Source organism: Bufo gargarizans, unplaced genomic scaffold (assembly GCF_014858855.1).
Source record: "Bufo gargarizans isolate SCDJY-AF-19 unplaced genomic scaffold, ASM1485885v1 original_scaffold_2076_pilon, whole genome shotgun sequence".
Classification (NCBI taxonomy): Eukaryota; Metazoa; Chordata; class Amphibia; order Anura; family Bufonidae; genus Bufo; species Bufo gargarizans.
The window spans coordinates 184793-256615 of record NW_025334628.1 but is presented as its reverse complement, the minus strand read 5'-3'; the positions used below and the strand labels follow the sequence as shown (position 1 = coordinate 256615).

General features: G+C 48.2%; 2 protein-coding genes and 1 long non-coding RNA gene across 3 annotated transcripts; 2 read left to right on the top strand and 1 right to left on the bottom strand.

Moving 5' to 3' along the window:
* The first annotated feature begins 22028 nt into the window (after positions 1-22028).
* LOC122923927 (phospholipid scramblase 2-like) lies at positions 22029-53041 on the top strand. Its single transcript, XM_044274800.1, has 7 exons — positions 22029-22367; positions 25504-25557; positions 25850-25877; positions 27530-27714; positions 47218-47379; positions 47511-47660; positions 49384-53041. The coding sequence occupies exons 2-7, from the start codon at positions 25510-25512 to the stop codon at positions 49420-49422; spliced, it is 612 nt and encodes a 203-aa protein (XP_044130735.1). The 5' UTR covers positions 22029-22367; positions 25504-25509; the 3' UTR covers positions 49423-53041.
* A 4-nt stretch (positions 53042-53045) lies between these two features.
* Positions 53046-53777, bottom strand: LOC122923928. Its single transcript, XR_006387340.1, has 2 exons — positions 53676-53777; positions 53046-53613 (listed from the first exon to the last, which is right to left on the bottom strand). It is a non-coding gene; the product is annotated as an uncharacterized LOC122923928 (long non-coding RNA).
* A 173-nt stretch (positions 53778-53950) lies between these two features.
* On the top strand, positions 53951-55177 carry LOC122923926 (DNA-directed RNA polymerase II subunit RPB1-like). Its single transcript, XM_044274799.1, has 2 exons — positions 53951-55091; positions 55124-55177. The coding sequence occupies exons 1-2, from the start codon at positions 53951-53953 to the stop codon at positions 55144-55146; spliced, it is 1164 nt and encodes a 387-aa protein (XP_044130734.1). The 3' UTR covers positions 55147-55177.
* The last annotated feature ends 16646 nt before the right edge of the window (positions 55178-71823 follow it).

Genomic DNA, 71823 nt, shown 5'->3' with positions numbered 1-71823 from the left:
GGGGGTATATAAGAGGTTATTATACAGTGTGGGGGTATATAAGGGGTTATTATACAGTGTGGGGGTTATTATACAGTGTGGGGGTATATAAGGGGTTATTATACAGTGTGGGGGTATATAAGAGGTTATTATACAGTGTGGGGGTATATAAGGGGTTATTATACAGTGTGGGGGTTATTATACAGTGTGGGGGTATATAAGGGGTTATTATACAGTGTGGGGGTATATAAGAGGTTATTATACAGTGTGGGGTATATAAGGGGTTATTATACAGTGTGGGGGTATATAAGAGGTTATTATACAGTGTGGGGTATATAAGAGGTTATTATACAGTGTGGGGATATATAAGAGGTTATATACAGTGTGGGGTATATAAGGGGTTATTATACAGTGTGGGGTATATAAGGGGTTATTATACAGTGTGGGGTATATAAGGGGTTATTATACAGTGTGGGGTATATAAGGGGTTATTATACAGTGTGGGGTATATAAGGGGTTATTATACAGTGTGGGGTATATAAGGGGTTATTATACAGTGTGGGGTATATAAGGGGTTATTATACAGTGTGGGGTATATAAGAGGTTATTATACAGTGTGGGGTATATAAGGGGTTATTATACAGTGTGGGGGTATATAAGGGGTTATTATACAGTGTGGGGGTATATAAGAGGTTATTATACAGTGTGGGGTATATAAGGGGTTATTATACAGTGTGGGGTATATAAGGGGTTATTATACAGTGTGGGGTATATAAGGGGTTATTATACAGTGTGGGGGTATATAAGGGGTTGTTATACATTGTGGGGGTATATAAGAGGTTATTATACAGTGTGGGGTATATAAGGGGTTATTATTAGTTTCGGTCAAGCACCAAAGTGCTCGGGTCTTCTGGCCGAACACATCGGGATGCTCGGGTTCTCTACGGAGCACCTGAGTATAATGGAAGTCAATGGGAGAACCCGAGCATTACACCAGGCTAGCCCCTGCTCTGAAGAGGGGAGGGCGCCTGGTTCATAGGAAAAGGTCAGAAAATTATGGAAACACCACCGAAATGGTTCGGGAACAGCATGGGGAGGATGTCTGGATGCATCTTGGACTCCCAGGTCGCTGCTGGGAACGATGTTGTCCGAATAGTACGACACTTTTACAGACTGACAATAATACACATAAAACCAAGAAAAAAAAAAAAAAACGATTTTAGAGGAAAAAAATTACAAGGTAGAGGCTCCGATACAACCTGCATATCACATAATGGAGGGCTTGCTGCTGCTCTGTTGACTCTAGATAACTTCTAGGCGATCGCACGTCCCCGTGACAGCGACGATCCATTTGCATGTCTGCCCTATCAACTTTGGAGCAATTTTTCCACAAGGACCTTCTGGTATTGCACCATTTTTCTTGTCCTCTCCACCAGAGGAATGAGAGATGGGTGAACAACCAGTAATCCGCGTTGTTTAAAATGCGTATAATGCGCGGGTCGTGGGAAAGGCACCCAACATGAAGTCAGCCATGTGTGCCAGAGTGCCAACAGACAAGACTTCGCTGTCGTATTCAGAAGGTGAGCTGACCCTGTAAAACATAAAATGCGAGGGCCTGCAGGTGAGCTGACACTGTAAATCATATGCGAGGGCCTGCAGGTGAGCTGACCCTGTAAAACATTAAATGCGAGGGCCTGCAGGTGAGCTGACTCTGTAAAAACATTAAATGCGAGGGCCTGCAGGTGAGCTGACCCTGTAAAACATTATATGCGAGGGCCTGCAGGTGAGCTGACCCTGTAAAACATTATATGCAATGGTCTGCAGGTGAGCTGACCCTGTAAAACATTATATGCGATGGTCTGCAGGTGAGCTGACCCTGTAAAACATAATATGTGAGGGCATTATACGGTATGTGACGAATAAGCATGTTGATAAGATGGAAGAGATGGAGGAGGAGAAAAGGAAGATTGAATCATATATCCTTGTTTGTGGTGGAAGGGGTGCAGGGAATACAGTGTATTCAGTACATTATAAACAACACATGGAAAGTGCCTTCATGTTCGGCCGCTTTCCTCTGGTGGAGTCGAGAAGTCAGGGGCAATCCAGGCCTTGTTCATTTTTATCTGAGTCAACCTGTCAGCATTTTCAGTTGACAGGCGGATGCGCTTATCAGTTATGATGCCACCAGCAGCACTAAATACCCGCTCAGACAAAACGCTGGCAGCAGGCCAGCACCTCCAAGGCGTAGAGCGGCAGTTTGTGCCACGTGTCCAGCTTGGACACCCAGTAGTTGTAAGGCACTCGGGGATCACTGAGGACGCTGACACGGTCTGCTACGTACTCCTTCACCATCTTCCAAAACTTTTCCCTCCTTGTGACAGTAGGCCGCACATCAGGGTGAGGGTGCTGGCGGGGGGTCATGAAACTGTCCCAGGCCTTGGAGAGTGTTGCGCTGCCTCTGTTGGAACTGCTGTGTGTTCCCCTCGGTTGCCCAAGGAACTACGGACTCTGCCGCCAGCGTTGTCAGATGGAAATTTTTGGAGCAATTTTTCAACAAGGACCTTCTGGTATTGCACCATTTTGCTCGTCCTCTCCAACAGAGGAATGAGAGATGAGACGTTCTCTTCGTAGCGAGAGTCAAGAAGGGTGAACAACCAGTAATCCGTGTTGTCTAAAATGCATATAACGCAAGGGTCGTGGGAAAGGCAGCATAACATGAAGTCAGCCATGTGTGCCAGAGTCCCAACAGGCAAGACTTCGCTGTCCTCATCAGGAGGATCACTCTCAATCTCCTCATCCTCTTCCTCCTCTTCTGCCCACCCACACTGAACAGATGGAATTAGACTTCCATGGGTACTACCCTCTGTAGCGGAGGCAACCGTCTCCTCCTCCTCATCATCATCCAATTGCGCTGAGAAGACGGACGGAGGGTGGTCTGGCTATCACCCTGTGTAATGTCTTCTTCCTCCATTTTCACCTCTTCCACATGCAAAGCCTCGGCCTTAATTGTGAGCAGCGAGCGTTTGAGTAGACACAGCAGTGGGATGGTGACGCTGATAATAGCGTTATCGCTGCTCACCATCTGTGTAGATTCATCAAAGTTTCCTAAAACCTTACAGAGGTCAGACATCCATGCCCACTCCTCGCTTGTGAAGAGCGGAAGCTGACTGGAAAGGTGACGACCATGTAGCAGCTGGTATTCAACCACTGCCCTCTGCTGCTCACAAAGCCTGGCCAACATGTGGAACGTGGAGTTCCAGCGCGTGCTCACGTCGCAGAACAGTCGGTGAGCTGGCAATCGTAAGCGCTGCTGCAGCGTTGACAGACCGGCTAAAACTGTCGATGACTTTCGGAAATGGGCACACACGCTGCGCACATTTACCAATAACTCAGGCAAATTGTGGTTTTGAGAAACCGCTGAACCACTAGGTTGAACACGTGGGCTAGGCATGGGATGTGTGTGAGCTTGCTGAGCTCCAAAGCCACCACCAAGTTACGGCCATTATCAGACACAACCATGCCTGGTCGTAGGTTGAATGGCGAGAGCCACAGCTCAGTCTGTTCCCTTATTCCCTGCCACAGCTCTGCGGCGGTGTGCTGCTTGTCCCCTAAGCAGATCAGCTTCAGCACGGCCTGTTGCCGCTTCCCCACTGCAGTGCTACACTGCTTTCAGCTACCCGCTGATGACTGACTGGAGCTGCAAGATGAGAATTCAGAGGTGGAAGTGGAGGAGGAGGCGGAGGAGGAGGAGGAGAAGTGGGGGTTGGAGCCACTAACATAGGTGGTGGCGGAAATCCTGATAGAAGTAGTGCCCGCAATCCTTGGCGTCGGTAGCACCTGTGCCATCCCAGGGTACGAATCGCTCCCAGCCTTCACAATGTTCACCCAGTGTGCCATCAGGGAAATGTAGCGTCACTGGCCAAATGCACTTGTCCATGTGTCCGTGGTTAAGTGGACCTTCCCAGTAACTGCGTTGGTCAGGACACGGGTGTCGTTTTGGGACACATGTTGGTGTAAGGCTGGCACGGCACACCTTTAAAAATAGTGGCGGCTGGGGACAGAGTAATGCAGGATGGCCGCCGACATCAGGCTGCGGAAGGCCTCAGTGTCCACAAGACTAAATGGAAACATTTCCAGGGCTGGTAATTTTGAAAGGTGCGCATTTAGTGCTATGGCCTGTGGGTGGGTGGCTGGGTATTTGCGCTTGCGTTCAAAGACCTGGGGTAAGGACATTTGGAAGCTGTGCTGGGACAGGGGAGTGGATGTGCCTTCAACAGGCGATTTGCCAGCACGTACCATAGGGGAAGAGGAGGCAGTGGTGTGACCCGCAAACACTGATTGTGGACCCAGGCATTCATCCCACTTATTACGGTGCTTGGATGCCATGTGGCAGATAATGCTGGTGGTGAGGTTGCTAGTGTTCACGCCCCAGCTCATTTTGGTACGGCATAGGTTGCAAAATACTATTCTTTTGTCGTCCGCACTTTCCTTAAAAAAAGCGCCAGACTGCAGAACATCTACCCCTTGGCAAGGGAGATTTACGCAAAGGGGTGCTCCGTGGAACAGTTGTGGGCCTGTTTGGTGTTGCCCGCCTTCTCCCTTTTGCCACCCCACTGCCTCTTCATCCTGTTGCAGTGCTACAGATCCTTCTCCTTCTGTACTGCTGTTCTTGCTCGGCTTTCCACCTTCCCAGGTTGGATCAGTGACTTCATCGTCCACCACCTCCTCTTCAACTTCCTCACACTGATCATCCTCCTGACTTGTTGACCTAACCACAACCTCAGTGATTGACAACTGTGTCTCATCCTCTTCATCAACCTCTTGAGACAGTAATTGCGGTTGACTCATTGGCAACTGTGTCTTATCATCATCCACCTCATTAAACACTAATTGCCATTCCCCAGCGTCATGTTCTTGTGACTCTGGATGCTCAAGAGGTTGGGAATCAGGGCACAAGATCTCATGTCCCTCTTCAAGCCTACTTAGCAAGAGGGCCAAATCAAGGAATGGCGATGAATAGAGCTCCTCGGAATTTCCGAGTGTGGGATCAATTGTTTGGTCATACTCTCCATGGTGGGAGGAAGGAGGATCAGGGTGAGAATTCTGTTGACCAGACTGCTGGCTACTGAGACTGGACTCGGTGGAAGACAGGGTGGTGCTTAACCGACTGGAAGCATTATCTGCTGCAAATCAACTGACCACCTGGTCGCACTGGTCTGACTTCGGGAGTGGTGTCCTGCGCCGCCCTGCAAACTGGGACATGAAGCTCGGTATCGTGGATGAGTGTGTTTCTTGTGCTCTGGCAGCAGGCACAGTTTCACCGCGCCCAGGGCCACGACCTCTGCGTGCACCATCAGTAGCACGGCCACTGCCCCATCCCTTACTGCTCACCTTCTGCATATGAAATGTTATATGCACGCTTGACACACAAGATGTGGCACGGATGTCACAGTTCACAGCAAGCACAGTATATGGAAAAAGTACGTAACAGTATGGAAAAAGGAAAATCTATTTCACTTATATTTATCCAATCTCTGGCCCTGACACACAGAAGGTATTGGACAGATGTCACAAGTCACTGCAGACACCCTCTATAGAAAAATTATTAAAAATTAAGGAAACAATATAGTCATTTTCACTGATATTTTTCCTATCTGTCGCCCTGACACACAGACGGTATTGGACAGATGTCACAAGTCACTGCAGACACCCTGTATAGAAAAATTATTGAAAATGATGGAAAAAATATAGTAATTTTCAGTTATATTTCTCCAATCTCTGGTCATGACACACCGAAGGTATAATACAGATGTCACTTGTCACTGCAGACACTCTCTATAGAAAAAGTATATCTCTCCGATCTCTGGCCCTGACACACAGAAGGTATTGCACAGATGTCACAAGTCACTGCAGACACCCTCTATCGAAAAAGTATTGCAAATGTTGGGGGGGGGGGGGGGGATTGATGGCTATATTAAATTGCTGCCACCACTCACAATAGTCCTTAAAAAGACTTTTGGGTCTTTGAAACGTTTTTCTACTAAATAGATTGTGTTCAGACTCCCTACACTGTCTGTCCCTTCCTAAGTGCAGCTCTCCCTGACTACAAATGAGCCGAACATGCGTCATCGACTGCTATATAGCACCGGATGACGTGTTCCGGCCAGCCAATCACTGTAATGCCCGTAGCCAACAGTACTTACCTGCACGTTTATTGGCTGCATAGCAGGCGCGAAACGTGTGGAGAGGAGACTCGAGCATGGCGCTCGAGCACATGCGGTACTCGGCCAAGTACAGCCATGTGCCGAGCATAGCGATGCTCGAGCCAAACACTAATTATTATACAGTGTGGGGGTTGTAAGAAGGTACTCTATTGATGAGATCTGAGACACTTGGTCAATACATTTTGATTTTATCAATAGAGTGAGAGCTTAGTCCATGTGTTATGCTTGCATCTATTATTATAGTGCATTATTTTCTGTGACTGTATAAATGTAGCCATGCTCATCCGCAGCATTCATTATCATATAGTGCAGGATGTTTTATATATTTTTTTTCCGTGATTTGTTAAACTCCAGAACTCCCCACCCCAGGCCCACCGGTATGGGCCAATGAAACCCCCTGGGAGGTTCCCCCTATGAGCCGGACCCAGTTAATCTGCTGGCGGTGTTAGGAACCTGGCCACACCAGGGCTGAGTGTCCTCATCGGGTTCAGCCCATGGAGACTAATTGTGGTTACTGACAATCGCTATATGCTATGAAACTGTGTGCCACAGGTACCCCGGAGGCTCTAGAACATTTGTGCCAGGTGGAAGTGGGAGACACTCAAGCGGAGGCGCTGCTGGACTCAGGGAGCTGGGTGACCCTGGTAAGGTCTAACCTGGTGTGGTCCGCTGAGTATACTGGCCAGAAAGTTGGGGTGATGTGCATTCATGGAGACTTGAAAGACTAACCTACCACGCTGGTGTCTCTAACCACGGTGGCCGGCAGGTGGACCCATGAAGTGGCAGTCGCCACAAATCTCCACTATGAACTCAAAATAGGGAGAGATTTTCCAGGTTTCCCTGCCCTATGGCTGGTTGTGAGAATTAAGGATACTCCCGAGATAGGAATAAGCCCAGGAGATTGGCCTTGTTCAGGGGGACGGCCAGAACCCTGGGAACCTGAGGCCGAAGCGCCAGCAGTAGGGGTGACCACCACTTCGGTGGAAGAGGGGGAGACAACCCTGTGTAGGGTAATGGTGGGAGACGTGGATGAGTTGCCACCGGGTCCTGGGTTGGCAGGCCTCAACGTCTCCAGGGAGAATTTCAGTACAGCCCAATGCCGAGACCCAACCCTATCCTGGGCCCGGGAGAATGTGGTAATACTTGATGGTGTACCCCAACAACCTGGGGCCAAGTCGATGTTTTGTGGTCCACCAGAATATGCTATATCGGGTAAACCAGCTGCGGGGTGAACCTGTTGAACAGTTGGTGGTGCCCGGGGCCTATCGAAAACTCGTGTTAGAGTTAGCCCACCAACATGTTCTCGGGGGTCATCTGGGACTGCAGAAGACACAGGACTACAACGGTTTTACTGGCCCAGTGTGTTTAGAGAGGTGGATGACTTTTGTAAGTTTTGACCGACCTGCCAAACCACTGGCCCCCAGCACCTGTTCCGCAGTCCCTTAGTGCCCCTCCCGATTATTGAGGTACCATTTGAGAGAAATCACTATGGATCTCGTAGGCCCAGTACTGAAGTCCGCTAGGGGGCACCAACACATCTTGGTCGTCCTGGACTACGCCACTCGGTACTCGGAGGCTTGGTCGTCCTGGACTACGCCACTCGGTACTCGGAGGCAGTGCCACTGCGACATACAAACCGGATTCCAAAAAAGTTGGGACACTATACAAATCGTGAATAAAAACTGAATGCAGTGATGTGGAGGCGCCAACTTCTAATATTTTATTCAGAATAGAACATAAATCACGGAACAAAAGTTTAAACTGAGAAAATGTACCATTTTAAGGGAAAAATATGTTGAATCAGAATTTCATGGTGTCAACAAATCCCCCAAAAGTTGGGACAAGGCCATTTTCCCCGCTGTGTGGCATCTCCCCTTCTTCTTACAACACTCAACCGACGTCTGGGGACCGAGGAGACCAGTTTCTCAGGTTAAGGCCTCATGCACACGACCGTTGTGTGCACTTGTGGCCGTTGTGCCGTTAGACGTTTTTTTCTGCGGCTCCATTGACTTTCAATGGGGCCGTTGAAAACTCGGCTTGTGCACCGTTTTTACACCGCGCCCGTGACCCGTGTTTCTAGGCCGTGAAAAAAATATGACCTGTCCTATTTTTTTCACGGCCAACGGTTCACGGGCCCATTCAAGTCAATGGGTCCGTGAAAATCACGGATGCACCCAAGATTGTCATCCGTGTCCGTGATCCGTGTCCGTTTTTTCCTATCATTTCAATGGCAAACTTGACTTAGAATTTTATTTCATTTTTCATGTCCGTGGATCCTCCAAAAATCACGCCAGACCCACGGAAGAAAAAACGGGCACGGATCACGGTACAACGGAACCACGTTTTGCGGGACGTTAAAAAATACGGTAGTGTGCATGAGGCCTTAGAAATAGGAATGCTCTCCCATTCTTGTCTAATACAGGCCTCTAACTGTTCCATCGTCTTGGGCCTTCTTTGTTGCACCTTCCTCTTTATGATGCGCCAAATGTTCTCTATAGGTGACAGATCTGGACTGCAGACCGGCCATTTCAGTCCCCGGATCCTTCTCCTACGCAGCCATGATGTTGTGATTGGTGCAGAATGTGGTCTGGCATTATCTTGTTGAAAAATGCAGGGTCTTCCCTGAAAGAGATGACGTCTGGATGGGAGCAGATGTTGTTCTAGAACCTGAATATATTTTTCTGCATTGATGGTGCCTTTCCAGACATGCAAGCTGCCCATGCCACACGCACTCATGCCACCCCATACCATCAGAGATGCAGGCTTCTGAACTGAGCGTTGATAACAACTTGGGTTGTCCTTGTCCTCTTTGGTCCGGATGACATGGCGTCCCAGATTTCCAAAAAGAACTTTGAATCGTGACTCGTCTGACCACAGAACAGTCTTCCATTTTGCCACACTCCACTTTAAATGATCCCTGGCCCAGTGAAAACGCCTGAGCTTGTGGTTCTTGCTTAGAAATGGCTTCTTCTTTGCACTGTAGAGTTTCAGCTGGCAGCGGCGGATGGCACGGTGGATTGTGGTCACTGACAATGGTTTCTGGAAGTATTCCTGAGCCCATTCTGGGATTTCCTTTACAGTAGCATTCCTGTTTGTGGTGCCGTGTCGTTTAAGGGCCCGGAGATCACGGGCATCCAGTATGGTTTTACGGCCTTGACCCTTACGCACAGAGATTGTTCCAGATTCTCTGAAGCTTCGGATGATGTTATGCACAGTTGATGATGATAGATGCAAAGTCTTTGCAATGTCTCGCTGGGTAACACCTTTCTGATATTGCTCCACTATCTTTCTGCGCAACATTGTGGGAATTGGTGATCCTCTACCCGTCTTGGCTTCTGAGAGACACGGCCGCTCTGAGAAGCTCTTTTTATACCCAATCATGTTGCCAATTGACCTAATTAGTGTTAATTGCTCTTCCAGCTCTTCGTTAGGCTCAAATTTACTTTTTCCAGCCTCTTATTGCTACTTGTCCCAACTTTTTGGGGATTTGTTGAAAATTTGAATCAATGTATTTTTCCTTTAAAATGATCATTTACTCGGGATAAACGTTTGATCCGTCATCTACGTTCTATTACAAATAAAATATTGACATTTGCCATCTCCACATCATTGCATTCAGCTTTTATTCACAACTTTTTGGGAATCCGGTTTGTACATCGACCAAACTCATAGCAAAAGAGTTAATGGAGATGTTTTCCCGAGTGGGGATACCAAAAGAGTTTGACTGACCAGGGGACTCCTTTTATGTCTAAGGTCATGTGGGAGCTCTGTAAGTTGCTGAATATAGGATACGGACATCCGTCTATCACCCGCAAACTGACGGCCTAGTAGAAAGGTTTAATCAAACATTAAAAACTATGTTAAAGCGAGTAGTGTCTAAAGATGGGAAGCACTGGGACCTCCTTCTCACCTATCTCATGTTTGCAGTGCGAGAGGTGCCCCAGGCCCCTACTGGGTTCTCGCTCTTCAAACTGCTATATGGCAGACATCCACGTGGTCTGTTGGACATAGCCAAAGAGGCGTGGGAACAACAACCCACACCATATAAAAGTGTCGTTGAATACGTTACTCAGATGCAGGAACGTATGGAAACCGTGTTGCCACTGGTAAAGGAACATATGGAGGCCGCTCAGCGAGCTCAAAGTCAGGTGTATCATTGGCAGGCTCGGGTCCGGATCTTTAACCCGGGAGATCGGCTTTTGGTTCTGGTGCCAACAGTGGACAGTAAGTTACTGGTTAGGTGGCAGGGTTTGACGCGTATCCCATGCCCCGGGTAGACGAGTTGATTGAGAGGTTAGGACAAGCCCGGTATTTTTCTGTTTTGGACCTCTGCAGCACGCAGCCCTGCAGGATGAGGCGAATGGTGAAGTCACAGGGGTAGTTACTAACCGAGGGTGGTTGTAGTACTCACAGTCTTTTATACCCTGGGCAGACGTACAGCAGTGATGGAGAGGCTGGCACAGGGGACATCTGGGGCACTCTCTGTGTATAGGGACCAGGCATGATGGTAAGTGAGGTGCCCTGGATGTTGCAGGTTTTTAATGTGCCGGTGGCAAGATCCCTTATAGTTCGTGACGCCAGTGCCGGTAACGGTGGCACACCGATTTATGGTAGGAATAATTGAGGAACACGATGTTGTGGTGAACCAAAACTTCTGTTTACTGGAACAGTTAACTATATACAGTGCTTTAGTTGGTTTCCAAAATAAAAGGTATGTCAAAGGCAGGCTTTACATCAATTGGCAGGCACAATGTTCTTGCAAGATACTCAGAGGGTTAAACCCTTACAGATCAGGCTGCCCTTTTCCTCAGAATACTGTCTGTCTTTATCCCAAGGCCTGTATGCCCTATTGCTGGCTTTATCCTTGGTTAGGGAAAACTTCCTCAGGTATATGTCTCCTTGCTTTAAATAGATCCTTCTGCCCTTCAGCTCTGTGGTTCGGCTGGAATACCTTTTGGCTCTGCACTGCACCTTTAGGTGAACTTGTTTTTTCTCTCAGGAGGCAAACTCTTCTCCTGGTGGCAAGCTAGAAGCCTGGGCTATCTAGCTGCATGTCAGAAACTCCACTTTAGCTAATGCCCAGCTAAGGTCCACACTGACTTCTCACTCTATTCACAGACTCCTGACTGACTCTCCTTAAGCTGAGCCCGACTATAAACACTAGGGGGTTCCCTAGCTCCCTCTACTGGCTAGGAGGAGGAACTACACCCCTAACAGATCTGATACACAGATATAACAGGGAAAACACACAATAAAACATTATATAAAATACAATGACCCTGTCCCGCAGGAGGTGGGAACAACGTGGCCCAATTGACCCTTGTGTAGTGCTCACATTTACCTAGTGGGACACTACACTTCACCAAAGGGTACTGGCAGGTGCCCTTAACGGAGGCTGCCAAAGAGAAAACAGCCTTCATCAGGCTGTATCAGTATAAGGTGTTACCCTTTGGTCTGCATGGCGCCCCCGCCACTTTCCAAAGGCTAATGGACATTGTGCTTCGTCCACATCATTGGTACGCTTTGGATATTGTCATCCACAGTACCACAGTACCGACCGGTAAAGTCACCTGCCCAAAGTGCAGGCTGTAGTGGACTCCCTTCGGAAAGCTGGCTTAACCGCTAACCCCAAAAAATGCGCGATAGGGTTAGAAGAGACTAAGTAGCTGGGGTATGTCATTGGGCGCGGAGTCATCAAACCACGAGTAAGTGAAATAGAGGCGATACGGAATTGGCCCCGACCTGTCACCACTAAACAAGTAAAGTCGTTCCTAGGAATGGTGGGCTATTACATGAGGTTTGTTCCCCACTTTGCCACTATAGCCGCGCCCTTGACAGAGCTCTTGAAGGGACGAAAATCAGTGATGGTTCGCTAGGATAATCGGGCAGAGGAGGCTTTCCCCGCTTTAAAGTCGGTCCTGTGCGGGTCACCGGTTTTAAAGACGCCCAACTTCAATAGGGAGTTCGTAATACAGACAGACGCCTCAGAAGTAGGCCTCGGTGCGGTACTGTCTCAGGAAGTCAACGGGGAAGAGCATCTCGTTGTCTTCCTCAGCCGTAAGCTCACCCCAGCCGAGACCAGGTATAGTATAGTGGAGAGAGAGTGCCTGGCCATCAAGTGGGCTCTCCAGTCTCTCCGCTACCATTTGTTGGGGTGAAAGTTCCGCCTGGTGACCGACCACTCCCCTCTCAAGTGGATGAGCCAGGCCAAAGAGAGGAATACCGGGGTCACCAGGTGGTTCCTGTTCTTACAGAACTTTAAAGTTCTCCGTGGAACACAGGGCAGGTCGGTTGCAGGGAAAAGCAGATGCCCTGTCCCGGGTATACTATATGGCAGGTGTTCACCCCCTCAGGGTTCAACAAAGGGGGGGAGGTATGTAAGAAGGTACCTGGAATCAGAGTGGATGGATAGTATGTGTCACCGAGGTTCCTGGCCTCGGTGAAGTAAGAGCCGGTATTGTATGTGTCAGCAGCAGCTATTGCTAGCTGACACCTTGAGATTTAGCATGGCTGTTATAGCTGATCCGGGACGGCTCTTACTGGGAGTATTCAAAGTGCTGGGTGGGTAACTACTCCCCATGTTCCAGGCCGGGTTTTGCCAGGCATAAAAACCAGCCAGCACTGCCAGGTGTGTGGATTTACCTCCCTCTGACAGCGGAGCTCAAGAGTCTGTGTGCTGTGAACTGAGGCCTGTGCTGGGATCTGAGCCAGGCTGGAGGACTCAGGACCCTCTAAAGGCGAACAGGCCACCTATGGACTTGATGAGGCTGATATTATACAGTGTGAGGTATATAAGGGTCTATTATACAGTGTTGGTTATATAAGAGGTTATAATACAGTGTGGGGTTATATAAGGGGTTATTATACAGTGTGGGGTATATAAGGGGTTATTATACAGTGTGGGGTATATAAGGGGTTATTATACAGTGTGGGAGTATATAAGGGGTTATTATACAGTGTGGGGTATATAAGGGGTTATTATACAGTGTGGGAGTATATAAGAGGTTAGTATACAGTGTGGGGTATATACGGGGTTATTATACAGTGTGGGGTATATAAGGGGTTATCATACAGTGTGGGGTATATAAGAGGTTATTATACAGTGTGGGGTATATAAGGGGTTTTTATACAGTGTGGGGGTATATAAGGGGTTATTATACAGTGTGGGGTATATAAGGGGTTATTATACAGTGTGGGGTATATAAGGGGTTATTATACAGTGTGGGGTATATAAGGGGTTTTTATACAGTGTGGGGGTATATAAGGGGTTATTATACAGTGTGAGGTATATAAGGGGTTATTATACAGTGTGAGGTATATAAGGGGTTATTATACAGTGTGGGGGGTATATAAGAGGTTATTATACAGTGTAGGGTATATAAGGGGTTATTATACAGTGTGGGTATATAAGGGGTTATTATACAGTGTGGGGGTATATAAGAGGTTATTATACAGTGTGGGGGTATATAAGGGGTTATCATACAGTGTGGGGGTATATAAGGGGTTATTATACAGTGTGGGGGTATATAAGAGGTTATCATACAGTGTGGGGGTATATGAGGGGTTATTATACAGTGTGGGGTATATAAGGGGTTATTATACAGTGTGGGGGTATATAAGGGGTTATTATACAGTGTGGGGGTATATAAGAGGTTATCATACAGTGTGGGGGTATATAAGGGGTTATTATACAGTGTGGGGTATATAAGGGGTTATTATACAGTGTGGGGGTATATAAGGGGTTATTATACGGTGTAGGGTATATAAGGGGTTATTATACAGTGTGGGGTATATAAGAGGTTATCATACAGTGTGGGGTATATAAGGGGTTATTATACAGTGTGGGGTATATAAGGGGTTATTATACAGTGTGGGGGTATATAAGGGGTTATTATACAGTGTGGGGGTATATAAGAGGTTATCATACAGTGTGGGGGTATATAAGGGGTTGTCACAAATATTTAGACAGCGCTCCTTTGTTGGTGATAACATGAAATAAAATCATTTAATTATCACCAACAAAGGAGCGCTGTCTAAATATTTGTGACACTTACAAGTTCTGGAGGTGGAGCTTTAGAACACAACCCGGACGTGCACCCACCCTCGCCATTCTATAAATAGAGTGCTGTGGCCAATTTTTTTGTAAAAGGTATATAAGGGGTTATTATTCAGTGTGAGGTATATAAGGGGTTATTATACGGTGTAGGGTATATAAGGGGTTATTATTCAGTGTGAGGTATATAAGGGGTTATTATACAGTGTGGGGTATATAAGGGGTTATTATACAGTGTGGGGTATATAAGGGGTTATTATACAGTGTGGGGTATATAAGGGGTTATTATACAGTGTGGGGTATATAAGGGGTTATTATACAGTGTGGGGTATATAAGGGGTTATTATTCAGTGTGAGGTATATAAGGGGTTATTATACAGTGTGGGGGTATATAAGGGGTTATTCAGTGTGAGGTATATAAGGGGTTATTATACGGTGTAGGGTATATAAGGGGTTATTATTCAGTGTGAGGTATATAAGGGGTTATTATACAGTGTGGGGTATATAAGGGGTTATTATACAGTGTGGGGTATATAAGGGGTTATTATACAGTGTGGGGTATATAAGGGGTTATTATACAGTGTGGGGTATATAAGGGGTTATTATACAGTGTGGGGTATATAAGGGGTTATTATTCAGTGTGAGGTATATAAGGGGTTATTATACAGTGTGGGGGTATATAAGGGGTTATTATTCAGTGTGAGGTATATAAGGGGTTATTATACGGTGTAGGGTATATAAGGGGTTATTATTCAGTGTGAGGTATATAAGGGGTTATTATACAGTGTGGGGTATATAAGGGGTTATTATACAGTGTGGGGTATATAAGGGGTTATTATACAGTGTGGGGTATATAAGGGGTTATTATACAGTGTGGGGTATATAAGGGGTTATTATACAGTGTGGGGTATATAAGGGGTTATTATTCAGTGTGAGGTATATAAGGGGTTATTATACAGTGTGGGGGTATATAAGGGGTTATTATTCAGTGTGAGGTATATAAGGGGTTATTATACGGTGTAGGGTATATAAGGGGTTATTATTCAGTGTGAGGTATATAAGGGGTTATTATACAGTGTGGGGTATATAAGGGGTTATTATACAGTGTGGGGTATATAAGGGGTTATTATACAGTGTGGGGTATATAAGGGGTTATTATACAGTGTGGGGTATATAAGGGGTTATTATACAGTGTGGGGTATATAAGGGGTTATTATTCAGTGTGAGGTATATAAGGGGTTATTATACGGTGTAGGGTATATAAGGTGTTATTATTCAGTGTGAGGTATATAAGGGGTTATTATACAGTGTGGGGTATATAAGGGGTTATTATACAGTGTGGGGTATATAAGGGGTTATTATACAGTGTGGGGTATATAAGGGGTTATTATACAGTGTGGGGTATATAAGGGGTTATTATACAGTGTGGGGTATATAAGGGGTTATTATTCAGTGTGAGGTATATAAGGGGTTATTATACGGTGTAGGGTATATAAGGTGTTATTATTCGGTGTGAGGTATATAAGGGGTTATTATACAGTGTGGGGTATATAAGGGGTTATTATACAGTGTGGGGTATATAAGGGGTTTTATACAGTGTTGGGTATATAAGGGGTTATTATACAGTGTTGGGTATATAAGGGGTTATTATACAGTGTGGGGTATATAAGGGGTTATTATACAGTGTGGGGGTATATAAGGGGTTATTATACAGTGTGGGGGTATATAAGGGGTTATTATACAGTGTGGGGTATATAAGGGGTTATTATACAGTGTGGGGTATATAAGGGGTTATTATACAGTGTGAGGTATATAAGGGGTTATTATACAGTGTGGGGTATATAAGGGGCTATTATACAGTGTGGGGTATATAAGGGGTTATTATACAGTGTGGGGTATATAAGGGGTTATTATACAGTGTGGGGTATATAAGGGGTTATTATACAGTGTGGGGTATATAAGGGGTTATTATACAGTGTGGGGGTATATAAGGGGTTATTATACAGTGTGGGGTATATAAGGGGTTATTATACAGTGTGGGGTATATAAGGGGTTATTATACAGTGTGGGGTATATAAGGGGTTATTATACAGTGTGGGGTATATAAGGGGTTATTATACAGTGTGAGGTATATAAGGGGTTATTATACAGTGTGGGGTATATAAGGGGCTATTATACAGTGTGGGGTATATAAGGGGCTATTATACAGTGTGGGGTATATAAGGGGTTATTATACAGTGTGGGGTATATAAGGGGTTATTTTTCAGTGTGAGGTATATAAGGGGTTATTATACGGTGTAGGGTATATAAGGGGTTATTATACAGTGTGGGGTATATAAAGGGCTATTATACAGTGTGGGGTATATAAGGGGTTATTATACAGTGTGGGGTATATAAGAGGTTATTATACAGTGTGGGGGTATATAAGGGGTTATTATACAGTGTGGGGGTATATAAGGGGTTATTATACAGTGTGGGGTATATAAGGGGTTATTATACAGTGTGGGGTATATAAGAGGTTATTATACAGTGTGGGGTATATAAGGGGTTATTATACAGTGTAGGGTATATAAGGGGTTATTATACAGTGTGGGGTATATAAGGGGTTATTATACAGTGTAGGGTATATAAGGGGTTATTATACAGTGTGGGGTATATAAGAGGTTATTATACAGTGTGGGGTATATAAGGGGTTATTATACAGTGTGGGGTATATAAGAGGTTATTATACAGTGTGGGGTATATAAGAGGTTATTATACACAGTGTGGGGTATATAAGGGGTTATTATACAGTGTGGGGTATATAAGGGGTTATTATACAGTGTGGGGTATATAAGGGGTTATTATACAGTGTGGGGTATATAAGGGGTTATTATACAATGTGGGGTATATAAGGGGTTATTATACAGTGTGGGGGTATATAAGGGGTTATTATACAGTGTGGGGGTATATAAGGGGTTATTATACAGTGTGGGGGTATATAAGGGGTTATTATACAGTGTGGGGGTATATAAGGGGTTATTATACAGTGTGGGGTATATAAGGGGTTATTATACAGTGTGGGGTATATAAGGGGTTATTATACAGTGTGGGGTATATAAGGGGTTATTATACAATGTGGGGTATATAAGGGGTTATTACACAGTGTGGGGGTATATAAGGGGTTATTATACAGTGTGGGGGTATATAAGGGGTTATTATACAATGTGGGGTATATAAGGGGTTATTATACAATGTGGGGTATATAAGGGGTTATTATACAGTGTGGGGGTATATAAGGGGTTATTATACAGTGTGGGGGTATATAAGGCGTTATTATACAGTGTGGGGGTATATAAGGGGTTATTATACAGTGTGGGGGTATATAAGGGGTTATTATACAGTGTGGGTATATAAGGGGTTATTATACAGTGTGAGGTATATAAGGGGTTATTATACAGTGTGGGGTATATAAGGGGTTATTATACAGTGTGGGGTATATAAGGGGTTATTATACAGTGTGGGGTATATAAGGGGTTATTATACAGTGTGGGGTTATATACAGTGTGGGGGTATATAAGGGGGTATTATACAGTGTGGGGGTATATAAGAGGTTATTATACAGTGTGGGGTATATAAGGGTTATTATACAGTGTGGGGTATATAAGGGGTTATTATACAGTGTGGGGGTATATAAGGCGTTATTATACAGTGTGGGGTATATAAGGGGTTATTATACAGTGTGGGGTATATAAGGGGTTATTATACAGTGTGGGGTATATAAGGGGTTATTATACAGTGTGGGGTATATAAGGGGTTATTATACAGTGTGGGGTATATAAGGGGTTATTATACAGTGTGGGGTATATAAGGGGTTATTATACAGTGTGGGGTATATAAGGGGTTATTATACAGTGTGGGGTATATAAGGGGTTATTATACAGTGTGGGGTATATAAGGGGTTATTATACAGTGTGGGGTATATAAGAGGGTTATTCATACAGTGTGGGGGTATATAAGGGGTTATTATACAGTGTGGGGTATATAAGGGGTTATTATACAGTGTGGGGGTATATAAGGGGTTATTATACGGTGTAGGGTATATAAGGGGTTATTATACAGTGTGGGGTATATAAGAGGTTATCATACAGTGTGGGGTATATAAGGGGTTATTATACAGTGTGGGGTATATAAGGGGTTATTATACAGTGTGGGGGTATATAAGGGGTTATATACAGTGTGGGGGTATATAAGAGGTTATCATACAGTGTGGGGTATATAAGGGGTTTGTCACAAATATTTAGACAGCGCTCCTTTGTTGGTGATAACATGAAATAAAATCATTTAATTATCACCAACAAAGGAGCGCTGTCTAAATATTTGTGACACTTACAAGTTCTGGAGGTGGAGCTTTAGAACACAACCCGGACGTGCACCCACCCTCGCCATTCTATAAATAGAGTGCTGTGGCCAATTTTTTGTAAAAGGTATATAAGGGGTTATTATTCAGTGTGAGGTATATAAGGGGTTATTATACGGTGTAGGGTATATAAGGGGTTATTATTCAGTGTGAGGTATATAAGGGGTTATTATACAGTGTGGGGTATATAAGGGGTTATTATACAGTGTGGGGTATATAAGGGGTTATTATACAGTGTGGGGTATATAAGGGGTTATTATTCAGTGTGAGGTATATAAGGGGTTATTATACAGTGTGGGGGTATATAAGGGGTTATTATTCAGTGTGAGGTATATAAGGGGTTATTATACAGTGTGGGGGTATATAAGGGGTTATTATTCAGTGTGAGGTATATAAGGGGTTATTATACAGTGTGGGGTATATAAGGGGTTATTATACAGTGTGGGTATATAAGGGGTATTAGACGGGGGGTATAGGTTATACAGTGTGGGGTATATAAGGGGTTATTATACAGTGTGGGGTATATAAGGGGTTATATACAGTGTGGGGTATATAAGGGGTTATTATTCAGTGTGAGGTATATAAGGGGTTATTATACAGTGTGGGGGTATATAACGGGTTATTATTCAGTGTGAGGTATATACGGGGTTATTATACGGTGTAGGGTATATAAGGGGTTATTATTCAGTGTGAGGTATATAAGGGGTTATTATACAGTGTGGGGTATATAAGGGGTTATTATACAGTGTGGGGTATATAAGGGGTTATTATACAGTGTGGGGTATATAAGGGGTTATTATACAGGTGGGGTATATAAGGGGTTATTATACAGTGTGGGGTATATAAGGTGTTATTATTCAGTGTGAGGTATATAAGGGGTTATTATACAGTGTGGGGTATATAAGGGGTTATTATACAGTGTGGGGTATATAAGGGGTTATTATACAGTGTGGGGTATATAAGGGGTTATTATACAGTGTGGGGTATATAAGGGGTTATTATTCAGTGTGAGGTATATAAGGGGTTATTATACGGTGTAGGGTATATAAGGTGTTATTATTCGGTGTGAGGTATATAAGGGGTTATTATACAGTGTGGGGTATATAAGGGGTTATTATACAGTGTGGGGTATATAAGGGGTTTTTATACAGTGTTGGGTATATAAGGGGTTATTATACAGTGTTGGGTATATAAGGGGTTATTATACAGTGTGGGGTATATAAGGGTTATTATACAGTGTGGGGTATATAAGGGGTTATTATACAGTGTGGGGGTATATAAGGGGTTATTATACAGTGTGGGGTATATAAGGGGTTATTATACAGTGTGGGGTATATAAGGGGTTATTATACAGTGTGGGGTATATAAGGGGTTATTATACAGTGTGGGGTATATAAGGGGCTATTATACAGTGTGGGGTATATAAGGGGTTATTATACAGTGTGGGGTATATAAGGGGTTATTATACAGTGTGGGGTATATAAGGGGTTATTTTTCAGTGTGAGGTATATAAGGGGTTATTATACGGTGTAGGGTATATAAGGGGTTATTATACGGTGTGGGGTATATAAAGGGCTATTATACAGTGTGGGGTATATAAGGGGTTATTATACAGTGTGGGGTATATAAGAGGTTATTATACAGTGTGGGGGTATATAAGGGGTTATTATACAGTGTGGGGGTATATAAGGGGTTATTATACAGTGTGGGGTATATAAGGGGTTATTATACAGTGTGGGGTATATAAGGGGTTATTATACAGTGTGGGGGTATATAAGGGGTTATTATACAGTGTGGGGGTATATAAGGGGTTATTATTCAGTGTGAGGTATATAAGGGGTTATTATACGGTGTAGGGTATATAAGGTGTTATTATTCAGTGTGAGGTATATAAGGGGTTATTATACAGTGTGGGGTATATAAGGGGCTATTATACAGTGTGGGGTATATAAGGGGCTATTATACAGTGTGGGGTATATAAGGGGTTATTATACAGTGTGGGGTATATAAGGGGTTATTTTCAGTGTGAGGTATATAAGGGGTTATTATACGGTGTAGGGTATATAAGGGGTTATTATACAGTGTGGGGTATATAAAGGGCTATTATACAGTGTGGGGTATATAAGGGGTATTATACAGTGTGGGGTATATAAGAGGTTATTATACAGTGTGGGGGTATATAAGGGGTTATTATACAGTGTGGGGGTATATAAGGGGTTATTATACAGTGTGGGGTATATAAGGGGTTATTATACAGTGTGGGGTATATAAGAGGTTATTATACAGTGTGGGGTATATAAGAGGTTATTATACAGTGTGGGGTATATAGAGGTTATTATACAGTGTGGGGTATATAAGGGGTATTATACAGTGTGGGGTATATAAGGGGTTATTATACAGTGTGGGGTATATAAGGGGTTATTATACAATGTGGGTATATAAGGGGTTATTATACAGTGTGGGGGTATATAAGGGGTTATTATACAGTGTGGGGGTATATAAGGGGTTATTATACAGTGTGGGGGTATATAAGGGGGTTATTATACAGTGTGGGGGTATATAAGGGGTTATTATACAGTGTGGGGTATATAAGGGGTTATTATACAGTGTGGGGTATATAAGGGGTTATTATACAGTGTGGGGTATATAAGGGGTTATTATACAATGTGGGGTTATATAAGGGGTTATTACACAGTTGTGGGGGTATATAAGCGGTATTATAATTGTGGGGTATATAAGGGTTTTATTATACAATGTGGGTATATAAGGGGTATTATACAATGTGGGGTATATAAGGGTTATTATACAGTGTTGGGTATATAAGGGGTTATTATCAGTGTGGGGGTATATTAAGCGGTTATTATACAGTGTGGGGGTATATAAGGGGTTATTAATACAGTGTGGGGGTATATAAGGGGTTATTATACAAGTGTGGGGGTATATAAGGGGTTATTATACAGTGTGAGGTATATAAGGGGTTATTATACAGTGTGGGGTATATAAGGGGTTATTATACAGTGTGGGGTATATAAGGGGTTATTATACAGTGTGGGGTATATAAGGGGTTATTATACAGTGTGGGGTATATAAGGGGTTATTATACAGTGTGGGGGTTATTATACAGTGTGGGGGTATATAAGGGGTTATTATACAGTGTGGGGGTATATAAGAGGTTATTATACAGTGTGGGGTATATAAGGGGTTATTATACAGTGTGGGGGTATATAAGGGGTTATTATACAGTGTGGGGGTATATAAGGCGTTATTATACAGTGTGGGGTATATAAGGGGTTATTATACAGTGTGGGGGTATATAAGGGGTTATTATACAGTGTGGGGTATATAAGGGGTTATTATACAGTGTGGGGTATATAACCGTCATACTGCACCCCCTGTGAGGACACGCCCCATAGAATTCTGGGAACAGCTGGAGCAGGTGCATTGTGGGAGTTGTAGTTCTACAGCAGCCGGGGTGTCGGACCCCTCCCGGCTGGTGTGGCGGCTGATATGACAGAGGTCGGTCACAGTGACGGATATCAGAGAGTCGTCAGCGCAGCGCTCTGTGTAGTAATAACCCTGGCACCATGACACAACACTGTAATGCATTTCCTGGCACTGATCACAACCCCCACCATCCAGTACAACTTCCTGTCACATCCAGAGGCTGCTGAGAAATCAGGAGGAAGAAGTACAGAACTGAAGAGACAGAAAGGTGAGTGCGAATACCGGTCACGATGTAGCAGTGTGGACTGTGTGTATACAGGTCATGGTGTAGCAGTGTCTGGACTGTGTGTATACAGGTCATGGTATAGTAGTGTGCACTGTGTGTATACAGGTCATGGTGTAGCAGTGTCTGGACTGTGTGTGTACAGGTCATGGTGTAGCAGTGTCTGGACTGTGTGTGTACAGGTCATGGTGTAGCAGTGTCTGGACTGTGTGTGTACAGGTCATGGTGTAGTAGTGTCTGGACTGTGTGTATACAGGTCATGGTGTAGTAGTGTCTGGACTGTGTGTATACAGGTCATGGTATAGCAGTGTCCGGACTGTGTGTATACAGGTCATGGTGTAGTAGTGTCTGGACTGTGTGTATACAGGTCATGGTGTAGCAGTGTCCGGACTGTGTGTATACAGGTCATGGTGTAGCAGTGTCTGGACTGTGTGTATATAGGTCATGGTGTAGCAGTGTCTGGACTGTGTGTGTATACAGGTCATGGTGTAGTAGTGTCTGGACTGTGTATACAGGTCATGGTGTAGCAGTGTCTGGACTGTGTGTATACAGGTCATGGTGTAGCAGTGTCTGGACTGTGTGTATACAGGTCATGGTGTAGCAGTGTCTGGACTGTGTGTGTACAGGTCATGGTGTAGCAGTGTCTGGACTGTGTGTATACAGGTCATGGTGTAGTAGTGTCTGGACTGTGTGTATACAGGTCATGGTGTAGCAGTGTCTGGACTGTGTGTGTATACAGGTCATGGTGTAGTAGTGTCTGGACTGTGTATACAGGTCATGGTGTAGCAGTGTCTGGACTGTGTGTATACAGGTCATGGTGTAGCAGTGTCTGGACTGTGTGTATACAGGTCATGGTGTAGCAGTGTCTGGACTGTGTGTGTACAGGTCATGGTGTAGCAGTGTCTGGACTGTGTGTATACAGGTCATGGTGTAGTAGTGTATGGACTGTGTGTATACAGGTCATGGTGTAGCAGTGTCTGGACTGTGTGTGTACAGGTCATGGTGTAGCAGTGTCTGGACTGTGTGTATACAGGTCATGGTGTAGCAGTGTCTGGACTGTGTGTATACAGGTCATGGTGTAGTAGTGTCTGGACTGTGTGTGTATACAGGTCATGGTGTAGTAGTGTCTGGACTGTGTGTATACAGGTCATGGTGTAGCAGTGTCTGGACTGTGTGTATACAGGTCATGGTGTAGCAGTGTCTGGACTGTGTGTGTACAGGTCATGGTGTAGTAGTGTCTGGACTCTGTATATACAGGTCATGGTGTAGCAGTGTCTGGACTGTGTGTATACAGGTCATGGTGTAGCAGTGTCTGGACTGTGTATACAGGTCATGGTGTAGTAGTGTGCACTGTGTGTATACAGGTCATGGTGTAGTAGTGTCTGGACTGTGTGTATACAGTCATGGTGTATCAGTGTCTGGACTGTGTGGTGTACAGGTCATGGTGTAGTAGTGTCTGGACTGTGTGTGTACAGGTCATGGTGTAGTAGTGGTCTGGACTCTGTATATACAGGTCATGGTGTAGCAGTGTCTGGACTGGTGTGTAACAGTCATGGTGTAGGAGTGTTTGGACTGTGTGTATACAGGTCATGGTGTAGTAGTGTCTGGACTGTGTGTATACAGGTCATGGTGTAGCAGTGTCTGGACTGTGTGTATACAGGTCATGGTGTAGTAGTGTCTGGACTGTGTGTATACAGGTCATGGTGTAGCAGTGGCTGGGCTGTGTGTATACAGGTCATGGTGTAGTCAGTGTCTGGACTGTGTGTAGTACAGGTCATGGTGTAGTAGTGTCTGGACTGTGTGTACAGGTCATGGTGTAGCAGTGTCTGGACTGTGTATACAGGTCATGGTGTAGTAGTGTGCACTGTGTGTATACAGGTCATGGTGTAGTAGTGTCTGGACTGTGTGTATACAGGTCATGGTGTAGCAGTGTCTGGACTGTGTGTGTACAGGTCATGGTGTAGTAGTGTCTGGACTGTGTGTGTACAGGTCATGGTGTAGTAGTGTCTGGACTCTGTATATACAGGTCATGGTGTAGCAGTGTCTGGACTGTGTGTGTACAGGTCATGGTGTAGGAGTGTTTGGACTGTGTGTATACAGGTCATGGTGTAGTAGTGTCTGGACTGTGTGTATACAGGTCATGGTGTAGCAGTGTCTGGACTGTGTGTATACAGGTCATGGTGTAGTAGTGTCGGGACTGTGTGTATACAGGTCATGGTGTAGCAGTGTCTGGGCTGTGTGTATACAGGTCATGGTGTAGCAGTGTCTGGACTGTGTGTTACAGGTCATGGTGTAGTAGTGTCTGGACTGTGTGTACAGGTCATGGTGTAGCAGTGTCTGGACTGTGTGTGTACAGGTCATGGTGTAGCAGTGTCTGGACTGTGTGTATACAGGTCATGGTGTAGCAGTGTCTGCACTGTGTGTATACAGGTCATGGTGTAGTAGTGTCTGGACTGTGTGTATACAGGTCATGGTGTAGTAGTGTCTGGACTGTGTGTACAGGTCATGGTGTAGTCTGGACTGTGTGTATACAGGTCATGGTGTAGTCTGGACTGTGTGTATACAGGTCATGGTGTAGCAGTGTCTGGACTGTGTGTGTACAGGTCATGGTGTAGCAGTGTCTGGACTGTGTATACAGGTCATGGTGTAGCAGTGTCTGGACTGTGTGTATACAGGTCATGGTGTAGTAGTGTCTGGACTGTGTGTATACAGGTCATGGTGTAGCAGTGTCTGGACTGTGTGTATACAGGTCATGGTGTAGCAGTGTCTGGACTGTGTGTATACAGGTCATGGTGTAGCAGTGTCTGGACTGTGTGTGTACAGGTCATGGTGTAGCAGTGTCTGGGCTGTGTGTGTACAGGTCATGGTGTAGCAGTGTCTGGACTGTGTGTATACAGGTCATGGTGTAGTAGTGTCTGGACTGTGTGTGTACAGGTCATGGTGTAGTAGTGTCTGGACTGTGTGTATACAGGTCATGGTGTAGTAGTGTCTGGACTGTGTGTATACAGGTCATGGTGTAGCAGTGTCTGGACTGTGTGTGTACAGGTCATGGTGTAGTAGTGTTCACTGTGTGCAGATGGTGTAGTGTCTGGCTCAGTAATGTGACTTTGTCTCACTACAGGTGACTATGGCACACATCGGGTTTGTTCCCCCCGGGCTGCAGGAATTACTTCCGGTGAGATATTGTAAAAAGGGAAGATACTGGATAGCGAGGAGAATGGGAGTGGTTGTGAAAAATAATATAGGTGTGTGATGTGGTGGTCATATTATTGGGAAGGTGATGATGGGGGTTATATGTTTGTTAAAGACCATTCCTGATGCTGCTGTGGAGGTAGTGGTGGTGATGATGGTAGTAGTAGTAGTAGTGATGATGGTAGTAGTAGTGGTGATGATAGCCATGTGATGTCTTTGGTGGTGGTAGTAGTGATGATGATGATGGTGTCACTTTCCTCTCTGCTTTTTTACAGGTCAGTCAGTTCTACATTCATCAGACGTGTAAGTTACCACCACCCTCAGCCTATGTTACACACGTGTCCGTGTCCTATGACAGAAGGTATACCGGTCATCCTATGTTACACACGTGTCCTATGACAGAAGGTATACCGGTCATCCTATGTTACACACGTGTCCTATGACAGAAGGTATACCGGTCAGCCTATGTTACACACGTGTCCGTGTCCTATGACAGAAGGTATAACCGGTCATCCTATGTTACACACGTGTCTGTGTCCTATGGCAGAAGGTATACCGGTCAGCCTATGTTACACACGTGTCTGTGTCCGTGTCCTATGACAGAAGGTACACAGGTCAGCCTATGTTACACACGTGTCCGTGTCCTTTGACAGAAGGTATACCGGTCAGCCTATGTTACACACGTGTCTGTGTCCGTGTCCTATGACAGAAGGTATACCGGTCATCCTATGTTACACACGTGTCCGTGTCCTATGACAGAAGGTATACCGGTCATCCTATGTTACACACGTGTCTGTGTCCTATGGCAGAAGGTATACCGGTCAGCCTATGTTACACACGTGTCCGTGTCCTATGACAGAAGGTATACCGGTCATCCTATGTTACACACGTGTCTGTGTCCTATGGCAGAAGGTATACCGGTCATCCTATGTTACACACGTGTCTGTGTCCTATGGCAGAAGGTATACCGGTCATCCCATGTTACACACGTGTCCTTTGACAGGAGGTATACCGGTCAGCCTATGTTACACACGTGTCCGTGTCCTATGACAGAAGGTATACCGGTCATCCTATGTTACACACGTGTCCGTGTCCTATGACAGAAGGTATACCGGTCAGCCTATGTTACACACGTGTCCGTGTCCTATGACAGAAGGTATACCGGTCATCCTATGTTACACACGTGTCCGTGTCCTATGGCAGAAGGTATACCGGTCATCCTATGTTACACACGTGTCCGTGTCCTATGACAGAAGGTATACCGGTCATCCTATGTTACACATGTGTCCGTGTCCTATGACAGAAGTTATACCGGTCATCCTATGTTACACACGTGTCCGTGTCCTATGACAGAAGGTATACCGGTCAGCCTATGTTACACACGTGTCCGTGTCCTATGACAGAAGGTATACCGGTCAGCCTATGTTACACACGTGTCCGTGTCCTTTGACAGAAGGTATACCGGTCATCCCATGTTACACACGTGTCCTTTGACAGAAGGTATACCGGTCAGCCTATGTTACACACGTGTCCGTGTCCTTTGACAGAAGGTATACCGGTCAGCCTGGTCATGAGCATTTCACAATGTAGGGTCTTGTAGGACATTGAGAGAGTGCAGAACATAGGGTGGAGGATTAAATGATGGTTCTTCATATGTTACATTAGGGAATGTACTTGAGGTCCTTGAGGAAATAGTGCAGACATCTAGACATATAGTGGACATGGTAAGTTGCCCATGGGCTGAACATTATGGACACCACCCATCACAAGACACTAGACAAGGGGAAGATCTCTGGTTGGGAGCCCTGGACTCTGCGTGGAGACCACCTGCTAGTATTTAGGTCTGCTTTCTAGGCTTCCTCTTGTAATGGTGTCCATGCTTGTGCTAGTACAAGGTAAGGGTGATGTACATCTATATGTGGGTATGTGCACTTACCTACTGACTGTTATTGCAGGGAACGGCATGTTCCAGGGTTACTGCACCTACAATTTATCTGGTCCTAATGGACAGCTCGTCTACCAAGCAACAGAGGACCGTGAATGCTGTGGACCTCGGCTAAGTGTCAGGGTCCAGAACATACAAGGCTACAATGTCCTTAACCTTTACATTCCTGCTAACTTCTGCAGCTGGGAAACAAAGGTAAGTCACAAATATGGACTGGGGAGACTGGGGATAACCCAACAATGAGCCCTGCTCTGCAGTGCATGAGCTCATTGGAGTCTACAATTCAGGAAGCATGGGATTCGTGCGATATAAGGTGTAGGTCTGAGGACGAGTGCGATATAAGGTGTAGGTCTGAGGACCAGTGGGCTATGAGGTGTAGGTCTGAGGACCAGTGGGCTATGAGGTGTAGGTCTGAGGACCAGTGCGCTATGAGGTGTAGGTCTGAGGACCAGTGCGCTATGAGGTGTAGGTCTGAGGACCAGTGCGCTATGAGGTGTAGGTCTGAGGACCAGTGCGCTATGAGGTGTAGGTCTGAGGACCAGTGCGCTATGAGGTGTAGGTCTGAGGACCAGTGCGCTATGAGGTGTAGGTCTGAGGACCAGTGCGCTATGAGGTGTAGGTCTGAGGACCAGTGCGCTATGAGGTGTAGGTCTGAGGACCAGTGCGCTATGAGGTGTAGGTCTGAGGACCAGTGCGCTATGAGGTGTAGGTCTGAGGACCAGTGCGCTATGAGGTGTAGGTCTGAGGACCAGTGCGCTATGAGGTGTAGGTCTGAGGACCAGTGCGCTATGAGGTGTAGGTCTGAGGACCAGTGCGCTATGAGGTGTAGGTCTGAGGACCAGTGCGCTATGAGGTGTAGGTCTGAGGACCAGTGCGCTATGAGGTGTAGGTCTGAGGACCAGTGCGCTATGAGGTGTAGGTCTGAGGACCAGTGCGCTATGAGGTGTAGGTCTGAGGACCAGTGCGCTATGAGGTGTAGGTCTGAGGACCAGTGCGCTATGAGGTGTAGGTCTGAGGACCAGTGCGCTATGAGGTGTAGGTCTGAGGACCAGTGGGCTATGAGGTGTAGGTCTGAGGACCAGTGGGCTATGAGGTGTAGGTCTGAGGACCAGTGGGCTATGAGGTGTAGGTCTGAGGACCAGTGGGCTATGAGGTGTAGGTCTGAGGACCAGTGGGCTATGAGGTGTAGGTCTGAGGACCAGTGGGCTATGAGGTGTAGGTCTGAGGACCAGTGGGCTATGAGGTGTAGGTCTGAGGACCAGTGGGCTATGAGGTGTAGGTCTGAGGACCAGTGGGCTATGAGGTGTAGGTCTGAGGACCAGTGGGCTATGAGGTGTAGGTCTGAGGACCAGTGCGCTATGAGGTGTAGGTCTGAGGACCAGTGCGCCATGAGGTGTAGGTCTGAGGACCAGTGCGCCATGAGGTGTAGGTCTGAGGACCAGTGCGCTATGAGGTGTAGGTCTGAGGACCAGTGCGCTATGAGGTGTAGGTCTGAGGACCAGTGCGCTATGAGGTGTAGGTCTGAGGACCAGTGCGCTATGAGGTGTAGGTCTGAGGACCAGTGCGCTATGAGGTGTAGGTCTGAGGACCAGTGCGCTATGAGGTGTAGGTCTGAGGACCAGTATGCTATGAGGTGTAGGTCTGAGGACCAGTATGCTATGAGGTGTAGGTCTGAGGACCAGTGCGCTATGAGGTGTAGGTCTGAGGACCAGTATGCTATGAGGTGTAGGTCTGAGGACCAGTATGCTATGAGGTGTAGGTCTGAGGACCAATGTAATATGAGGTCAAGAACTGGGGTTTGTGTGATATGACGTGTAGGTTTGGGAATTGGTATGATATGAGGATAAGATCTTATGAAAGGTGTGAACGCAGCCAAAGCTAAATGAGATGTCCTATTGGACTGGCAGTCAGAAATATAAGACCTCTCACATACTGCTGATCGTTGGTTTCAGGATGAAAGGCTGATGAAAAGAAAGAGTAATATCCAATTTAGAACAAAAAAAGTCTTCCAAAACTTAGAAACAAATTGTGCCCCATCATCTGACACGATGTTCTCAGAGATACCATGCAGCTGGACTACACGGTCCAGAGAAGACAACATTTTCCCATTAGGCAACTGTTTGAGAGGAACAAGGTAAAACATCTTACTAAATCTATCCACAACCACCCGGACTACTATCCTCATCTGTGACGAAATCCATAGAAAGGTGCAGGGGCGTTGCTAGGGTATCAAAAGACTCGGGGCCCAAGCTCCAATAAATACTGCTCTCCCACCCACACACCGCACTTTCCTGTACTCGCTATACAGCAGCAGGTACCTGTCACATCCAGCGCCTCCAGGTGACGTCTCCTCGAACGTAGATCTTCTCATCATCTTCTCCATTCAGTCCAGACTTCTCTCAGCCTCCTCGTCTCTGCAGAGTGTGACACACGGACATCTCAGCTTTCTCACTGCTCTATCATCATCACACAAACTGGAGCCCCCACAGTGTTACCCTGCTGCTTGCTGTGCCCTCCAATACCCCAAATACTATCCTGAAGAAAAATTAGCCCCGCCCCATAGTAACAGTACTCCTCATAGTTCCACCAATAGTAATTCCCTTCTAGAGTGCCCCCATTAGTAAAACTGCCCCCTACAGTGCCCCCAACAGTAATAATGCTCCACAAGAGCACCTCCATTAGAAGAGCCCTCCAGTATTAATAATGCCCTCACAGAGTCCGCAGTAGAAATAAGGCCCCCTATTGTTCCCCCAGTGGTAATAAAGCTCCCTACAGACCCCTCAGTAGTAATAAGGCCCCCATAGTGCTCTTAGTAGAAATAGACGGATCTATAAGTCCCTCCTATAGAGCCCCCAGTAGTAATAACAACGCCTATAATGTCCCTGGATTTATAATGCCCCTACAGTGCCCCCTGTATTTATACTACCCCCTACTGTTATAATGCTTGCTCTGTAGTGCCCCCTGTATTTATAATGCCCCTGCAATGCTCCCAGAATATATATATTGCCCCTTACTGTTATAATGCTCCCAAGTATTTATATCGCTGCCTACTGTTATAATTCTCACCCTGAAGTGCCCCCAGTATTTATATCGCTCCCTACTATTATAATGCTCGCCCTGAAGTGCCCCCAGTATTTATATTGCTCCCTACTGTTATAATGCCCCTACAGTGCCACTATTATTTATATCACCACCTGCTGCATTACAGTGCCCCCAGTATTTATATCAACCTCCTACTGTTATAATGCTCATCCTGAAGTATCCCCGGTATTTATATCGCCCCCCACTATCATAATGCTCACCCCGAAGTGCCCCCAGCATTTACACTGCTTCCTACTGTTATAACGATCCACCTTAAGTGCCCCTAGTATTTATAATGCTCTCTTTTAAGTGCACCCAGCATTTATGACGCCCCTTTCATTATAATGCTCGCCCTGAAATGCCCTCAGTATTTATAATGCCCACCCTACTGTTATAATACTCACCCTGAAGTGCCCCCAGTATTTATATCACCCTCTACTCTTATAATGCTCACTCTGAAGTGCCCCCAGTATTTATATCACCCTCTACTCTTATAATGCTCACTCTGAAGTGCCCCCAGTATTTATATCAGCCCCTACTGTTATAATGCTCCCCCTGAAGTGCCCCTAGTATTTATATTGCCCCCTACTGTTATAATGCTCACCCTGAAGTGCCCCCAGTATTTATATCGCCCCCTACTGTTATAATGCTTCCCCTGAATTACCCCCAGTATTTATAATTCCCTCTACTGTTATAATGCTCACCCTGAAGTGCCCTCAGTAATTATACTGCCCCTACTGTTATAATGCTCGCCCTGAAGTGCCCTCAGTATTTATATTGCCCCCTACTGTTATAATGGCCCCTGAATTGCCCCCCAGTATTTATATTGCCCCTACTGTTATAATTCTCGCCCCGAAGTGCCCCCAGTAATTATAATGTCCCCTACTGGTATAATGGCCCCTGAAGTGCCCCCAGTATTAATATCAACCCCTACTGTTATAATGCTCACCCTGAAGTGCCTCAGTATTTATATTGCCCCCTACTGTTATAATTCTCACCCTAAAGTGCCCCTAGAATTTATAATGCCCCCTACTGTTATAATGCTCGCCCTGAAGTGCCCCCAGTATTTATATCGCCTCCTACTGTTATAATGGCCCCTGAATTTCCCCCAGTATTTATAATTCCCTCTACTGTTATAATAGACCCTGAAGTGCCCCCAGTATTCATACTGCCCCTACTGTTATAATAGACCCTGAAGTGCCCCCAGTATTTATATCGCCTCCTACTGTTATAATGCTCACCCTGAAGTGCCCCCAGTATTTATATCGCCTCCTACTGTTATAATGCTCACCCTGAAGTGCCCCCAGTATTTATATCGCCTCCTACTGTTATAATGCTCAACCTAAAGTGCCCCCAGTATTTATATTGCTTCCTACTGTTATAATGCTCACCCTGAAGTGCCCCCAGTATTTATATCGCCTCCTACTGTTATAATGCTCACCCTAAAGTGCCCCCAGTATTTATATCGCCTTCTACTGTTATAATGCTCACCCTGAAGTGCCCCTAGTATTTATATTGCCCCCTACTGTTATAATGCTCACCCTGAAGTGCCCCCAGTATTTATATCGCCCCCTACTGTTATAATGCTTCCCCTGAATTACCCCCAGTATTTATAATTCCCTCTACTGTTATAATGCTCACCCTGAAGTGCCCTCAGTAATTATACTGCCCCTACTGTTATAATGCTCGCCCTGAAGTGCCCTCAGTATTTATATTGCCCCCTACTGTTATAATGGCCCCTGAATTGCCCCCCAGTATTTATATTGCCCCTACTGTTATAATTCTCGCCCCGAAGTGCCCCCAGTAATTATAATGTCCCCTACTGGTATAATGGCCCCTGAAGTGCCCCCAGTATTAATATCAACCCCTACTGTTATAATGCTCACCCTGAAGTGCCTCAGTATTTATATTGCCCCCTACTGTTATAATTCTCACCCTAAAGTGCCCCTAGAATTTATAATGCCCCCTACTGTTATAATGCTCGCCCTGAAGTGCCCCCAGTATTTATATCGCCTCCTACTGTTATAATGGCCCCTGAATTTCCCCCAGTATTTATAATTCCCTCTACTGTTATAATAGACCCTGAAGTGCCCCCAGTATTCATACTGCCCCTACTGTTATAATAGACCCTGAAGTGCCCCCAGTATTTATATCGCCTCCTACTGTTATAATGCTCACCCTGAAGTGCCCCCAGTATTTATATCGCCTCCTACTGTTATAATGCTCAACCTAAAGTGCCCCCAGTATTTATATCGCCTCCTACTGTTATAATGCTCACCCTGAAGTGCCCCCAGTATTTATATCGCCTCCTACTGTTATAATGCTCACCCTAAAGTCCCCCCAGTATTTATATCGCCTTCTACTGTTATAATGCTCACCCTGAAGTGCCCCCAGTATTTATATCGCCTTCTACTGTTATAATGCTCACCCTGAAGTGCCCCCAGTATTTATATTGCCCCTACTGTTATAATTCTCGCCCCGAAGTGCCCCCAGTAATTATAATGTCCCCTACTGGTATAATGCTCACCCTGAAGTGCCCCCAGTATTTATATCGCCTCCTACTGTTATAATGCTCACCCTGAAGTGCCCCCAGTATTTATATCGCCTCCTACTGTTATAATGCTCACCCTGAAGTGCCCCCAGTATTTATATCGCCCCCTACTGTTATAATGGCAATTGTACAAATAGGGTGAGACCTCGCAGCGCATCAGACGTTTACTTTTATAGTAACTAATACAATTGGTCCTTCTGACCTAAATACGTCTTTTTATATACGAGCTGTTTCTTTAACAAACTGCAGAACCTCTTTAAGTCTTTTGTCTGTTTTAGATATCTCATAACTCTTAGTTGCATTCCAGTCTCTGACGTGGTTTATCAACTCGCCTGGAAAGAAGAGACACGGCAGCTGCAATGTCTGGACGTGTAGTGGTGGCAATGTAGAGAAGTGCCCGCACATTGGATGTGAGAAGACCTTCTAACTTTGGATAGGCTGCTTCCATAGGTCTGCTTGTTCCTTTGGCCTCTGTCATGTTGAATTGCTGAACTCCATTTTTGCACTCTGGTTTAACAGGAAACGTCCATCTTTCTCACGCTGGATGTCAATTCCAAGATAATATGTCCCTTCACCTACTGTAGGTCTTTAGTTTCGAAGTGCTTATTGAGTACTCCTGGTAACTTTGCAATTTCATCGCTGTTCTTGTGAGCAATGATCAGGTCATCCACATAAATTAGCAGATACATCCATTCAGCGTCTACTTGTTTAGTGTATTGGCACGGATCAGCTTTGCTTCTTGTAAATCCTCCATCTAGTAGAACTTGATTAATCTTCACGTTCCATGCTCGAGCTGATTGTTTAAGGCTTTGCAGACAAGGTGCCCTTGTCCCTTTTTCACATATCCTTCTGGCTGAGACATGTACATTTCTTCATCAATATCACCACCTTCTCCAATACCACTGTCATAAGTGTTCGGAAAGTACTTTGTTTAGCAACTGGAGCAAAAGTAGCATCATAGTCCTCACCGAACTTCTGTGAGTAACCTTTAGCAGCCAGCCTTGCCTTGTACCGACAGACTTTACCTTCAGAGTTACATTTGCATCCTATGGCATGTTTACTGTGAGGTAGCTCTAAAAGTGTCCATGTCTGGAGATCATTGAGTGATGTAATTTCTTCATCAGCGGCTTTATTCCACATTTGTTTCTCCTGCATTGGGAGTTTCTGCATCTCTTTCCATGAACCTGGCTCTGCAAGCTATGCAAGATAGACGTTCAGCTGGAAGACCTTCATTGCTTCTGGTTGATCTTCTGACTGAAGGTATCTCTGGTTCAGTTTGAACGGCTCTGCGAGCTATGAAAGATAGACGTTCAGCTGGAACACCTTTATTGGTTCTGGTTGATCTTCTGACTGAAGGTATCTCTGGTTCAGTTTGAACGGCTCTGCGAGCTATGTAAGATAGACGTTCAGCTGGAACACCTTTATTTGTTCTGGTTGATCTTCTGACTGAAGGTATCTCTGGTTCAGTTTGAACGGCTCTGCAAGCTATGTAAGATAGACGTTCAGCTGGAAGACCTTCATTGCTTCTGGTTGATCTTCTGACTGAAGGTATCTCTGGTTCAGTTTGAACGGCTCTGCAAGCTATGCAAGATAGACGTTCAGCTGGAAGACCTTCATTGCTTCTGGTTGATCTTCTGACTGAAGGTATCTCTGGTTCAGTTTGAACGGCTCTGTGAGCTATGTAAGATAGATGTTCAGCTGGAGCACCTTTATTGCTTCTGGTTGATCTTCTGACTGCAGGTATCTCTGGTTCAGTTTGAACCGCTCTGCGAGCTATGTAAGATAGACGTTCAACTGGAGCACCTTTATTGGTTGTGGTTGATCTTCTGACTGACGGTATCTCTGGTTCAGTTTAAATGGCTCTGTGAGCTATCTAAGATAGACGTTCAGCTGGAGCACCTTTATTGGTTGTGGTTGATCTTCTGACTGAAGGTATCTCTGGTTCAGTTTGAACGGCTCTGCGAGCTATGTAAGATAGACGTTCAGCTGGAGCACCTTTATTGGTTCTGGTTGATCTTCTGACTGCAGGTATCTCTGGTTCAGTTTGAACCGCTCTGCGAGCTATGTAAGATAGACGTTCAACTGGAGCACCTTTATTGGTTGTGGTTGATCTTCTGACTGACGGTATCTCTGGTTCAGTTTAAATGACTCTGTGAGCTATCTAAGATAGACGTTCAGCTGGAGCACCTTTATTGGTTGTGGTTGATCTTCTGACTGAAGGTATCTCTGGTTCAGTTTGAACGGCTCTGCGAGCTATGTAAGATAGACGTTCAGCTGGAGCACCTTTATTGGTTCTGGTTGATCTTCTGACTGAAGGTATCTCTGGTTCAGTTTGAACGGCTCTGCAAGCTATGCAAGATAGACGTTCAGCTGGAAGACCTTCATTGCTTCTGGTTGATCTTCTGACTGAAGGTATCTCTGGTTCAGTTTGAACGGCTCTGTGAGCTATGTAAGATAGACGTTCAGCTGGAGCACCTTTATTGCTTCTGGTTGATCTTCTGACTGCAGGTATCTCTGGTTCAGTTTGAACCGCTCTGCGAGCTATGTAAGATAGACGTTCAACTGGAGCACCTTTATTGGTTGTGGTTGATCTTCTGACTGACGGTATCTCTGGTTCAGTTTAAATGGCTCTGTGAGCTATGTAAGATAGACGTTCAGCTGGAGCACCTTTATTGCTTCTGGTTGATCTTCTGACTGCAGGTATCTCTGGTTCAGTTTGAACCGCTCTGCGAGCTATGTAAGATAGACGTTCAACTGGAGCACCTTTATTGGTTGTGGTTGATCTTCTGACTGACGGTATCTCTGGTTCAGTTTAAATGGCTCTGTGAGCTATCTAAGATAGACGTTCAGCTGGAGCACCTTTATTGGTTGTGGTTGATCTTCTGACTGAAGGTATCTCTGGTTCAGTTTGAACGGCTCTGCGAGCTATGTAAGATAGACGTTCAGCTGGAGCACCTTTATTGGTTCTGGTTGATCTTCTGACTGCAGGTATCTCTGGTTCAGTTTGAACCGCTCTGCGAGCTATGTAAGATAGACGTTCAACTGGAGCACCTTTATTGGTTGTGGTTGATCTTCTGACTGACGGTATCTCTGGTTCAGTTTGAAATGACTCTGTGAAGCTATCTAAGATAGACGTTCAGCTGGAGCACCTTTATTGGTTGTGGTTGATCTTCTGACTGAAGGTATCTCTGGTTCAGTTTGAACGGCTCTGCGAGCTATGTAAGATAGACGTTCAGCTGGAGCACCTTTATTGCTTCTGGTTGATCTTCTGACTGCAGGTATCTCTGGTTCAGTTTGAACCGCTCTGCGAGCTATGTAAGATAGACGTTCAACTGGAGCACCTTTATTGGTTGTGGTTGATCTTCTGACTGACGGTATCTCTGGTTCAGTTTAAATGGCTCTGTGAGCTATGTAAGATAGACGTTCAGCTGGAGCACCTTTATTGCTTCTGGTTGATCTTCTGACTGAAGGTATCTCTGGTTCAGTTTGAACGGCTCTGAGAGCTATGTAAGATAGACGTTCAGCTGGAGCACCTTTATTGGTTGTGGTTGATCTTCTGACTGAAGGTATCTCTGGTTCAGTTTAAATGGCTCTGTGAGCTATGTAAGATAGACGTTCAGCTGGAGAACCTTTATTGGTTGTGGTTGATCTTCTGACTGACGGTATCTCTGGTTCAGTTTAAATGGCTCTGTGAGCTATGTAAGATAGACGTTCAGCTGGAGCACCTGTATTGCTTCTGGTTGATCTTCTGACTGAAGGTATCTCTGGTTCAGTTTGAACGGCTCTGCGAGCTATGTAAGATAGACGTTCAGCTGGAGCACCTTTATTGCTTCTGGTTGATCTTCTAACTGAAGGTATCTCCTGTAATGCTCCTGTAAGGCTACTTTCACACTTGCGTTTAGAGCGGATCCGTCTGAGACGGATCCACTCATATAATGCAGACGATGGATCCGTTCAGAATGGATCCATCTGCATTATATTGTAAAAAAAAAAACATTGCTTACCGGTAATCGTTTTTCTCGATACCCATAATGGCACCCTGTGCGACTCAGGACCTCCCATCAGGACAGGAAACCTGAGAAGATAAAAAGGACACACCTCCACCCAACACCAGTGGAAGAAATAAATTGTTCTCCGGAGAGAAATGGCAAAGGGTTAAAGACCCTTTTTTTTATTTATTTTTTGCTGCTTATATCTATATTACTTCATATAGACCTGGCAAAATGCTATATATATATATATATATATATATATATATATATATGTAATCTACCTGGGGAGGGAAATATCGGGTGCCGTCATGGGTATCGAGAAAAACAATTACCGGTAAGCAATGTTGTTTTCCCCACACCCATGACGACACCCTGTGCGAGATAAACTATAAGTAGAACCCGGGGGGGCAACAGCCTGAAGGACTTTTTCCCCCAAAAAAGCATCAGAATGGAGCTGCAGTCTGTAATGTTTAAGAAAGGTATGCAGGGAGCTCCAGGTAGCCGCCCTGCAAATCTGGGCTAAAGATACATCAGCTCTTTCAGCCCACGAGGTTGACACTGCCCTAGTAGAATGGGCCCCAAAACCTGAAGGAGGGGGGAGACCCAGGGAAATATAAGCTCTAGCTATGGCCTTCTTCACCCATCTAGCAATAACCCCGCGGGATGCTTTTTTCCCCTTATTTCCTCCTAAAAACTGGACCAGGAGGTTCTCGTCCTTTCTCCAAGGAGCCGTAACATCTAAGTAAACTAACAAGCATCTCTTAACGTCCAGGCAATGAAACCTTTCCTCCAAGCTATTGGAGGGGTTAGGAAAAAAGGAAGGCAACACAATGTCTTGGCTCCTATGAAAATCGGAGACAACCTTGGGAAGGAAAGAAGGCAGGGGCCTGATAACTATTTGGTTATCCTGGATGATCGTATAGGGCGGAAATGCCGAGAAGGCCTGGATCTCCGAGATCCTCCTAGCAGAGGTAATAGCCAGGAGGAAAGCCATTTTAATGGATAAAATGTCAATAGGGACCTCTAATAAGGGCTCAAAGGGTCTATCGGTTAGGGCCGTCAAGACCCTGTTCAGGTCCCAAGGAGGGGAAAAAGGTCTAACAGAAGGACAGATTCTGGCAGCGACAGAAAGGAAACGCTTGACCCACGGGTGGATTGCTAATTGGAAGTCAAAAAAGTAGCTCAAGGCCGACACCTGGACTTTTAAGGTGGAGGCCTTGAGCCCTTTGTCTAAGCCCGCTTGTAAAAAGTCTAAAATCTTAGGGATTTCTGGAGGACTAAATGGATCAGGGCTAGAACCTAGAAAGGAAGAAAAGACATTCCAAACCCTATTATACTTCCTAGCTGTTGGGGGCTACCATGATTATGGTGGCTCCCTCCCTCCGCACTTTCTTCAGAACCTGCGGAATTAGGGAAATAGGTGGGAAGGCATAGCTGAGTTCCTGGCTCCAATCCTGAGCCAGACTGTCTACCGCTGTAGGATTCTCTGTATAATTTAGGGAGAAGAATCTCTGTGTCTTCCTGTTTTTCCGGGTGGCAAAGAGGTCTATAGATGGGGTCCCAAACTTTGGGAAAAAATCTCCTCGTTCAGACTCCACTCTGCCTGACTGAGCTGTACTCGGCTTAGAAAGTCGGCCACCGTATTCTCTTTCCCTTTCAAATGTATTGCGGATAAGGTCAGGTTCCTGTCTTCCGCCATTTTGAAAATTTCCTGGCAGAGGAAGATTAGGGATGGTACTTTTGTTCCGCCCTGATGATTTACATAGGCCACTGTCGTTGAATTGTCTGAGTAAAAGACCAACTTCCTGTTGGAGACCTCTGGAACTGCCACCTTTAGTACTCTTTCTACTGCCTTGAGCTCCTTGTAATTTGACGTGCAGTCCCGGGTTCTTAAATCCCATCTTCCCTGCCAGTATTTTCCCCCTGAATGAGCTCCCCAACCCCACGGACTGGCATCTGTCGTTATCAGCATGGGTTCCATGAAGGACCAAGGCATTCCTACCGAGAGGTTCTTCTCGGACGTCCACCACAGAAGGGAGTACCTTGCTCCAGAGGAGAGATGAAATTTTTCCTCTAGTGTTTGAGGAAGACCATTCCAATTCTTCAAGATGTCCGACTGTAACGGTCTTGTGTGGATCTGTGCGAATGGTACGGCTGGAATTGTAGCCGTCAGGTGCCTCAGTACTGCCATCGCCTCTCTGATGGAACATCGGAAGGACCGGAAAAGGAACCACACATGCTCTATTGTTGAGGACACTTTCTTCTGAGGGAGGAATGTCTTCTGAGCCGTGGAATCTAGCTGCATTCCTAAAAAGGTGCAAATTTGAGAAGGGGTTAGACAAGACTTCTCCTGATTCATCTTCCATCCCAGATCCTTCAACAGAGAGCACACCAGGACGAGCTCTGTTTGTAACTGCTCCCTTGTTTGGGCCACGAAAAAAAAATCGTCCAGATAAGGTACAACTACTATCCCAGACGATCGAAGGAATGCCACCATCTCCGCCACAACCTTGGTGAAAATTCTCGGGGTTTGAGACCCCAAACGGAAGTGCCCTGTATTGCAGGTGTAGAAGTTGGCCCTTTACTTGAACAGCCGTCCTTAAATACTTTTGTGAGGAAGAGTGAATTGGGATGTGATAATAGGCATCCTCTAAGTCTATACTTGCCATCCAGCAACCTTGGTATAACAGGTCTAAAGACGACTTTATAGTTTCCATCCGGAACTTCTTGTATCTCAGGAATTTGTTTAGCCGTTTTAGGTTCAGAATCATCCGAAAAGAACCGTTGGGTTTCTTTATTAAAAAGAGTGGGGAGTAGAACCCCCTGCCCTCCTCCTTCTTTGGGACTTGGCAAACAACCCCTTTGTCCAACAATAACTGAACCTCTCTCTCCAGAACTGTGGACTTTAGAGGATCCTTTGGAGTTGGAGTATGGGTGAAAAAGACTTGGGGATAAGAGCGGAACTCCAACCTGAATCCCTCCGCTATCCCCCCCAAAACCCACTTGTTCTGGGTGACGTTCGCCCAAGCCGGGAGAAAGGCAGAGAGTCTTCCCCCAACCTGGAGTCTGGAGTCATTGCTTGTCCTTTGGTTTGCTATCCTGGGTTTTAAAAAGGAAGCCGCTAGTTTTTCTTGGAAATCTATCCCTTTCCTTCCTATCGTATGGTTTACCCCTTTGTTTTCTAAAGCCCTGCTGGGGTCTACGAAAAAAGGGAGTCTTCTGAGGGACCGGAAAACCTTTTTTCTTGTCGGATGCCTTCTCCAAGATGTCATCCAGGGAGGACCCAAATAATCTATCGCCCTCACACGGAAGGGCACAGAGTCTGGCCTTAGACCCCTGGTCACCCTTCCATGATCTAAGCCAAATAGCTCTTCTTGCCGCATTCGTCATAGCTGAAGATTTGGCGGCAAAGCGCATAACATCCGTAGAAGCATCCATTAGAAAATCCGCCGCTTTAGCAAAGGTGGGAAGAGAAGCTAAGATTTCCTCCCTAGGCTTCAATCCACAATCTTAAGGACAGGGATAGCCAAGTGGCTGCAACCGCGGGTCTAAGACAAGTAGCGGAAGTTTCCCACGGCAGTTTTAGGTAAATATCTGCTTTCTTATCTAACGGGTCCGAAAGGCAACCCAGATCATCAAAGGGGAGGGCAGATCTCTTAGCTATCTTAGCGACTGGAGCATCTACCGTAGGGGCCCTATCCCAGTGGAGGAAACTTTCTTCATAAGGATATTTCCTTTTCACCAAGGAGGGTAAGAAAAATTTTCTATCAGGATTTTTCCATTCCCTATTAATGATCGCTTGCATGTTCTCATGAATAGGGAAGACCCTATGTTTTTTAGGGCCTAATGCCTGAAAGGCCTGGTCCGCAACTGATCTAGTCTGCTTAACGTCTTCCAACTGCATAGTTGCTCTGACCGCTTTTAGTAATGGTTGCGTATCCTCAGGGGAAAAGAAGGATCTCCCTGAATAATCTTCATCCGAAGAGTCCGATAGTTGTCCGGATTCTTTGCCATCGTCGGATGAATCCAATTCAATACTGTCATACTCTGTATCCCTCCCTGGTCTATCTGGGGACCTGGCACGGCTTTTACTGAATGCTTTAAAGGATGCCTTGATAATAGACTTCATGGACTTAGTGAGGGTCTGGGATTGTTCTGCTACCAGTTTATCTATACATGTTGAGCATAACGCCTTCTGATAAGATGCAGATAGGGACGTTTTACATTCCGCACATTCCCTGTGCTTTGTCTTGGAAGACGATTTTTTAGGTGGCTTAGGGATCTAAAAGGGAGACAATCATATGAAACACCACATTAGAAATAAAAAGGAACGCTCTCACCCATTGAAGCTTTTTCCTTTTTCCCCATCCTCAGACCAATACCGGACTTGGAGGCCTCAAGGGTTCCTGGGGTTCAGCGCGTCCTTCTGTAGGCTCCGACATGATGCAAACCAGGATCGCTACGCGGCACATCCAAATTGTGCCCCAGCTGGCTGCCGGAACCTGCCGCTGTTTTGTATTTTAAAAGACTCGCTTCGGCCTCTACTTCCGGGTCCTGCAGGGCTGAAGCTCCGCCCCCCCGCCGACATCATCCTCAGGAGATGGCCCCGCGCATGCGCATAGGCGCACGGACACCATCTTGGTGTCCGGAAGCCGCTCCCCATAACTACCGCTCCCCAGGGATAGGCCTTCCCACGGCATACAGCCACAGACTTTCCCCAGCTCCGGTGTCTTGGAGGTACGTCTTCAGCATCAGCTGCTTCTCAGGATCTCCCATCCGGAGGACAGGAAACCTGAACTGGTGTTGGGTGGAGGTGTGTCCTTTTTATCTTCTCAGGTTTCCTGTCCTGATGGGAGGTCCTGAGTCGCACAGGGTGCCGTCATGGGTGAGGGGAAAAATTCTAAGTGTGAAAGTAGCCGCAGACGGATCCGTCCAGACTTTACATTGAAAGTCAATGGGGGACGGATCCGTTTGAAAATTGAGCCATATGGTGTCATCTTCAAACGGATCCGTCCCCATTGACTTACATTGCAAGTCTGGACGGATCCGTTTGCCTCCGCACGGCCAGGCTGCAAGCAGCATTCAGGTGTTCGTCTGCTGAGCGGAGGACAGACGGTGCCAGACTGAGGCATTCTGAGCGGATCCGCATCCACTCAGAATGCATTAGGGCTGGACGGATGCGTTCGGGGCCGCTTGTGAGCCCCTTCAAACGGAACTCACAAGTGGAGCCCCGAACGCTAATGTGGAAGTAGCCTAATTTGCCCACTGGCTCCTGGTATTGCCCATACGGCTCAGGTAGGTGAGTGTTAGGTCCCCGAGCTACTTGAGAAACCTTGGCGCGGTGCCCGGGCTCAGATATGGCCTACACCGTAGGACATGTTGGCTAATCTCTCAATTTTAAAATCAGTTTGAGGGTTTAGTGAGACCGCAGAGTGCACCGGACTTTGCTATTATTTTGTTATATTGATCATCACATCCACATAATTGCCATCTTGTGTAGGATGTCTATTGTGGTACTTGTGGTTCGCTGCGGGCATCCTCCACTGTATGCATTATGCATTTTTGCTGGGGATCGTCATTAGCAATGGGCCACAAGTGCAGGATTTGCTCCCCTATATATATGCACAGCTGCATGTGGGTTTGAGCACCTCCTGCTAATACCGCGCCATTCTTTTCAGTTTGTATCTCTGGTTCAGTTTGAACGGCTCTGCGAGCTATGTAAGATAGAAGTTCAGCTAGAGCACCTTTATTGGTTGTGGTTGATCTTCTGACTGACGGTATCTCTGGTTCAGTTTGAATGGTTCTGTGAGCTATGTAAGATAGACGTTCAGCTAGAGCACCTTTATTGGTTGTGGTTGATCTTCTGAATGAAGGTATCTCTGGTTCAGTTTGAACGGCTCTGCGAGCTATGTAAGATAGACGTTCAGCTAGAGCACCTTCATTGCTTCTGGTTGATCTTCTGACTGAAGGTATCTCTGGTTCAGTTTGAACGGCTCTGCGAGCTATGTAAGATAGACGTTCAGCTGGAACACATTATTGGTTGTGGTTGATCTTCTGACTGACGGTATCTCTGGTTCAGTTTGAATGGTTCTGTGAGCTATGTAAGATAGACGTTCAGCTAGAGCACCTTTATTGGTTGTGGTTGATCTTCTGACTGAAGGTATCTCTGGTTCAGTTTGAACGGCTCTGCGAGCTATGTAAGATAGACGTTCAGCTAGAGCACCTTCATTGCTTCTGGTTGATCTTCTGACTGAAGGTATCTCTGGTTCAGTTTGAACGGCTCTGCGAGCTATGTAAGATAGACGTTCAGCTAGAGCACCTTTATTGGTTGTGGTTGATCTTCTGAATGAAGGTATCTCTGGTTCAGTTTGAACGGCTCTGCGAGCTATGTAAGATAGACGTTCAGCTAGAGCACCTTCATTGCTTCTGGTTGATCTTCTGACTGAAGGTATCTCTGGTTCAGTTTGAACGGCTCTGCGAGCTATGTAAGATAGACGTTCAGCTAGAGCACCTTCATTGCTTCTGGTTGATCTTCTGACTGAAGGTATCTCTGGTTCAGTTTGAACGGCTCTGCGAGCTATGTAAGATAGACGTTCAGCTGGAACACAATTATTGGTTGTGGTTGATCTTCTGACTGACGGTATCTCTGGTTCAGTTTGAATGGTTCTGTGAGCTATGTAAGATAGACGTTCAGCTAGAGCACCTTTATTGGTTGTGGTTGATCTTCTGACTGAAGGTATCTCTGGTTCAGTTTGAACGGCTCTGCGAGCTATGTAAGATAGACGTTCAGCTAGAGCACCTTCATTGCTTCTGGTTGATCTTCTGACTGAAGGTATCTCTGGTTCAGTTTGAACGGCTCTGCGAGCTATGTAAGATAGACGTTCAGCTAGAGCACCTTTATTGCTTCTGGTTGATCTTCTGACTGAAGGTATCTCTGGTTCAGTTTGAACGGCTCTGCGAGCTATGTAAGATAGACGTTCAGCTAGAGCACCTTCATTGCTTCTGGTTGATCTTCTGACTGAAGGTATCTCTGGTTCAGTTTGAACGGCTCTGCGAGCTATGTAAGATAGACGTTCAGCTGGAACACAATTATTGGTTGTGGTTGATCTTCTGACTGAAGGTCTCTCTGGTTCAGTTTGAACGGCTCTGCGACCTATGTAAGATAGACGTTCAGCTGGAGCACCTTCATTGCTTCTGGTTGATCTTCTGACTGAAGGTATCTCTGGTTCAGTTTGAACGGCTCTGCGAGCTATGTAAGATAGACGTTCAGCTGGAAGACCTTCATTGCTTCTGGTTGATCTTCTGACTGAAGGTATCTCTGGTTCAGTTTGAACGGCTCTGCGGGCTATGTAAGATAGATGTTCAGCTGGAACACCTTCATTGCTTCTGGTTGATCTTCTGACTGAAGGTATCTCTGGTTCAGTTTCAGCTTTTGATTTTTCTGCAGTAATTTCTATTTCTGTGTCACTTTCCTTATTTTCTTGAGTGACTGATGTTGATTCTTTCTCAGTTTGAATAGTTTGTGTCAGTTGTTCAAACGTTAAACACACAGAACTTTCATCAATCATCGCACTTCTGCTGACTGTTACCTTGTTGTGTCTTGATGTAAAATCCTGTATCCTTTTTGAGATTCCCTGTACCCCACAAGTGCTCCTCCTTTTGCACATGCATCCCATTTTGTATGTTTTTCTTTTGGAATGTGTACATGGGCTTTACTTCCAAAAATTCTTAAATCTGGTTTCTTTTTGTTCCACAGTTCATATGGAGTTTTTCCTGGCAAACGATGTTGAAGATAGCATGCAGCCATGATGGCTTCTCCCCAGTATGTCGTTGGCCCAGCATGCTCCTCTCACCTTCACACAGTGTGCGCTTCACTCTCTGCAGCTCCATTGCTCTGGGTTATATGAACAGTTGTCTGGAACATAATTCCATGTTTCCTGAGAATGGCTTGTGTTTTACCCCTTGTATCTTCTGAGCCATTATCTGTTCATAGTACTCGGGGCATCCTGCCAAATGTATCACTTACTTCAGTGAGATACTCTTCTAATTTCTCTGGCACTTCATCCTCATTGTGACGTAGAAACACTGTGCTATATCCGGCGTAATCATCAGTGAAGGTCAGGGAGTACTTTTTCTTCCCGGGAGTTATAGTTTTCATTGGACCACAGAGATCTGAATGTATTAAGTCCAGAGGTTTTTGAGTTTGGGGAAAGGTGTCCTGGTCATGTCTCCTTTCATCCAGCTGGTGCAGGTCATTATCTGATCACATGGATTCATCTTAATACCACTTGCATAGTTATTCTCAACTGTTATATCGGAATTTCTATGCCCGAATCGTCTGTGCCAAGTGTGGATGCCGTTTGAATGTTTATCCTCTTTGGCTGTTTTTAACCATTTCACTGCAGCGCAGCTGATATAGTTCATCTATGATTTTAGCAATCCCCTTTTGTGATGATACAACGGTCACCCTGAAATGTGACTACATTGCCTCGGTTAGTGCTTTCTAGCTCTGGACCATACAGAACATTCCTCATCTGGATCTTCTTAGTGATATCTGGAGAGATAGGAGATGGCTTTCTATACCATCCTATTCCCACCGATTCCATTACATGCACTGTGTGTAATCCTCCCCACATGTCTTCAGCAGTCTGACAGGTACATATATCTATGATTGGACCATGGTCTATGCACAGGGAGATGGTCTCTGGGCTTTCTGACCTCTAACCGCTCCTCTGTGGGCTGCGCAGGTCTGGCTGCACTTATACATTGCCACCTACCTGCTCTTATAAGCAGCATTTTCTTCTTGAATTTCCAGGATTGGTAGTTCTGATTTGTCAGATTTGCGATGGAGAACTTTGCTGAGGGGATGGTGGCAGCCATTTCTGCTGTTTGTCTTTCTGTTGCTGTCTCCTGCACTCGATTGCTTTAGTTCGCTGTATCTGGTTATATCCTGGGCTTCTGCAGCATGTCCTGGGCCCATAACCTGTTAGAGATACTTTCTGAGGCTAAACAAAGGACAGGCAGACATTCTGTGCAGTCGCTGACCTCTGCTCTGTGGCAGAACGACCACTGAACTCTTTTATTATAAAGACACAGCAAAAACAGGAACTTACCCAAATGTAACACTGCCACCTAGTGACCATACAATGTACTAGGCATACAGCAAGGCTGTGCAGTGGTTGTTGCTTATACAATACAAACCTTGTATGCTAACACTAGGTCCTTCAGTCAGTAAGATATAAGATCTAGGAGGTCTTGGGATCAGTATGATATGAGGTCTAGGTCTTGGGACCACTGTGATTTTAGGTCTAGGTCTTGGAGTAAGTATGACATGGGGTCTAGGTCTTAGGATCAGTGTGATTTTAGGCCTAGGTCTTGGGACCAGTATGATATGAGGCCTAGGTCCTTGGGTTAGCATAATTTGTGGCCTTGGTCCTTTGGTCAGTATGGCATGAGGTCTAGGTTCTTTGATCAGTATGATATCAGGTCTAGGCCTTGTGGTCAGTATGATATGAGATTAGGTCTTGGGGTCAGTATGATGTGGGTTCTAGGTCTTGGGGTCAGTATGGCATGGGGCCTAGGTCTTAGAAATCAGTGTTATTTTAGGTCTTAGTCCTGGGGTTATGATATGGAGTCTAGGACTTGGAGTCAGTATGACGTAGGGTCTAGGTCTTGTGTTATTTTAGATCTAAATCCTGAGGTCAGTATGATATGAGGCCTAGGTCCTTGGATCAGTATGGTATGAGGCCTAGCTCCTCAGGTTGGGTTAATGTGAGGTCTATATTTTGGGGTAAGTTTACTCTGAAGTCTAGATCTTGGGGTCAGTGTTATTTTAGGTGTAGGTCCTGAGGTCAGTATGATATGAGGCCTAGGTCCTTGGATTAGTATTATATGAGGCCTAGGTCCTGGGGTTGGTTTGATCTGAGGTCTATATATTGGGGTTGGTTTCCTCTGAAGTCTATGTCTTGGGATCTGTGTAGTATGAGGTCTAGCTCTCCAGGTCAGTCGTGGAGTCACTCATGGAGTCGGTGTGCTCTGCGGTCTAACTCATCAGTTCTATGTTATGTCCTTCAGTTACAGGTCAGTGATTCTTCAGGCCAAATCCTTGGGTACGTAGATCAGAACTGGACTGCTTTCTCCTCATCTTTTGACATTCTGAATCCACATCATGAGATCTGCCTAAAAGTCAAAGGTCCGGGTTGGGGGGAAGGCTTCATGTCAGACCAAGTCCACCAGGTAAGTGCTTTATCAGTCCTCCACCGCTTCACCATGATCAGGATATCTAGTGCCTGGAAGTGATGAGAGCACAGGAGAGTCCTGGGGCCCTGCAACTGTAGACTATAATGTGATGTCTCCATGTGTTGTAGGTCCTCTCGGCTGATAAATCCTTCTCGGTCGGCCTGATTACACGCGTGTGGCGAGGACTGTTGTGCCGAGATGATAAGTTTGTGCTGCAATTCCCACCAGACTTGGATGTTTCCATGAAAGCCCTGCTGATATCCTGCACCTTACTGATTGTAAGTGAGAGGGGCAAGAGAGGGGCAAGAGAGGGGCAAGAGAGGGGCAAGAGAGGGGCAAGAGAGGGGCAAGAGAGGGGAAACAGAAGAGCGAGTGAGGAACAAGGGAGGCGTGAGAGAGGGGTGAGAGAGCGGCAAAAGAGGGGTGAGTGACAGGCAAGAGGAGACAGGTGAGAGACATGAAAGAGAGGGGCAAGGGAGGCGTGAGAGAGGGGTGAGAGAGCGGCAAAAGAGGGGTGAGTGACAGGCAAGAGGAGACAGGTGAGAGACATGAAAGAGAGGGGCAAGGGAGGCGTGAGAGAGGGGTGAGAGAGCAGCAAAAGAGGGGAAGTGAGCAGCAAGAGGAGACAGGTGAGAGACATGAAAGAGAGGGGCAAGGGAGGCGTGAGAGAGGGGTGAGAGAGCGGCAAAAGAGGGGTAAGTAACAGGCAAGAGGAGACAGGTGAGAGACATGAAAGAGAGGGGCAAGGGAGGCGTGAGAGAGGGGTGAGAGAGCGGCAAAAGAGGGGAAAGTGAGCAGCAAGAGGAGACAGGTGAGAGACATGAAAGAGAGGGGCAAGGGAGGCGTGAGAGAGCGGCAAAAGAGGGGAAAGTGAGCAGCAAGAGGAGACAGGTGAGAGACATGAAAGAGAGGGGCAAGGGAGGCGTGAGAGAGGGGTGAGAGAGCGGCAAAAGAGGGGAAAGTGAGCAGCAAGAGGAGACAGGTGAGAGACATGAAAGAGAGGGGCAAGGGAGGCGTGAGAGAGGGGTGAGAGAGCGGCAAAAGAGGGGAAAGTGAGCAGCAAGAGGAGACAGGTGAGAGACATGAAAGAGAGGGGCAAGGGAGGCGTGAGAGAGGGGTGAGAGAGCGGCAAAAGAGGGGTAAGTAACAGGCAAGAGGAGACAGGTGAGAGACATGAAAGAGAGGGGCAAGGGAGGCGTGAGAGAGCGGCAAAAGAGGGGAAAGTGAGCAGCAAGAGGAGACAGGTGAGAGACATGAAAGAGAGGGGCGAGTGAGGAACAAGGGAGGCGTGAGAGAGGGGTGAGAGAGCGGCAAAAGAGGGAAAAGTGAGCAGCAAGAGGAGACAGGTGAGAGACATGAAAGAGAGGGGCAAGGGAGGCGTGAAAGAGGGGTGAGAGAGGGGTGAGTGCGGCAAAAGAGGGGAAAGTGACAGGCAAGAGGAGACAGGTGAGAGACATGAAAGAGAGGGGCAAGGGAGGCGTGAGAGAGGGGTGAGAGAGCGGCAAAAGAGGGGAAAGTGACAGGCAAGAGGAGACAGGTGAGACATGAAAGAGAGGGGCGAGTGAGGAACAAGGGAGGCGTGAGAGAGGGGTGAGAGAGCGGCAAAAGAGGGGAAAGTGAGCAGCAAGAGGAGACAGGTGAGAGACATGAAAGAGAGGGGCAAGGGAGGCATGAGAGAGGGGTGAGAGCGGCAAAAGAGGGGAAAGTGACAGGCAAGAGGAGACAGGTGAGAGACATGAAAGAGAGGGGCAAGGGAGGCATGAGAGAGGTGAGAGAGCGGCAAAAGAGGGGTAAGTGACAGGCAAGAGACATGAAAGAGAGGGGCGAGTGAGGAACAAGGGAGGCGTGAGTGAGGGGTGAGATAGTGGAAAATCTGCGGAAAGAGAGGGCTGGGTGATGAGGAAGAGAAGGGCAACCCTGTGACTGCCCTTCATAATGGCTGTGGGGCTCAGGATAGGCGGCATTCCCTGTCAAGTCACCGCTGATCTTTTTACATTACAGGATCTATTGCAGCACGAAAGGAACAGAAGATCTAACTGAGCACAGAGTTTACTGGGGAGCGCTGCGCAGGACGTGGACAAAGCTATTTATACATCCCCCCCAGTATATATTGTACATCCCCCTTGTGGGATCCCCTCGCTCCATGAGGTATACACCTCCTCCACTAGGTGGTAGCCTCTACCCGGGGTATACACCGTGTGTCATCAGTCTATGACTATATACAGAATAACCCTTCCCGCTGTCACCTCCTGTCCATGTGACCTGTAGCTTACACCTCCCCCACTAGGTGGTAGCCTCTACCCGGGGTATACACCGTGTGTCATCAGTCTATGACTATATACAGAATAACCCTTCCCGCTGTCACCTCCTGTCCATGTGACCTGTAGCTTACACCTCCTCCACTAGGTGGTAGCCTCTACCCGGGGTATACACTGTGTGTCATCAGTCTATGACTATATACAGAATAACCCTTCCCGCTGTCACCTCCTGTCCATGTGACCTGTAGCTTACACCTCCTCCACTAGGTGGTAGCCTCTACCCGGGGTATACACCGTGTGTCATCAGTCTATGACTATATACAGAATAACCCTTCCCGCTGTCACCTCCTGTCCATGTGACCTGTAGCTTACACCTCCCCCACTAGGTGGTAGCCTCTACCCGGGGTATACACCGTGTGTCATCAGTCTATGACTATATACAGAATAACCCTTCCCGCTGTCACCTCCTGTCCATGTGACCTGTAGCTTACACCTCCTCCACTAGGTGGTAGCCTCTACCCGGGGTATACACCGTGTGTCATCAGTCTATGACTATATACAGAATAACCCTTCCCGCTGTCACCTCCTGTCCATGTGACCTGTAGCTTACACCTCCTCCACTAGGTGGTAGCCTCTACCCGGGGTATACACCATGTGTCATCAGTCTATGACTATATACAGAATAACCCTTCCCGCTGTCACCTCCTGTCCATGTGACCTGTAGTTTACACCTCCTCCACTAGGTGGTAGCCTCTACCCGGGGTATACACCATGTGTCATCAGTCTATGACTATATACAGAATAACCCTTCCCGCTGTCACCTCCTGTCCATGTGACCTGTAGTTTACACCTCCTCCACTAGGTGGTAGCCTCTACCCGGGGTATACACCGTGTGTCATCAGTCTATGACTATATACAGAATAACCCTTCCCGCTGTCACCTCCTGTCCATGTGACCTGTAGCTTACACCTCCCCCACTAGGTGGTAGCCTCTACCCGGGGTATACACCGTGTGTCATCAGTCTATGACTATATACAGAATAACCCTTCCCGCTGTCACCTCCTGTCCATGTGACCTGTAGCTTACACCTCCTCCACTAGGTGGTAGCCTCTACCCGGGGTATACACCGTGTGTCATCAGTCTATGACTATATACAGAATAACCCTTCCCGCTGTCACCTCCTGTCCATGTGACCTGTAGCTTACACCTCCTCCACTAGGTGGTAGCCTCTACCCGGGGTATACACCGTGTGTCATCAGTCTATGACTATATACAGAATAACCCTTCCCGCTGTCACCTCCTGTCCATGTGACCTGTAGCTTACACCTCCTCCACTAGGTGGTAGCCTCTACCCGGGGTATACACCATGTGTCATCAGTCTATGACTATATACAGAATAACCCTTCCCGCTGTCACCTCCTGTCCATGTGACCTGTAGTTTACACCTCCTCCACTAGGTGGTAGCCTCTACCCGGGGTATACACCATGTGTCATCAGTCTATGACTATATACAGAATAACCCTTCCCGCTGTCACCTCCTGTCCATGTGACCTGTAGTTTACACCTCCTCCACTAGGTGGTAGCCTCTACCCGGGGTATACACCGTGTGTCATCAGTCTATGACTATATACAGAATAACCCTTCCCGCTGTCACCTCCTGTCCATGTGACCTGTAGTATACACCTCCTCCACTAGGCGGTAGCCTCTACCCGGGGTATACACCGTGTGTCATCAGTCTATGACTATATACAGAATAATCCTTCCCGCTGTCACCTCCTGTCCATGTGACCTGTAGCTTACACCTCCTCCACTAGGTGGTAGCCTCTACCCGGGGTATACACCATGTGTCATCAGTCTATGACTATATACAGAATAATCCTTCCCGCTGTCACCTCCTGTCCATGTGACCTGTAGCTTACACCTCCCCCACTAGGTGGTAGCCTATACCCGGGGTATACACCATGTGTCATCAGTCTATGACTATATACAGAATAACCCTTCCCGCTGTCACCTCCTGTCCATATGACCTGTAGTTTACACCTCCCCCACTAGGTGGTAGCCTCTACCCGGGGTATACACCGTGTGTCATCAGTCTATGACTATATACACAATAACCCTTCCCGCTGTCACCTCCTGTCCATGTGACCTGTAGTTTACACCTCCTCCACTAGGTGGTAGCCTCTACCCGGGGTATACACCGTGTGTCATCAGTCTATGACTATATACAGAATAACCCTTCCCGCTGTCACCTCCTGTCCATGTGACCTGTAGTTTACACCTCCTCCACTAGGTGGTAGCCTCTACCCGGGGTATACACCGTGTGTCATCAGTCTATGACTATATACAGAATAATCCTTCCCGCTGTCACCTCCTGTCCATGTGACCTGTAGCTTACACCTCCCCCACTAGGTGGTAGCCTCTACCCGGGGTATACACCGTATGTCATCAGTCTATGACTATATACACAATAACCCTTCCCGCTGTCACCTCCTGTCCATGTGACCTGTAGCTTACACCTCCTCCACTAGGTGGTAGCCTCTACCCGGGGTATACACCGTGTGTCATCAGTCTATGACTATATACAGAATAACCCTTCCCGCTGTCACCTCCTGTCCATGTGACCTGTAGTATACACCTCCTCCACTAGGTGGTAGCCTCTACCCGGGGTATACACCGTGTGTCATCAGTCTATGACTATATACAGAATAATCCTTCCCGCTGTCACCTCCTGTCCATGTGACCTGTAGGTTACACCTCCTCCACTAGGTGGTAGCCTCTACCCGGGGTATACACCATGTGTCATCAGTCTATGACTATATACAGAATAACCCTTCCCGCTGTCACCTCCTGTCCATGTGACCTGTAGCTTACACCTCCCCCACTAGGTGGTAGCCTCTACCCGGGGTATACACCGTGTGTCATCAGTCTATGACTATATACACAATAACCCTTCCCGCTGTCACCTCCTGTCCATGTGACCTGTAGCTTACACCTCCCCCACTAGGTGGTAGCCTATACCCGGGGTATACACCGTGTGTCATCAGTCTATGACTATATACACAATAACCCTTCCCGCTGTCACCTCCTGTCCATGTGACCTGTAGTTTACACCTCCTCCACTAGGTGGTAGCCTCTACCCGGGGTATACACCGTGTGTCATCAGTCTATGACTATATACAGAATGATCCTTCCCGCTGTCACCTCCTGTCCATGTGACCTGTAGTTTACACCTCCTCCACTAGGTGGTAGCCTCTACCCGGGGTATACACCATGTGTCATCAGTCTATGGCTATATACAGAATAATCCTTCCCGCTGTCACCTCCTGTCCATGTGACCTGTAGTTTACACCTCCCCCACTAGGTGGTAGCCTCTACCCGGGGTATACACCGTGTGTCATCAGTCTATGACTATATACACAATAATCCTTCCCGCTGTCACCTCCTGTCCATGTGACCTGTAGTTTACACCTCCCCCACTAGGTGGTAGCCTCTACCCGGGGTATACACCGTGTGTCATCAGTCTATGACTATATACACAATAATCCTTCCCGCTGTCACCTCCTGTCCATGTGACCTGTAGTTTACACCTCCCCCACTAGGTGGTAGCTTCCACCCGGGTAATCGGGCTTCGACTTTAGACTTCTGGATACGTGGCGTTCTATAGCGTAATGTGACCAGACGTAATTTCCGATTTATTCTGCTATTCTCAGATCAGATGTAGCACATAGGTGCCTTATGGGGCGTCACATGATCCCCTCCTAAGACATGAACTAAACAGGGACATTTATACATGTGATTGTATGACGGATGTTACACGGAGTCTGTTATTGGGGGTTCTGGTTACACATTGGGGACCCGTGACCGAGTCAATAACCCAATCTGGAAGAAGATCTGTTCTGTCTCATTAGTCAGGGCAGAGAACCATCTCTCAGGTCAGTTGATATCTTACTGTTAGGAAAGAGTAGATCAAGACCTGCACCCAACCGTATACCACCCCTCATGACCTGCACCCAATCGTATACCACCCCGCAAGACCTGAACTCATCTATATACCACGCCCCAAGACCTGCACCCAACCGTATTCCACCCCTCATGACCTGCACCAAACCATATACCACCCCTCAAGACCTGCACTCATCTATATACTACCCCCCCAAGACCTGCACCCAACCGTATACCACCCCTCAAGACCTGCACTCATCTATATACCACGCCCCAAGACCTGCACCCAACCGTATACCACCCCTCAAGACCTGCACTCATCTATATACCACGCCCCAAGACCTGCACCCAACCGTATTCCACCCCTCATGACCTGCACCAAACCATATACCACCCCTCAAGACCTGCACTCATCTATATACTACCCCCCCAAGACCTGCACCCAACCGTATTCCACCCCTCATGACCTGCACCAAACCATATACCACCCCTCAAGACCTGCACTCATCTATATTCCACCCCCAAGACCTGCACCACCTAACCATATACCCCTCAAAAGCTGCACTCAACCATATACCACCCATCGAGACCTGCACTCAACCGTATACCACCCATCGAGACCTGCACTCAACCGTATACCACCCATCGAGACCTGCACTCAACCGTATACCACCCATCGAGACCTGCACTCAACCGTATACCACCCATCGAGACCTGCACTCAACCGTATACCACCCATCGAGACCTGCACTCAACCGTATACCACCCATCGAGACCTGCACTCAACCGTATACCACCCATCGAGACCTGCACTCAACCGTATACCACCCATCGAGACCTGCACTCAACCGTATACCACCCATCGAGACCTGCACTCAACCGTATACCACCCATCGAGACCTGCACTCAACCGTATACCACCCATCGAGACCTGCACTCAACCGTATACCACCCATCGAGACCTGCACTCAACCGTATACCACCCATCGAGACCTGCACTCAACCGTATACCACCCATCGAGACCTGCACTCAACCGTATACCACCCATCGAGACCTGCACTCAACCGTATACCACCCATCGAGACCTGCACTCAACCGTATACCACCCATCGAGACCTGCACTCAACCGTATACCACCCATCGAGACCTGCACTCAACCGTATACCACCCATCGAGACCTGCACTCAACCGTATACCACCCATCGAGACCTGCACTCAACCGTATACCACCCATCGAGACCTGCACTCAACCGTATACCACCCATCGAGACCTGCACTCAACCGTATACCACCCCTCATGACCTGCACTCAACCGTATACCACCCCTCATGACCTGCACTCAACCGTATACCACCCCTCAAGACCTGCACCCAACCGTATTCCACCCCTCAAGACCTGCTCTCAACCGTATTCCACCCCTCAAGACCTGCTCTCAACCGTATTCCACCCCTCAAGACCTGCTCTCAACCGTATTCCACCCCTCAAGACCTGCTCTCAACCGTATTCCACCCCTCAAGACCTGCTCTCAACCGTATTCCACCCCCCCCCAAGACTTGCACCTAACCACATACTCCTCAAAAGCTGCACTCAACCATATACCACCCATCCCAACCTGCACTCAACTGTATACCACCCCTCAAGAACTGCACCCAACCGTATACCTCCCATCACGACCTGCACCCAACCGTATACCACCCATCACGACCTGCACCCAACCGTATACCACCCATCACGACCTGCACCCAACCGTATACCACCCATCACGACCTGCACCCAACCGTATACCACCCATCACGACCTGCACTCAACCGTATACCACCCATCAAGACCTGCACCCAACCGTATACCACCCATCACGACCTGCACCCAACCGTATACCACCCATCACGACCTGCACCCAATCATGTATCACCCATCAACATACGCCCCCCAAGACTTGCACCCAACCACCCCTCACAACCTGCACACAAATGTATACCACCCTTCAAGACCTGCACCCAACCGTATACCACCCATCACGACCTGCACCCAACCGTATACCACCCATCACGACCTGCACCCAACCGTATACCACCCATCACGACCTGCACCCAATCATGTATCACCCATCAACATACGCCCCCCAAGACTTGCACCCAACCACCCCTCACAACCTGCACTCAACTGTATACCACCCTTCAAGACCTGCACCCAACCGTATACCACCCATCACGACCTGCACCCAACCGTATACCACCCATCACGACCTGCACCCAACCGTATACCACCCATCACGACCTGCACCCAACCGTATACCACCCATCACGACCTGCACCCAATCATGTATCACCCATCAACATACGCCCCCCAAGACTTGCACCCAACCATCGCTCAAAAGCTGCACTCAACCGTATACCACCCCTCTCAACCTGCACCTAACCGAATGTAACGCCCCAGAGTGGCATTACCACCTCTTACACCCCTCTACTATCTCATAGTTGTTTTAATGTCATCATGTGTATTTATTTCCTGGTCCTGCATAATGTGTATTTGTAGTTCTGATTTTGTGACTGTTAACATGTAATGTACCTGGTCCACCAGCAGGTGGCGGCAATAATGTCAGAGCTACCTAGCCTAGAGTGGAACCTTCTGTCAACTCTAACCCTCTCTAGAGAGGGAGGAGTTTAGTTAGAAAGGCCAGTCTAGCCTACCCTTTCTAGGGGACATGTTGTGTCTAGCTTCCCCCCCTGCCTGGGGAAGGCAGCAGGCCCTCGTCCCTCCTGGACGAGTCCTGCAGAAGAGAGTTTAGAGTACCCCCTCCTAGGGGAAGGCTGTGTGCCAGCTAGCAGAGCCCTGTCTGCTCTGCTGGAACAAGAGAAAAGAGCAAAGAGCCTCAAGGAAAGGTTCCCTGGATAAAGAGAAAGAGAAAGACAGAGTCAGACTACAGAAAGCCAAGTTCAGCAGAAAAGAAAAGTTTCTATTTAATCCTGATAGCACAGCAGGGCTAAAGAGACAGATGTAGCAGAGCTGAGTGTGTTTGCCTGCCAGAATTTAAGCCAAAGCCTGCTGGCAACCAAGATACATTTGGGAGATTGTTCTCTGATGCAAGTTCATTCAAGTAAAGCTGTTTTCAACTTTAATACAAGTCTGGACTTCATCCCCTTCAACAACCCCCCCCCCTTTTTTCCTGCAACGGATGACCAGCGTATCCAGGAAGGAGCACCGTGACACGTGCACAGCCACATTCAAAGGGACATTATGGGCTAAGCTTACACCACTCTGGCATCCCTACACCTGGGTACCACCATCACCATCTATTAAGGGGGACCCCGTCCCTCATTGAGATGCAACTGGCATCACAACAAAAACTCTTATAACATCTTAAAAGGGACCCCTAGCGCCGTCGGAGCTCGTTGTGCATATACCACCCCAGGCAAAGGTACCTGGCAGAGGTACTGGTGCTGGGACTGAGAGAAGTGATCCTCTCTTTGGTAGGGGTGGATCAGTCGGGTTTTATGCTGTGGAAATACTACTGATATAAACCTGAGACGTTTATATACTAACCTCCAGGTTCATCATGATAATAGGGGCTTAAGGGTCCTAGCGTCACTGGGTAATAAAAAAGCATTAGACTGGAGGGGGATTTCATGTGGGCTACACCTGAACGGATGCGCTTCCCCCAAAACTTCCTTCGCTGGTTGCAACTACTTTATAAGTCCCCTACAGCTAGGGTCAGGATAAATGGGGCACCAGACAGGGTTGTCCACCTTCCCCCTTACTCTTTGCACTGGTAATGGAGCCCTTGTCCTTGCAGCCAGCCAGTACCGCAGGGGCAACACGTGAGGTGCGCGGTGGGCCGATGAGGGGCCAAATAATAATACAGTTCATCGGTTACTCACGGTCAGCAGAAGCCTCCCGGGGCCGGCAGCACAGTGATGAGGTGGACGGCACGAAATCCTCCGGGGCATGCTCTGTGGTAGGAAGCATCAGCCAAGATGGAGGTTGAGGTGCCCTTGGTGGCAGTGGTGTTTAGGGTGCTTGTGGTGGCTGGGTTCCTTGGTGGTATTTGTTGTGACGCCAGTACCGGTAATGGTGGTACAACCAGTGGTAAGAATGAAGTGGACGGTGGTAGGACACGGCTCACAGCTGTTACTGAGGTCGGTTGCGGCAGGGACATCAGACAGAACACAGTCTCTTGTTCTTTAGAGGAATCCTGTTTGGCCGGGTTAAGCCTGAAGGTTCTGTAGAAGTACTTCTGGTAGGCGACTCTGCTTCAGGGCCCTGAGGCTGCCGGTGGCTGAAGTGTCCTTCACCTGGACTCCCTAGGGTGTCTGATGCCCGGATAGCGGCTTTTATCCTTTGGATTTCTTTAGTCTTTTCTTTCTTTTACCTGACAGAAGAGCCAGACCCGCACTGTCTCCCCACCAACTGCCCCCTCACTATCCTCCTCCTCCTCCCACTAGGCCTGACCTAAGTATTTATAGGACCTACGTGCTATCCCCCTCTAGTGGTGGGATGTATACATTACACCAGGCCAGCCTATGAACAGGGATACCACAGGTGTAATACAAAGTGACCACGCCGTTGTTATGGGGCCCGGAGCGCATTGAAGGCCCCGCCCCCTTCTCCTATTCCGCACAGACAGTTTATCATAGATAATATTGGCCGGCAATGAGGTGGCCCGCCCACTTGTGCTCTCCCTTGGCCCCCCCCCCCCTAATTGTACTGGACAATAAAGTTTATTGAAAGAAGGGAAAAAATATCACACGCGTCTTTTAGCCGGCTGGCCGCCCCGTTTCCTAGGTAACACTAAGTGCGCGTGCTGGAGGCTCGCGCAGGAGTGGACGTGAGAGCGAGCGGCCGGGGACAGGACACCAGCGGCGACCGGTGAGGGGGAGGAACGTGTCGGGCCCCCTGACTGCAGGCCTCGGCGGTGTCAGTGATGTCTTGTGCCTCCATAGTGAGCGAGACGCATCTCCCACAAGCTGCACAGGACGTCACGCATTTCACACCACCGCCTATCCCACCGCACCATGCGGGCTCTGCTGGGGTTTCTGGGTGGCACCGTCACGCTCTAGAGGCAGGCACCCAGCTTTCCTAGAGTCCTGAGTATGAGGTCCAGCTCCTAGAGGCAGGCACCCAGCTCTCCCAGAGTCCTGAGTATGAGGTCCAGCTCCTAGAGTTAGGCACCCAGCTTTCCCAGAGTCCTGAGTATGAGGTCCAGCTCCTAGAGGTAAGCACCCAGCTTTCCCAGAGTCCGGAGTATGAGGTCCCGCTCTAGAGGTAGGCACCCAGCTTTCCCAGAGTCCTGAGTATGAGGTCCAGCTCCAACAAGCAGGCACCCAGCTTTCCCAGAGTCCTGAGTATGAGGTCCAGCTCTGACAGGCAGGCACCCAGCTTTCCCAGAGTCCTGAGTATGAGGTCCAGCTCCAACAAGCAGGCACCCAGCTTTCCCAGAGTCCTGAGTATGAGGTCCAGCTCTGACAGGCAGGCACCCAGCTTTCCCAGAGTCCTGAGTATGAGGCCCCGCTCTAGAGGCAGGCACCCAGCTTCCCCAGAGTCCTGAGTATGAGGTCCAGCTCTGACAGGCAGGCACCCAGCTTTCCCAGAGTCCTGAGTATGAGGTCCAGCTCCTACAGGCAGGCACCCAGCTTTCCTAGAGTCCTGAGTATGAGGTCCAGCTCCTAGAGTTAGGCACCCAGCTTTCCCAGAGTTCTGAGTATGAGGTCCAGCTCCTACAGGCAGCACCCAGCTTTCCCAGAGTCCTGAGTATGAGGTCCAGCTCCTACAGGCAGGCACCCAGCTTTCCCAGAGTCCTGAGTATGAGGTCCAGCTCCTAGAGGCAGGCACCCAGCTTTCCCAGAGTCCTGAGTATGAGGTCCAGCTCCTAGAGATAGGCACCCAGCTTTCCCAGAGTCCTGAGTATGAGGTCCAGCTCCTAGAGGCAGGCACCCAGCTTTCCTAGAGTCCTGAGTATGAGGTCCAGCTCCTAAAGGTAGGCACCCAGCTTTCCCAGAGTCCTGAGTATGAGGTCCAGCTCCTACAGGCAGGCACCCAGCTTTCCCAGAGTCCTGAGTATGAGGTCCAGCTCCTACAAGCAGGCACCCAGCTTTCCCAGAGTCCTGAGTATGAGGTCCAGCTCCTAGAGGCAGGCACCCAGCTTTCCCAGAGTCCTGAGTATGAGGTCCAGCTCCTAGAGGCAGGCACCCAGCTTTCCCAGAGTCCTGAGTATGAGGTCCAGCTCCTAGAGGTAGGCACCCAGCTTTCCCAGAGTCCTGAGTATGAGGTCCAGCTCCTAGAGGCAAGCACCCAGCTTTCCCAGAGTCCTGAATATAATATCCAGCTCCTAGAGGTAGGCACCCAGCTTTCCCAGAGTCCTGAGTATGAGGTCCAGCTTCTACAGGCAGGCACCCAGCTTTCCCAGAGTCCTGAATATAATATCCAGCTCCTAGAGGCAGGCACCCAGCTTTCCCAGAGTCCTGAATATAATATCCAGCTCCTAGAGGTAGGCACCCAGCTTTCCCAGAGTCCTGAGTATGAGGTCCAGCTCCTAGAGGCAGGCACCCAGCTTTCCCATAGTCCTGAGTATGAGGTCCAGCTCCTAGAGGTAGGCACCCAGCTTTCCCAGAGTCCGGAGTATGAGGTCCCGCTCTAGAGGTAGGCACCCAGCTTTCCCAGAGTCCTGAGTATGAGGTCCAGCTCCTAGAGTTAGGCACCCAGCTTTCCCAGAGTCCTGAGTATGAGGTCCAGCTCCTACAGGCAGGCACCCAGCTTTCCCAGAGTGCTGAGTATGAGGTCCAGCTCCTAGAGGCAGGCACCCAGCTTTCCCAGAGTCCTGAATATAATATCCAGCTCCTAGAGGTAGGCACCCAGCTTTCCCAGAGTCCTGAGTATGAGGTCCAGCTCCTAGAGGCAGGCACCCAGCTTTCCTAGGGTTCTGAATATAATATCCAGCTCCTAGAGGCAGGCACCCAGCTTTTCCAGAGTCATGAGTATGAGGTCCAGCTCCTACAGGCAGGCACCCAGCTTTCCCAGAGTCCTGAGTATGAGGTCCAGCTCCTACAGGCAGCACCCAGCTTTCTTAGGGTTCTGAATATAATATCCAGCTCCTAGAGGCAGGCACCCAGCTTTCCCAGAGTCCTGAGTATGAGGTCCAGCTCCTACAGGCAGGCACCCAGCTTTCCCAGAGTCCTGAGTATGAGGTCCAGCTCCTAGAGGCAGGCACCCAGCTTTCCCAGAGCCCTGAGTATGAAGTCCAGCTCCTACAGGCAGGCACCCAGCTTTCCCAGAGTCCTGAGTATGAGGTCCAGCTCCTACAGGCAGGCACCCAGCTTTCCCAGAGTCCTGAGTATGAGGTCCAGCTCCTACAGGTAGGCACCCAGCTTTCCCAGAGTCCTGAGTATGAGGTCCAGCTCCTAGAGGCAGGCACCCAGCTTTCCCAGAGTCCTGAGTATGAGGTCCAGCTCCTAGAGGTAGGCACCCAGCTTTCCCAGAGTCCTGAGTATGAGGTCCCGCTCTAGAGGTAGGCACCCAGCTTTCCCAGAGTCCTGAGTATGAGGTCCAGCTCCTACAGGCAGGCACCCAGCTTTCCCAGAGTCCTGAGTATGAGGTCCAGCTCCTACAGGCAGGCACCCAGCTTTCCTAGAGTCCTGAGTATGAGGTTCAGCTCCTAGAGGTAGGCACCCAGCTTTCCTAGGGTTCTGAATATAATATCCAGCTCCTAGAGGTAGGCACCCAGCTTTCCCAGAGTCCTGAGTATGAGGTCCAGCTCTGACAGGCAGGCACCCAGCTTTCCCAGAGTCCTGAGTATGAGGTCCAGCTCCTACAGGCAGGCACCCAGCTTTCCCAGAGTCCTGAGTATGAGGTCCAGCTCCTAGAGGCAGGCACCCAGCTTTCCCAGAGTCCTGAATATAATATCCAGCTCCTAGAGGTAGGCACCCAGCTTTCCCAGAGTCCTGAGTATGATGTCCAGCTCCTAGAGGCAGGCACCCAGCTTTCCCAGAGTCCTGAATATAATATCTAGCTCCTAGAGGTAGGCACCCAGCTTTCCCAGAGTCCTGAGTATGAGGTCCAGCTCCTACAGGCAGGCACCCAGCTTTCCTAGGGTTCTGAATATAATATCCAGCTCCTAGAGGCAGGCACCCAGCTTTCCCAGAGTCCTGAGTATGAGGTCCAGCTCCTAGAGGCAGGCACCCAGCTTTCCTAGGGTTCTGAATATAATATCCAGCTCCTAGAGGCAGGCACCCAGCTTTCCCAGAGTCCTGAGTATGAGGTCCAGCTCCTACAGGCAGGCACCCAGCTTTCCCAGAGTCCTGAGTATGAGGTCCAGCTCCTAGAGGCAGGCACCCAGCTTTCCCAGAGCCCTGAGTATGAGGTCCAGCTCCTACAGGCAGGCACCCAGCTTTCCCAGAGTCCTGAGTATGAGGTCCAGCTCCTACAGGTAAGCACCCAGCGTTCCCAGAGTCCTGAGTATGAGGTCCAGCTCCTAGAGGCAGGCACCCAGCTTTCCTAGGGTCCTGAATATAATATCCAGCTCCTACAGGTAGGCACCCAGCTTTCCTAGAGTCCTGAGTATGAAGTTGAGCTCCTAGAGTTAGGCACCCAGCTTTCCCAGAGTCCTGAGTATGAGGTCCAGCTCCTACAGGCAGGCACCCAGCTTTCCCAGAGTCCTGAGTATGAGGTCCAGCTCCTACAGGCAGGCAGGCACCCAGCTTTCCCAGAGTCCTGAGTATTTGGTCCAGCTCCTAGAGGCAGGCACCCAGCTTTCCCAGAGTCCTGAGTATGAGTTCCAGCTCCTGCAGGCAGGCACCCAGCTTTCCCAGAGTCCTGAGTATGAGGTCCAGCTCCTACAGGCAGGCACCCAGCTTTCCCAGAGTCCTGAGTATGAGGTCCAGCTCCTAGAGGCAGGCACCCAGCTTTCCCAGAGTCCTGAGTATGAGGCCCAGCTCCTACAGGCAGGCACCCAGCTTTCCCAGAGGCCTGAGTATGAGGTCCAGCTCCTACAGGCAGGCACCCAGCTTTCCCAGAGTCCTGAGTATGAGGTCCAGCTCCTACAGGTAAGCACCCAGCGTTCCCAGAGTCCTGAGTATGAGGTCCAGCTCCTAGAGGCAGGCACCCAGCTTTCCTAGGGTCCTGAATATAATATCCAGCTCCTACAGGTAGGCACCCAGCTTTCCTAGAGTCCTGAGTATGAAGTTGAGCTCCTAGAGTTAGGCACCCAGCTTTCCCAGAGTCCTGAGTATGAGGTCCAGCTCCTACAGGCAGGCACCCAGCTTTCCCAGAGTCCTGAGTATGAGGTCCAGCTCCTAGAGGCAGGCACCCAGCTTTCCCAGAGTCCTGAGTATGAGTTCCAGCTCCTGCAGGCAGGCACCCAGCTTTCCCAGAGTCCTGAGTATGAGGTCCAGCTCCTACAGGCAGGCACCCAGCTTTCCCAGAGTCCTGAGTATGAGGTCCAGCTCCTAGAGGCAGGCACCCAGCTTTCCCAGAGTCCTGAGTATGAGGCCCAGCTCCTACAGGCAGGCACCCAGCTTTCCCAGAGCCCTGAGTATGAGGTCCAGCTCCTACAGGCAGGCACCCAGCTTTCCCAGAGTCCTGAGTATGAGGTCCAGCTCCTACAGGTAAGCACCCAGCTTTCCCAGAGTCCTGAGTATGAGGTCCAGCTCCTAGAGGCAGGCACCCAGCTTTCCTAGGGTCCTGAATATAATATCCAGCTCCTACAGGTAGGCACCCAGCTTTCCTAGAGTCCTGAGTATGAAGTTGAGCTCCTAGAGTTAGGCACCCAGCTTTCCCAGAGTCCTGAGTATGAGGTCCAGCTCCTACAGGCAGGCACCCAGCTTTCCCAGAGTCCTGAGTATGAGGTCCAGCTCCTACAGGCAGGCAGGCACCCAGCTTTCCCAGAGTCCTGAGTATTTGGTCCAGCTCCTAGAGGCAGGCACCCAGCTTTCCCAGAGTCCTGAGTATGAGTTCCAGCTCCTGCAGGCAGGCACCCAGCTTTCCCAGAGTCCTGAGTATTTGGTCCAGCTCCTAGAGGCAGGCACCCAGCTTTCCCAGAGTCCTGAGTATGAGTTCCAGCTCCTGCAGGCAGGCACCCAGCTTTCCCAGAGTCCTGAGTATGAGGTCCAGCTCCTACAGGCAGGCACCCAGCTTTCCCAGAGTCCTGAGTATGAGGTCCAGCTCCTAGAGGCAGGCACCCAGCTTTCCCAGAGTCCTGAGTATGAGGCCCAGCTCCTACAGGCAGGCACCCAGCTTTCCCAGAGTCCTGAGTATGAGGTCCAGCTCCTACAGGCAGGCACCCAGCTTTCCCAGAGTCCTGAGTATGAGGTCCAGCTCCTAGAGGCAGGCACCCAGCTTCCCCAGAGTCCTGAGTATGAGGCCCAGCTCCTACAGGCAGGCACCCAGCTTTCCCAGAGTCCTGAGTATGAGGTCCAGCTCCTACAGGCAGGCACCCAGCTTTCCCAGAGTCCTGAGTATGAGGTCCAGCTCCTAGAGGTAGGCACCCAGCTTCCCCAGAGTCCTGAGTATGAGGTCCAGCTCCTAGAGGTAGGCACCCAGCTTTCCCAGAGTCCTGAGTATGAGGTCCAGCTCCTAGAGGTAGGCATTCAGCTTTCCCAGAGTCCTGAGTATGAGGTCCAGCTCCTAGAGGTAGGCACCCAGCTTTCCCAGAGTCCTGAGTATGAGGTCCAGCTCCTACAGGCAGGCACCCAGCTTTCCCAGAGTCCTGAATATAATATCCAGCTCCTAGAGGCAGGCACCCAGCTTTCCCAGAGACCTGAGTATGAGGTCCAGCTCCTACAGGCAGGCACCCAGCTTCCCCAGAGTCCTGAGTATGAGGTCCAGCTCCTAGAGGCGGGCACCCAGCTTTCCCAGAGTCCTGAGTATGAGGTCCAGCTCCTAGAGGCAGGCACCCAGCTTCCCCAGAGTCCTGAGTATGAGGTCCAGCTCCTACAGGTAGGCACCCAGCTTTCCCAGAGTCCTGAGTAGGAGGTCCAGCTCCTAGAGTTAGGCACCCAGCTTTCCCAGAGTCCTGAGTATGAGGTCCAGCTCCTAGAGGCAGGCACCCAGCTTCCCCAGAGTCCTGAGTATGAGGTCCAGCTCCTAGAGGCAGACACACAGCTTTCCTAGAGTATTGAATATAATATCCAGCTCCTACAGGTAGGCACCCAGCTTTCCTAGAGTCCTGAGTATGAGGTTCAGCTCCTAGAGTTAGGCACCCAGCTTTCCCAGAGTCCTGAGTATGAGGTCCAGCTCCTACAGGCAGGCACCCATCTTTCCCAGAGTCCTGAGTATGAGGTCCAGCTCCTAGAGGCAGGCACCAAGCTTTCCCAGAGTCCTGAGTATGAGGCCCAGCTCCTACAGGCAGGCACCCAGCTTTCCCAGAGTCCTGAGTATGAGGTCCAGCTCCTAGAGGTAGGCACCCAGCTTTCCCAGAGTCATGAGTATGAGGTCCAGCTCCTAGAGGTAGGCATTCAGCTTTCCCAGAGTCCTGAGTATGAGGTCCAGCTCCTAGAGGTAGCACCCAGCTTTCCCAGAGTCCTGAGTATGAGGTTCAGCTCCTAGAGGCAGGCACCCAGCTTTCCCAGAGTCCTGAGTATGAGGTCCAGCTCCTACAGGCAGGCACCCAGCTTTCCCAGAGTCCTGAGTATGAGGTCCAGCTCCTAGAGGCAGGCACCCAGCTTTCCCAGAGTCCTGAGTATGAGGTCCAGCTCCTACAGGCAGGCACCCAGCTTTCCCAGAGTCCTGAGTTTGAGGTCCAGCTTCTAGAGGCAGGCACCCAGCTTCCCCAGAGTCCTGAGTATGAGGTCCAGCTCCTAGAGGCGGGCACCCAGCTTTCCCAGAGTCCTGAGTATGAGGTCCAGCTCCTAGAGGCAGGCACCCAGCTTCCCCAGAGTCCTGAGTATGAGGTCCAGCTCCTACAGGTAGGCACCCAGCTTTCCCAGAGTCCTGAGTAGGAGGTCCAGCTCCTAGAGTTAGGCACCCAGCTTTCCCAGAGTCCTGAGTATGAGGTCCAGCTCCTAGAGGCAGGCACCCAGCTCTCCCAGAGTCCTGAGTATGAGGTCCAGCTCCTAGAGGCAGGCACACAGCTTTCCTAGAGTATTGAATATAATATCCAGCTCCTACAGGTAGGCACCCAGCTTTCCTAGAGTCCTGAGTATGAGGTTCAGCTCCTAGAGTTAGGCACCCAGCTTTCCCAGAGTCCTGAGTATGAGGTCCAGCTCCTACAGGCAGGCACCCATCTTTCCCAGAGTCCTGAGTATGAGGTCCAGCTCCTAGAGGCAGGCACCAAGCTTTCCCAGAGTCCTGAGTATGAGGCCCAGCTCCTACAGGCAGGCACCCAGCTTTCCCAGAGTCCTGAGTATGAGGTCCAGCTCCTAGAGGCAGGCACCCAGCTTTCCCAGAGTCATGAGTATGAGGTCCAGCTCCTAGAGGTAGGCATTCAGCTTTCCCAGAGTCCTGAGTATGAGGTCCAGCTCCTAGAGGTAGCACCCAGCTTTCCCAGAGTCCTGAGTATGAGGTTCAGCTCCTAGAGGCAGGCACCCAGCTTTCCCAGAGTCCTGAGTATGAGGTCCAGCTCCTACAGGCAGGCACCCAGCTTTCCCAGAGTCCTGAGTATGAGGTCCAGCTCCTAGAGGCAGGCACCCAGCTTTCCCAGAGTCCTGAGTATGAGGTCCAGCTCCTAGAGGCAGGCACCCAGCTTTCCCAGAGTCCTGAGTTTGAGGTCCAGCTTCTAGAGGCAGGCACCCAGCTTTCCCAGAGTCCTGAGTATGAGGTCCAGCTCCTAGAGGCAGGCACCCAGCTTCCCCAGAGTCCTGAGTATGAGTTCCAGCTCCTAGAGGCAGGCACCCAGCTTTCCCAGAGTCCTGAGTATGAGGTCCAGCTCCTAGAGGCAGGCACCCAGCTTTCCCAGAGTCCTGAGTATGAGGTCCAGCTCCTAGAGTTAGGCACCCAGCTTTCCCAGAGTCATGAGTATGAGGTCCAGCTCCTAGAGGCAGGCACCCAGCTTCCCCAGAGTCCTGAGTATGAGGTCCAGCTCCTAGAGGTAGGCATTCAGCTTCCCCAGAGTCCTGAGTATGAGTTCCAGCTCCTAGAGGCAGGCACCCAGCTTTCCTAGGGTCCTGAATAAAATATCCAGCTCCTAGAGGTAGGCACCCAGCTTTCCCAGAGTCCTGAGTATGAGGTCCAGCTCCTAGAGGCAGGCACCCAGCTTTCCTAGGGTCCTGAATAAAATATCCAGCTCCTAGAGGTAGGCACCCAGCTTTCCCAGAGTCCTGAGTATGAGGTCCAGCTCCTAGAGGCAGGCACCCAGCTTTCCTAGGGTCCTGAATATAATATCCAGCTCCTAGAGGCAGGCACCCAGCTTTCCTAGGGTCCTGAATAAAATATCCAGCTCCTAGAGGTAGGCACCCAGCTTTCCCAGAGTCCTGAGTATGAGGTCCAGCTCCTAGAGGCAGGCACCCAGCTTTCCTAGGGTTCTGAATATAATATCCAGCTCCTAGAGGCAGGCACCCAGCTTTCTTAGGGTTCTGAATATAATATCCAGCTCCTAGAGGCAGGCACCCAGCTTTCCCAGAGTCCTGAGTATGAGGTCCAGCTCCTAGAGGCAGGCACCCAGCTTTCCTAGGGTTCTGAATATAATATCCAGCTCCTAGAGGCAGGCACCCAGCTTTCCTAGGGTTCTGAATATAATATCCAGCTCCTAGAGGCAGGCACCCAGCTTTCCCAGAGTCCTGAGTATGAGGTCCAGCTCCTACAGGCAGGCACCCAGCTTTCCCAGAGTCCTGAATATAATATCCAGCTCCTAGAGGTAAACACCCAGCTTTCCTAGGGTCCTGAGTATGAGGTCCAGCTCCTAGAGGCAGGCACCCAGCTTTCCTAGGGTCCTGAATATAATATCCAGCTCCTAGAGGCAGGCACCCAGCTTTCCCAGGGCCCCGAGTGTGGAGAAGAGGGGAGGGATCTGAAACCTCCAGGATTCCAGCTGCTTTGAAACTACCACTCCCAGCATGCCCTGACTACAGTTCATTGTCCTATGTCACATTCAGGAGGATGTGGGGGGGAGTCCCCAGGATGCTGGGAGTCACGATTATTTGCTGTGCCGCTGTAAGAAAGGCTTTTCTTATCAGAGTACTCAATTAATCGGTAGAATACTCGACTGCTAAAACACGGCACTCGTTTGGCCAGGGGTGGGTAGTGGGCGGGGTTAGGGGGCCCAATTCAGATTCCTGCTATGGGGCCCAGTGATTTCTATGTGCGCCCCTGATGACGTGCGGTAGGATAATGCGCGTGTTCCCACGTGTCCTGAGGGGGGCGCTGCATCCTTGCTCATCTATAGAAGGATACGAGGTGGCGCGAATAACTGAGAAACCTTCCCTCTATGCAGACGACGTGTTGGTATACTGGCGAACCCAGGTAGCTCTCTGAAGGCCTCGAGGCCACCGTCGATGAGTTTGGCAGCTTCTCTGGTCTGCGGGGGAATTGGGTAAAGCCTCTGCCTGACTGATGATTCTGAGCCCATCCATATTTCATCACGGTCCAAACTCCAGGTTGTAGGACAGTTTGGGAATTGTTATCTATAGGGAGGCCGCAATGTTCTACCGGCTCAATGTAGTTCCCACAATGGAGTATATTACTAGGAAAACTGAGGTATGGGAGAACCTGCCGCTGACTCTGATAGGCCGTGTCACTATAGATGGTCCTCCCACCCAAGTTGTTATATCTTTATAGGACGGCACCTCGAGCGCTACCGAAGAGACACGTTATACTCATGGATGAGGTGTCTACCCCTCAGGTGCCGTATATACGGGGGAACCTGGCGCTCAAGGATGGTGGGGAGAGGTGGTGGCCGTGTTTACCGTTATGGAGGAATAAGGATTTGCCTGAACTCTAGCAGACTTTGAATTTTGGCCCCAGAAAGGCTTGCGATATCTCACACAACTGTATGACAAGGGTTTGTTCTGGTCACTTAATAGTCTGACACAGGAATTGACTCCAACACTGTCTGTATAGATACTTCCAGCTCAGACATGTCCGCTCTGCGCAATTTGGTAAAGGTCTGCTGAGACTGGAGTGTGGCCCTATAGAGGCGGCGGTGAGACGACTTCAATTAGCAAAGCCGGGGTCCACTTTGTATGTGACATTAATGGAGGAGCAAGGTTCTCCGCTTGACAAGTCCTTTACCAGAAGGAAACACGATGTAGTGGACCTAGAGGCCTCCCATGTGAGAGAACTAAGCCACACGTGGAGAGCCACGGTTGTTGGCGCCAGAGACCAACTCATACAGTTGACATGGTTACATAGGGTGTACTATACCCCTGGCAGATAATTCAGGAGGCACAAACTACCTAGTCCCTAATGTACCCGCTGTGGACGTGATAATGGCTGCTTCCTCCACATGGTGTGGCAGTGCCCGCTTGTCCAGAGCTTTTACCTTTCATGCCTATATAAATGCTAAACTTGGCTTTCCAGATGTTTGCACACCGCTGACGAGTCTGTAGGGACTGATGTTATCCCCACTAAATGTGGTAGGCGATTGTACAGGTTACTTTTGTATTATGCGAGGAAAACCATCCTTCTGAATTGGAAGCCTCCAAAAATTCCCAGAAAACAACATTGGGTGGAATTAGTTAACTCTGATTTGGAGCTATCAGGGGGATCCCTGACCAGTTCTGTAAAATGTAGGACCCTTGGATAAACGCTCAAACAGCAAAGCCTTCAACATGTAGAATTCTCTGGTCTAGTCCTCTGGGGGGGCTGTGCTTTATGCACTTTACTTATAATACCAGGGCTCTGCGACTACAGCCTCAGAGAGGTGCTTTATGGGAAGGTCACCTGTACTGTGACAGCGATTCTATCCGGTGGAGTCCACTGAGCTGCGTCCGCAGACGGCATTATCTGTCTATCCTTTTACTTTGAATTGTTGTTCCTTTTAAAAACTTAATAAAAAAGATGGTATTAAAAAATCCATATACCACCCCTCAAGACCTGCACCCAACCATATACCCCTCAAGACCTGCACCCAACCATATACCCCTCAAGACCTGTACCCAACCATATACCCCTCAAGACCTGTACCCAACCATATACCCCCCTGAAACCCACCCCTCAAGACCTGTACCCAACCATATACCCCCCTAAAGCAACCCCTCAAGACATGTACCCACCCATATACCCCTCAAAAGCTGCACTCAACCATACACCACCTCTCAAGACCTGCACCCAACCATATACCCCTCAAGACCTGTACCCAACCATATACCCCCCTAAAGCCACCCCTCAAGACCTGTACCCAACCATATACCCCTGAAAAGCCACACCTCAAGACCTGCACTCAACTGTATACCACTCAAAAGCCACCCCTCAAGACCTGTACCCAAACATATACCACTCAAAAGCCACACCTCAAGACCTGCACTCAACTGTATACCACCCTACAAGACCTGTACCCAACCATATACCCCTCAAGACCTGCACCCAACTGTATACCGCCCCTCAAGACCTGTATCAAACCATTTACCAATCCTCAACACCTGCACCCAATCATATACCACCCCTTAAGACCTGTACCCAACTGTATACCACCCCTCAAGACCTGCACCCAACCATATACCACTCCTCAAGACCTGTACCAAACCATATACCACTCCTCAATACCTGTACCCAACCGTATACCACCCATCAAGACCTGCACCCAATCATATACCACCCCTCAAGACCTGCACCCAACCATATACCACTCCTCAAGACCTGTACCAAACCATATACCACTCCTCAATACCTGTACCCAACCGTATACCACCCATCAAGACCTGCACCCAATCATATACCACCCCTCAAGACCTGCACCCAACCATATACCACTCCTCAAGACCTGTACCAAACCATATACCACTCCTCAATACCTGTACCCAACCGTATACCACCCATCAAGACCTGCACCCAATCATATACCACCCCCTCAAGACCTGCACCCAATCATATACTCTGCAGCTCCGGTCGCATACTCTGGGTTCCAGCATACCATGGGTAACTTTGCATCTGTTGTCATGCTTTGTTCGTTAGTTTGTTATCTTAAGGACACTGATCACACCGAGCACTCTTGCCCTGCCTCACTCTGTGTGATTTTGCCTCCAGCCTTTTTATTATTCTGGGGTGGGCAATCTTGGCTACGTGTGACCTTTTTTACCTTGTATAAGCATGCAGCATACTTACCATTATATGTCACTTTGGGTGTACCTACAGGTCACCCATATCTATGCGGTCTCATAACCAGGGCTGTGACCCCTCTTTCCCTGTCAGTTGGGTTTTGTGAGGGTGGTTGCTTTTGACCCTGCTACACGGGGCCCCCCACCCGCCTCTATCCTTGTGCCTTATGTCATTCTATTTCTTTGTTATTTGATTATGTCTTAAATTACATATATTTTATATGTGCATTTTTCATCTTCTTTGGGGTTATTGGTCTGGTTCTTTTTTTTGGTTGAGTATAGTATACCAGACCCCAGTGTTATCTTACATACCATTTGAGTGAGTTCTTCTTTATAGGTTCGCCCAGGGCCGCTGCAAGGATTTTTGCCAACACAAGCGAAGCTACATTTTGGCGCCCCCCTCGCAGCTCACCTGCGAGGGGGGGCGCCCACCTCAGGTCAGACCAGCAATCAGACCCCCAAGGTTAATCAGACCTCAGCTCACAGCCCCAATCAGACCCCCAATAGTAATCAGACCTCAGATCAGACCCCCATGTAAGCCATCATGCCCCATGTAAGCCATCATGCCCCCATGTCAGCCATCATGCCCCCATGTCAGCCATCATGCCCCCATGTCACATTTCTCCCCCTCCATGTCAAATCACCCCCTATGTCACATCAGCCCTCCATGTCACATTTCTCCCCCTCCATGTCACATTTTTCCGCCCTCCCCCAGGGTGCGCCCTAAGGCAGCCGCTTGGTCTGCCTTATGGTAGCACCGGCCCTGGGTTCGCCCAATCATATACTACCCCTTAAGACCTGCACCCAACTGTATACCACTCCTCAAGACCTGTATTCAACAGTTTACCAATCCTCAAGACCTGCACCCAATCATATACTACCCCTTAAGACCTGCACCCAACCGTATACCACCCCTCAAGACCTGTATTCAACCGTATACCAATCCTCAAGACCTGCACCCAATCATATACCACCCCTTAAGACCTTCACCCAACAGTATACAACTCCTCAATAACTGCACCCAACCGTATAAGGCCCCTTAAGACCTTCACCCAACCATATA

Excerpts from the sequence above, each read along its gene's own strand:
- LOC122923927 (XM_044274800.1), top strand. The coding sequence starts at position 25,510 with ATGGCACACATCGGGTTTGTTCCCCCCGGGCTGCAGGAATTACTTCCG. Across the intron at positions 47,380-47,510 it reads TGTCAGACCAAGTCCACCAG|GTCCTCTCGGCTGATAAATC; the intron begins GTAAGTGCTTTA and ends CATGTGTTGTAG. Across the intron at positions 47,661-49,383 it reads TATCCTGCACCTTACTGATT|GATCTATTGCAGCACGAAAG; the intron begins GTAAGTGAGAGG and ends TTTACATTACAG.
- LOC122923926 (XM_044274799.1), top strand. The coding sequence starts at position 53,951 with ATGACCTGCACCAAACCATATACCACCCCTCAAGACCTGCACTCATCT. Across the intron at positions 55,092-55,123 it reads CTGCTCTCAACCGTATTCCA|CCCCCCCCAAGACTTGCACC; the intron begins CCCCTCAAGACC and ends ACCGTATTCCAC.